Source organism: Castanea sativa, chromosome 2, assembly GCF_040712315.1.
Source record: "Castanea sativa cultivar Marrone di Chiusa Pesio chromosome 2, ASM4071231v1".
Classification (NCBI taxonomy): domain Eukaryota; kingdom Viridiplantae; phylum Streptophyta; class Magnoliopsida; order Fagales; family Fagaceae; genus Castanea; species Castanea sativa.
In genome coordinates this window covers 12,358,819-12,430,907 of record NC_134014.1, presented here as the reverse complement: position 1 = coordinate 12,430,907, position 72,089 = coordinate 12,358,819, and the positions used below count along the sequence as shown (strand labels likewise).

Genomic DNA, 72,089 nt, shown 5'->3' with positions numbered 1-72,089 from the left:
ATTGGCATACATGTTAAGAACATATATAACATGGAATCTAACGGTTGGATTTTCAAAATATGAATTCAATAATATGTTATAGAGTGGTGTTACATTTTTTAGAGTTCCATTAGGTGTATCTTGAACCTAGCCCTATATTTCTTAATTCGATGTGAATTTTGACAAGTCTATTGTTAGATTACATTATCTTCATATGTTTTTCATGCTTACAAAATTTAAAGGCGATAAAAGATTAATAGGCATGTCATCAATCAATTGTCTAAATTTAAGTTTTTGTAGTTTAAAATAATGTATAAAAGATGAGTTTATAGATCAAATGGCAAATTACACCCGATTGGTACAAAACTTAGCATGCATGTTAAGAACATATAGAACATATAATCCAACGGTTGGATTTTTAAAATATGAAGTCTATATTAAGTTATTGGGTGGTATAACATTTTTTAGAATTGCATTAGGTGTATCTTGAACCTAGTCCTATATTTCTTAATTCAATGTGAATTTTATCAAATGTACCGTTAGATTACATTATCTTCATATGTTTTTCATGCTTACAAAATTTAAAGGTGATCAAAGATTAATAGGCATGTCATCAATCAATTGTCTAAATTCAAGTTTTTGTAGTTTAAAATAACGCATAAAAGATGAGTTTATAGATCAAATGGCAAATTACACCCGATTGGTACGAAACTTAGCATGCATGTTAAGAACATATAGAACATGTAATCCAATGGTTGGATTTTTAAAATATGAAGTCTATATTAAGTTATTGGGTGGTATAACATTTTTTAGAATTGCATTAGGTGTATCTTGAACCTAGTCCTATATTTCTTAATTCAATGTGAATTTTATCAAATGTACCATTAGATTACATTATCTTCATATGTTTTTCATGCTTACAAAATTTAAAGGCGATAAAAGATTAATAGGCATGTCATCAATCAATTGTCGAAATTCAAGTTTTTGTAGTTTAAAATAACGCATAAAAGATGTGTTTATAGATCAAATGGCAAATTACACCCGATTGGTATGAAAATTAGCATGCATGTTAAGAACATATAGAACATGTTATCCAACGGTTGGATTTTTAAAATATGAATTCTATATTAAGTTATTGGGTGGTATAACATTTTTTAGAATTGCATTAGGTGTATCTTGAACCTAGCCCTATATTTCTTAATTCAATGTGAATTTTGACAAATCTACCATTAGATTATATTATCTTCATATATTTTTCATGCTTACAAAATTTAAAGGTGATCAAATATTAATAGGCACGTCATCAATCAATTGTCTAAATTCAAGTTTTTGTTATTTCAAATAACGCATAAAAGATGAGTTTAAAGATCAAATGTTAAATTACACTTGATTGCCCTGAAAATCGGCATGCATGTTAAAAACATATAAAACATGTAATCCAACGGTTGAATTTTCAAAATATGAATTCAATAATAAGTTATTGGGTGGTGTCACATTTTTTAGAGTTACATCAGATGTAATTTGAACTCAGCCCTATATTTCTTAATTCGATGTGGAATTTGACAAATCTTTTGTTAGACTACATTATCTTCATATATTTTTCGTGCTTACAAAATTTCAAGGTGATCAAAGATTAATGGGCATGTCATCAATCAATTGTCTAAATTCAAATTTTTGTAGTTTACAATAATGCATAAAAGATGTGTTTAAATTGATTAACTTAATTAATTAAAACTACTTTTTTTTTCTAATCATAATTATCATAAGAAGAGTAAAAACACTAAATCCAGTGAATATCAAAGCTAAATCATAATTATCAAGTAGTAGTGGTTATATAAATATAAATAAATAAATATATATATATATATATATATAATATATATATATATATATATATATATATATATATATATGTTTTTGAGAAGTTGTACGTGGTAAAATGTACACTTAACAAAAAAAAAAAGTGTTATGAGTTTATAACGTACAGTGTTGCAACTTGCAAGTAAAACAAAAACTAAAGGTTTAAAATAATATAAAACTTGTGTGGCTCATATTCATCCTATATTAAAAACTAAAAAACAAAGGTGTGACTCTCCTTAACTATTCGTGTATACAAATAGCACTGCTGCACTTACAGACTAGCAAAACAGTGAAGTGCCTACTAAAATTTTTGAAAAGACAGAAAAAAAAGTGCGGTACTAAATTTTTTTGATTTCTTTTTGCACGGTGCCAAATTTTTGGCGCGTACTAAATTTTTTTTAGAACCCAAATTTTTTTCCATTATTTTTTATTTGTGTAAAACAAAACCCTATTACTTTTCCTCTTTCTCCTCTCCTTTCAGCCTCCCACAAAGACCGGTATGCTCTCTCCCTCTCTCTCTCTCTCTCTCTCTCTCATGAAAATTGATCAAGGGGATCTTGTGGTATTAACTATAACTCAAGAGTTTGAATCGTTGTACAAGACATTTGGTTACTTTGAATTCTCTATAGAGTTTGAATCGTTGAAATTTGATTGCCTATTGTGAAAAAAAGTTGTTTCTTTTGTTGAGTTTTGGGTGTAATAAATGTGAAGTTTTGATTTTGGTTGAGTTTCACCATATGGGTATTTGTGTTTTGTGTTTAATTGCTGAAAATTTGTTATCTTCTTATGTTTTTATGGGGTTTGGGTTTGCTAAATTTGATTGCATGCTATGGCCTTAGAATTTTAGAAGTGGTCAGTAATTTGGTTCAGTTTTTTCCAAAAGGCTTTATGTGGTTTTTGTTTGAAGGGTTTAGCCTCTTAAATAACTTGAATATATAATCATGAAGTTATTTGATTAAGTTTCAACAAAATGGGTGTTCTTGGTATTAAAATTTGAAAATTTAATGTTAAAATAAGGATTTTATCAGACAAGGCTTCTGACTGCATTCTTACTTATACCCTCTACAGCTAATTTAGTGAAACAAAACCCCTTATAAATCAGCCAAAGACCTGTAACATTACATTTGTGCAATGTTTTCACTTAAGCTATAATAAGCACTGTAATTTCGTATTTTTATCTTATTTTTTTTGATACATACATTCTATTCAATTTATGTAGATTAAAACAGGAGATGTACGGGTTTCGGCAAGCACATCACTCCATCTAGTCAGAAAGGACTGGTCTTTAGTAATTCAAATGCATGTGTTTAAAATGTTGCAGGTTTGTGTGCATATACCATTACTCTTTGCTTACTAGAGAAGTTTATTTATGCTATTTATTATATTATCTGTTGATCCAACCCATGTGTTTTAGAGAGAACACCTTTTTTTTTTAAACCAACATGGCTAATGGTGTATCTATAGGAATGCTATGGGTTATGTGCTGTGGGGAATGAGATTATGAAGAAAAGGTTGGGTTTGGGTTCCAATTCTGAGATCAATCCCCTAACCTTGAAGTGGATTATAAGGTATGGGAATGAGAACAGAACAAAACAACAATAAATTGTCTATGGTGGTTAGTGAGAATTTTGTTTTGGTGTTTTTTAATTGGTTGAGGGCACGTTTAGATGTCATATTATGAAATTTAGAAGATCAATTGTGTTTTATCTAGAAATATATATATATATATATATATATATATATATATATATATATATATATAGAGGGTTGAAAATTTATTTTGGAAGTGTTATAGATTTTAATCGGGTCTATGTTCCTTTATCTTCAAACACACTGCCAAAAAATGAAGTTATAAATTTCATATAGTTTGATGTCAATCTGTTGGGATTTTGGAATAGAAACTAAAAAAAAAAATTGTGATGCTCTCCTCCTTTTGGGTGTAGTTGCCAAGTATTGATTAAATCTTTGAAGATTTTTTTTTTTTTTTTTGGCTTTGATTATTTATGTAGGGTTAAGAGGCTGACCAAAATGATAGAGAAAGTTGCAACTAGGGGTCCTCTCTGGGGTTGTCAAAGTCTTTGAATTTTTAATAGGCTCAGGGGCAAATTCAAGAGTGGACAAGAAGTTTTTTGGCCTCCTACCAGGGGAGATTGTGCTTGCTTCCCTAGATGGATCTAGTATGTTGATCATCTCAAGCCCTTGCGTTATATATTATAATATATTAGCATATATTTCTTTTATGAATGGCTATTTTTACTCTATCAGACAGCTTCCAATCCAAAAGTTCATAAATAGATGCATTATAAAATCTATGAAGTTAATGTGGGTTTTGCTTCACCTTGCTTCCTATTTGATTACCACAAAATAGCAGTGGCACACATGATTTGTGTGGAAAGGGAATTTATTAATTTTATTTGTAACTGGAGGAAAGTGGAAATAGGGGTGTTGAAGGTAGATTTGAGAAAAAAGGAGGATGACAGGCCATTTTATTTCAATTCTAGAGGATTTAAATGTGTGTTCTAGTTTTGTATCTCCTCTTATGGTTTACCTGAATTGAGTGGATAGTACTAGTTTTTGGCCCTTCTGTTCATGGCTTGTCATTGCTTTGATAGACTTCATTAAATATTCTTGTCGTACTTTAGTTCTTGGTTGGAACTATGTTCTCACTGTGTTGCCAAAAAATAGACTATTTTGAGTTTGGTTTGGGTTGGAACTTTGAAATCCATTTAGATTGGTATCCATTAAAACCAACCCATTTAATGGGCTTTGAAACTGAGCTCACTGCTTGGGATTTGCGTAGAGCTGGACATGCCTTATTGCCTTCTTGTATATATTTCATTAGGTTTTTGTTTATGGTGGTGGTTGTGGTTTTTGTTTAATGGTGGTGGTGGGTTTTTGTTTATGGTGGTGGCTGGTTTTGTGTAAGTGGTGGTGGTGGCTAGTTTTTTTTTTTTTTTTTGAATAGTGCTAGTTGGATTTTTTATTCATTGTGGTAATTGGGTTTGTGTTTATGATGGTAGTTGGGTTTTTGTTTTGGATTTCACTTTATTTTTATTGTTTTAAATTGGGATTTTTCTGCATTCTTTATGATTTCTCTGTGGTTTGTAATGTGAGTTTGGTTTTTATTTGATGAGAATGTTGTGGGTCTTCTTTCTCTGATAGTTTGGCTTCATATGATGTTACATTATGATTATTTTGTCTAGTTTTTTATTGGGTATTTCGAAGACATTTTCTACATTGTCTTACTAATAATAATCTTGTTATTGATGTAATTTCCTTTATATTTGTGCAGATATGGGATTGGTAGCAAAAAGATAGCTTTTGTGGGACAACTTGAATTCAAATAATTTTCTGTAAAGTTTGGAAGCCAAGACATCATTTGTATATAAATGGTTGTAATTACTTTCTGAACATTTTTATTGCATTTTTAGATTGTATAGATTTGGTTAGAAATGAACAGATTAATGTAATGGCAAGTAAATGTAAAGAATATTAATAAAAAAATAAAATTGGTGATGATAATTTTCGTCGCCATATTTGACTATAGTAGAAATTAATTCGTCACCTGATCTATTGAAATTAAAAAAAAAAAAAAAAAAAAAACAATTGGTGAAACAAAACTTTGTCACGAAATCTATTGAAATTGGAAAAAAAAAATACATTTGGTGACGAAATATTCTGTCACTGAAAATAAGGTTTAGTAACGAAAATATTAGGTGACGAAAAACTTTCGTCACCTATCATTTTTTATTGGTGACGAAAAAATTTCGTCACCTATCATTTTTTTATTGGTGATGAAACATTTTCGTCACCAATACATTTTGTGACGGAGCTTAGGTGACGAATGCTGTTTCGTCACCAAATGTATTCGGTGACGAAATAAGGACATATTGTGACAAAATGTTTCGTCACCATAGTTCACTTTTGTTGTAGTGATATATAGATTATAGACTCTCTTAGTAATTTGTTTTTGGTTAAATGACATGACTTGGATTAAGCTTAATCCTTATTTTCCTCATTGCCTGAAACCACTAATTATTTGAGTAGGACTAAGTTTAAGCTATAACTTAATTAAGTCACTTGATGCAACACTTGTCCCTCTAGGCCACTCATTGATTCTTCAACAGGTAAAGGAGTAGGAACGAACCTACTCTTTTCTTCTTGAATTCAATTAGTCCAAATAAGGTCTAAAAAAACAATGAAAATAAATGGTCGGTTAGTCTATAACTTTTGGCTTTCCTTTAAATAAAAAACCTTTTTAATATTAAATTTTTTTGAATTTTTTTTTCTACGTTTTTGGTGTTTTATACATCTAAAATTGACAAAAGAAGAAAAACAACTTAATTAGTAGAAAATTAAGGGCAAATCATGAATAAGAGACTAAAGGGCTTCAAGAAAAATACTTTTTATTTCTATTCTAAGTTTTTTTAATAGAGAATTACAATACGCTGCTAACTCCGCAGCTCAAAGCCTTTCACTACAGTCCTCTAAGCACTTTGTGCATGGAGAGATGCCAATTCAACTATAAAACCTTTGACTATTTCTATTCTAAGTTAGACGATTGTTCTTATGTGCTTGTTTTTTTCTCTTCAAAATTTTGATGGGAATGGTAGTAGCTAGATCTAAATTCTAAAGTACATATATGTTATTATTATTTCTTTCTTGATTGTGCCAAGTGGTAACTGGTAAGTAACAGTTGAAAGATTAACAACTTACCAAATTGTTTTCCAGCCAAAAAAAAAAAAAAAAAACCAAAACTTCTTTATAGATTGATTGTACTTGGACTTATTGTTCTTGTTTTTACTATAACTAAAGTACAAACATTTACCGTTATAAATTTATCTAAACTTGGTTTTGCAATAAAAATGAAGAAGGGTCTATTTGATTTTGCAGTTTAAAAAGAAATTATTGCAAATTAAGTATAAGATCAATCATAGATTATTTTGGGGATTTGAAAGAATTTTGAATTCCATTTGATAAATTCTAAATTTTAAATGTATCGAGACAAAATTATTTTATATCTTTTCTTTTATTTATAGTTTTTTTTTTTTGTTAAAAGTTTATTTATATCTTAACGTTAAATTTTAAATGAATACTAATATTATTTTAGTATATTTCCCATTTATGAACTCTAAAAGAATGTTTGTTCATACAACTCCCAAAGCTAAAAGGCTAGTTCCATTCTTATAAAAAAGTTAGTATGGCCATGCCTATATAGAATAGTAGTTAGTATGGTCATGCCTAAATAGGATAGCCACAATTGATTCTCTCGATCTTTACATTCAAAATTTTATTTTTAAAAAAACCTCTCCCTCTCTCTCTCTCTCTCTCTCATTAAAAATTAAAAAAAAAAAAAATCTCTCTCTCTAAATGTATAGTATGTGATGAATCTGAATTTTTTTATTTGATAAGAAAAATAATAATATACGATAGATTGTAATTAATAGATCATAAAATGGAATATTACAGTACAAGTTCTTACATTTATTGAAACATTTCATCTTTGAGAGGCCTTTTGTACCAATTAAGAGGCTACTGTCAATATTGTAGTACAAGTTCTTGGTGTCTAACCTTAGTATTTTTATTAGAATTTATATACTACACTTAGGTATGTAAAAAAGTTTACCTTGCAGTAACAACATTTCCTTTCCTCTTCCATAGTTAACATAATAAACTCAATTCCCATAGTTTTTCTTTAACTCTTATTTTTAAAGGTTTAAATTCCCTTTTTTTTCTTATTTTAATTAATTAAAGCAATCTAAAAATATACTTTCTTTTAAGAGTTGTTCACTCTTCTGTAGGACTGAAACTTTCAGTAGTGGCTTTTTGGTCCATTCTGCTTCTATAATTAATTAATTAATTAATTAATTATACCAAGTGATAATAGATGAAGCAAAAGAGTAAATGCTTTCTTCATAGTAGTGAAGAAATGAGAAGTAAGAAAGGTGATGCATGTCCCCCTTTCTTTACGTTGTGTGTGGGGATGCAAATGCATAGGGATGGCATTGGTTTTTCTTTCTATGTGACTGAGACACCGAGATGACTTGAAAAGGTACCACTTATAGAGTATAATGATTCTTGGGATTTTAGGACATTGTTCTTCATCTTCTTGACAACATGTACAGATCACAAGGATACTATTATAAGTTTGATTACAAACGTACCCAACTTCACAGCCTATTGATTTGTGTAATTGTGGGTGGTTGATGAAAAGCGATGAGTCCATATAATTAGTAGTTAGTAGAAAGTGTCAACCACTCACAGTCACACAAGATAACAACTTGTGAAATTAAGTGTGTGATTGAGTGTGTCTCTAAAATTATTCTCCTGTTATATACTTAGTGTAGTCAACTACATAAATTGGACTCCTAGTCTAGTGTATTTTTTTTTACTTAGATTCGGCTGAGCTAACTTAAATTTCTATTGTTTTAAAAATGTTGCTACAAGCACAATATTTTTGTAAAATTTTTTATCTTGTTGAGTATCAAGTTATTATTGAATTTCACATTGACCATAACTAATATAGTAATACTACTTAATTTCTATTATTAACAACTTGTTACTTCAATGATTGTGAAAAAATTTGTGGTTATAAACTTATAGTTTCTCTCAATTATTAGTTTCTAGTCATGATAAAGTATCATCTATGGTGTGACTCTCACATTCGTTAGAAAGTAAAATGGAGATAAGATTGACTAACATGATCAAAATTATAATATTCCTCTCATATGGCTGGTTTTAAACGCATGTAGGTAGGTAAAACGAACAAAAGATTTATTTCAATTGCATAAATTGTGGAAAATGTTACCAGCGTGTTTTGAGAACTAAAGCTAAAACTTCAAGCCTTATGTGTTATGATCTTAAATATTTACTTTCGCTTACATAATTTCATCTAGCGAACAATGTTTTTATTTAATTTTTTTTAAGTGTTAAACATGATTATCTGGGAAGCATAAGCATTTTATGACATCAACTTAACTAAGAACATAATTTTGTAAGAATTTCTAATATATATATATATGTTTCATTCATTTATGTGTTTACATGTGTACAACTTAGGTGTGTGTTTGAATTAACATTAGAAACTTGATTTGCTTTGCCAAACAGCACAAAATCAACCATAGAGAGGTATAAGAAGGCATGCAATGATATCTCCGGAACAAGCTCTATTGCACAAACAAATGCTCAAGTAAGCTATTTCTCTATATTCTTTTTTACTTTTTTTTGTCTCTTTCTTCTAGGGAGCAATTTTTATATATTCATTATAATGAGTTGTGATATATTATAAATGAAAATGGCAATATTCCAAATATATTGGATTAAATGAGTATATATTGCACAAACATGTGTAGTCACAAATATTATATGCATATTAAGTCGATTTGTACTATACAAACGATTGCGAGACTCTACTTGTAACTTGACTATTCTTTTTAGGGCTTAGTGCACTTCCCATATTAACAATTTGTTTTGTTAGTGTTGCATTTTTATTTATTTTTTTTAATTCTTCTTGTTTAGCATATGTACTATAGAATTTATGAACTTGACAAGGCTAACATATGCTTCCTATTTAATTTATTTTTTTGAATGAATGCAGTACTATCAACAAGAATCTGCAAAACTGAGGCAACTCATCCAAAATATGCAGAACTCGAACAGGTAATTTCCATTTGTCCTTGTTTCTAAATGCAAATGGAAAAAGATTGATTAAAAATTATTTTTTCTTTTTCTTTTTCTTTGTATGCAACTTATCAAAGACATTGAACATTTGTTTATTCTATGGCATGGATTAAAAGGTTTTACAATGTTGCACACATTATGAAAACAACCAATAATAATGAAAGTGAAGATAAAACAAGAAATTAATCCAAGATTATATATATTGAATTTTAATTGGAAAATTAAGTTTAACATTAAGAAGTGGTGGATGATCCCACAGTTGACAATGACATTGTCTCTGTGGCCTTGTCATGAAAGAGATGAAGATCTAGCGGTCATATCATTCTTTTATCAATACATGCGTATCCATAAAACCTATTAGGAAATCAAGCATGAGTTATACCAAGGAAATATACAAAATATGCCTAAACATTTATGAATGTTTATATAAATGGGAGTTATATAAGAATATTTTTACCTTAATTTTGTTTTTACCACAAGAACTCAAATGAGTTAGATCAAAGGAATTCTTTTCAATAAATATGCTTAGCTTCATGTGTTAGTAATATGTTGGCTTTATAATTTGATGGATAATGTATTAACATAGATAAGTTTGGTGATTGGAGGTATTTAGGAGGCTCTTAAAGAGTTAAAGAAATTGTTATTTGGATTTGGTTTCCTTGGAGTTAAAAAAAATATTTTTCTTAGTATTAAAGGAAATAGTTTTCCTTATTAAAAACGTAATATAGTATTCATTATTCATCAAGAAATATAATTGAAGGTTTTAAATATGCATTATTGTAAAAAGTTTGGTTGCTTTAGTTCGGGTGAGAGTTTTGTCTAAAGTAGTCCTTTTGTGTAAGATATGGTGCGGTAATGTTTTTAGGGTTGAAAATACCAATCCATGTAAGAGGATTTTTTAATGTATTTGGACTTTTGGATTGTGAGTTTGTATGTATGAGATTTGTGGGTTAGTTTTTTATTCTCTTTCTTTGTGAGGGTTGTGTGTGAAAGCCTTTTGAGTGAAGTTTGCGAGGTTTGGTGGATGTGATTATAAAACATATCATTGATAGTTGATTTTGCTTGGTATTGCCAGTGAACATAAATTTGGAGTTGATAGAACCACGAAAAATATTATTATCTTACGTGAATATTTTTATTTCTTGTTTATACAAAATTATGAATGCATTTCCATTAGCCTTAAATCAATGAATCATACAAAGAACTGATTATAATTTTCTTCTATACTTGTAGGCACTTGCTGGGTGAGGATTTAAGTTCTCTTAATATCAAAGAAATGAAACAATTGGAGAGCAGGATTGAACGAGGACTCACTAGAATCAAGTCAAAGAAGGTAAAACATAAAATAATAGTGACATGGAAAGAAAAAGTAAAGAAAATGTTAACATGCATTCCAAGACACAATAGGAAGGCCAAGCACATCAACATTTTGACATATCACTGATTTCTTAACTTCTACAATTGAAAAATGCTTAAATTTTAGTACCCAATATCTTAAAACCCTCTTGTTTATCTCATTTAATTTTCCTTCCTTGTAATGTAGTCTAATTCTCTTACTTGTTCACTATAACAGCATGAAATGTTGGTGGCTGAAATTGAATATTCTCAGAAAAGAGTAAATCCTATCTTACTTTATTTTTTATTCATTTCTATTTTACTACTTGTCAAACTTTCTTACAGGCTAATTGATATCCAAAATTTTCTTTAGGTGATGGAGCTCGAAAATGAAAGTGTTTATCTTCAAGCAAAGGTATATTTGCTAAATTTCTTAGACTAAATTATAGAGCACCAATTATTCAACACTCGTTAGTGTACATTACCTATACACACCATCCATTTTATGTCTTAAACGTGGATATGTTTAAAAAATTTGGATATTGTGTGTGAAATTATAGACATTATGTGTACGGAGTGTACATTAACACATGTGTAAGAATATTTCTCCTAAATTATATATGTACTCGACCATGAGACTTGTTAAATACCTTTTTGTTTGAGGATTGGTAACAAATTAACAGGCTTAAAATAACTTATCAAAACAACTAGATATTTGTATTTACATATTCCAAATGATTTTAGTACAACACTTGCTTAGATAGGACAAACCTATTCAACATTTCAATACGATTTTTCCCACCTTATATTTAAATGGTGTGTCTTGTGATCCATTTCTTATTTTCACACCAAATTATTGACTTTCAAAATCCTTCCATAGAGTCATAAGGGAGAGGATGGAGAAAAAATAAATAGGAACACAGAGGCAAGAGGTTATTGACTTTTTCTAGAAAGTGATTTACTTACTAAAACACAACAATGTGGGGTTTTAATATTTGATGGTTTGAATTGAATTTACATGTAGTCACCTTTGAAAGGTGATTTACACACAAATGAGTGAAACATAGCTATTAAGTTTCATGGCATTCACATTTTTAGTATCTTATATATTTTCATTTCTAAAGTTGGAATTGATAATCCATGCGCTAAGGTACATGTATGATCATTCTAAAACGGACCTAAAACCAAACAATCATCACCCAATATAAAAGATAATTAGAAAAAAAAAAAAAAAAAAAGAGAGTAAAATTCAATGGCATCACACGTCAAATATTTTGCTAATAATATAACTTAAACCGCATTAATTCATGTTTGCAAAAACATTTCTTACTTCTAAATTTTTTTTCTATTTTTCAGATAGCAGAAGTTGAAAAGCTTCAGCAAGTAAACTTGAATATGTCTAGATCAGAGCTCAGTGCAATTCAGGCATTATCTTGCAATTTCTTTACTCCAATTGTAGTTGAGGGTAGCACTTCCTACTCACAACCTGAACAGAAGATACTCCATCTAGGGTAATTTATCTACTTCCTTTTATTTCATCCTTTTTAACATTTATCTGTAGACTAATTTTTACTACTTATATTTACTTATAAGATCCAATGAAGACCCTTGCAATCAACCAAATTTTAATAAATCAGTAATTTTAAATACTATGCTCCCTGAATGCAATTACAAAATTGAAAGTTAAGCCTATAAGAGTTAACATAAGTAAAAAATACACCACATGGTCCATATGTACTTCGACACAAATTTTATGTCCCAAACTATATAAATATTGGCATTCAACATCTATCTTGGTATTCTTTGACTCGTACTTTTCAGAATTATTATTTTTTTCCCTTAGGTTTAATATCCTTTACTTATCAATTATGGAAACCTAAGATACTATTCTTATCAAGCTTAGTAATTAAAGTTTTCTTTATTTTTGGCTTGATGATCAATAATACTAGAAAAGAGAAGGATACATGTTCTAACTTTAAATTCTTCGCTGTATTTATGCAGGTAAATTGTTCAGCACCAAATCTGCAAGTGAGATCATATTATATAATGCCTAAATAAAGATCTCATTATCTACTATCTTATTAAGTTATTTGGAACTGAATTATTGTGGCTTGCGTTATGTAGCGTCCAATATTTCTTAGTATAAGATAATCTCCATTTAGCTTTGCAAAACAGTATAAGATATGGTTATATTTTTATTAAGGAGTATAATATCAATGACTAGATTAATGCCAAGCGTATTTACTGTTTACTATCAGTGAACACATATTATTTTACTTTTGCATAATGTTTATCAATTATTTTAAGGCAAAGGTAATGTGAGACATACAATGCACAATTCATGCATGTTATCCACAAGATAATTAAACCTGTGATCCTCATTTTCTTTACTTCACTTGTGCTATCAGAGGTTCTCTATTGCTTAAAAGTCTAACACATGATGACCATTTTTTATTATAAGTAATGAAAAATAGTTAAATTTAAGTTTCTTTTTTGTAATCCAATGATATGCATAATCTAGATAGTAAAGGTGACTTAAACTTAGTTAAATTTTAAGTTTCTAATTATGTAAAATTCTTGTGCAAACAACATTTTTCTTTAATCCCATAATGAATCACTTATTAGAAGACCACAAAGCTTGTTAGGGGGGTCTTAAGGAGAGGAGGGAGTGATATTGATAAGTGGCAATAGGTGACTACAATGTGGTTTACATCAACTATGAGATACTTACCACTTTCCTAGCTCAAATGTATTTTTTGAGTGGTAAACTGCCTTTGGTAATTTGGTTTTTGTAATAAGAAATGGTTCTTAACATTTTCTCTTCTTAGAATTGTGTTTGGTTGGAAGTAGATTCCTTTAAATATGACTGCTCTTCTTTTTATTTTTAACCAAACCTCCTCCACAACTAGTACTATCCCATGATCAATTTTGGCTAAAATTACATAAAGATTTGCAACCATGGCCATAGAGTTCCCAATATGAAGCCTTGTTGTTGCACCATGAGAGTGCAACATCAAGTGGTTGCCAAATAGGACTTGGAGTCCATTTTTGTCCTTAATTATTTAGCCAAACCAACAATTAATCAATTATTTTTGAAGAGGTGAGATTTGAACCATGGTTATCCTAAAATTTTATTTTAAAAAAAAAGAGAAAAAAATTTCAATAACCTAACTACAAGCCTCTTAACATTATTAACTCATTTTCAATAAAACGGACCTTATAGAGTCACAATGTATTCATTACAATTGCCTATCCTGGATTGAGCAAAATTATATGTCGGACTGTTAGTTATGTCATTCCATTTCAAAATTAATTGAAGATGAGGAAAACACACTCAAATCTTTTATAGCCTTCGACATTACACCACGTGGGCCTATTTTTAGAATGGTTGTAGGAGTCAAATTGTGGTCCTCCCAACAATCCCTCCCTCACAATTACACTCCCGTAACTCAAACCCATGATCATAGCTTTGATACCATTTGTCCGACCGTGAGCTATGTCATTCCACCTCAAAACCAATTGATAATAAAGAAGACACACTCAAAAGGCAATTCTTGAAAGGACAACATTTAGTTACAAAATTTGTTGTAATCTTAGGCTACAACCTTACTCAATATCTTTTTATTGGAGGTAAATTTTGACAAATCTACCATTAGATTACATTTTCTTTTTATATTCTCTATACTTGCAAAATTTTGAGAAAATTAAAAAATAATAGTTATGTCATCAATAAATTTTTTAAATTGCAAGTTTTTGTAGTTTAAAATTATGCATAAAATATAAGTTTATAGATCATATAGTAAATAATATCCGATTAACACAAAATTTAACATGTACATTAAGAGAATAAAAAACATGCAATTCAACAATTAGATTTTCAAAATATGCAATAATGTTTATTTTATTGAGTAAGGTTGTAGCTTAAGGGTACAACCAATTTTATAACTAAACTTTGTTCTTCTTGAAATACCTAAATGCAACATTTCCATAACCAGTAATTATAATAGACCAACCTAGACATTTTAATTGTTAAGATAGTTTTGTGACATCGACATATGTATGGTGCAGTAAGTAAGCTTGGAAAGCCTTGAAAGATATATAATAGTTGATAATGATTTACGATCTTTAAAATGCACTATCTGAGTTTATAAATAAAGTTGGTATAGACATTAAATTATACTAGTTAAAGGCTCGTGTGTTGCACGGTTTTATCATAAACTTATAGAATATATATTTTATAAGAGAAACAACAACCAAATAAATAATTGTTATAATAACATAAGGAATAATTTTTATTGGTATAACAACCATCAAATGTAAAATAAAAACACCTCAATAGAAGATTATTAGCTTGCAACTTACAAATTGTGCTCTAATGAGAGTTGTAGTTACATGTATCAAATTGATTTTATTTGAATTTTTTATATAGTGGATCTGTAATATTATTATCTACAATAATATTAATGAGAAAAAAAATTTAGAGGTTGTTTTAAATTTGGGAGATTGTTGAATACCTCTTTGTACACTATATTTTTAGTGTATTCTAGTTCTTTTTTGTCATTGTTCTTTATTAAAATCTTTAGTCCTTCGTGCAATTTACAGGGGCTGAACACTGGACTTGGCAAGTCCTTGATTTTTGTTGATTTTCGTAGCATAACAGTTTGTCTTCTTAATCTCAAAAAATATTAATTATAATATTTTTAAACTATAATTAACATGTAATCATACGAAGATTATCATTTTGAATGCTTTTTATTTGATAAAATCATGTCTAATCATATTAATCATAAATGTGTAACAACATATCTCCATTGAATATCTCTTTGGCTACCAAGTCAAAAAGTAAAGCGATGTGTAATTCATGTATGGTGTACAAAATAATAACAAAATCATGTCTAACCATTTATTTTTTTTGAGAAACATGTCTAAGCATATTTAATGATTGATTCTATATGGTATACAAACTAAGAATAAAATCATGTCTAACCATATTCAAACCATAACCATATAAATTGAATAAAATTTAAGGAAATTAGGTTAAACAAAAGACAAAAAATACACTAAACCTATTCAATTTGATGGGAAATCCATGGAAATCAAAATTCATCCACATTTGGATATAAATATTTCTTTTGTATATGTTTGTTGCAATGATCAATGACTTAACAAAGCAATTAAACCATTTTCAGTAACCACAAAAAACAAAAAAAAACAAAAAGAAATCATCAGACTTCCATATTCCAAATAGGACCACGTATTTTTGTAAACATACAAAGATTCAAATAATTTTAACCACATAAAATTGAAACTACATCCATTAATTTGAATTTAAAACTGCTTGTGAATTTATAAAATTCATACCTTAAATGTTCAATCATGAACGTGACTTTTAATGCATCTACAATACAAAAGAAGTATCACTATCTCATCAACGAACATGATTCTTGGTTATCAAAAAAAAAATACAAACGTGATTCTTGCTTTCTCCAAACTAGCTTGAACAAAAGAAATATACATATATTAACCATCTTCTCTCACTGCGTTTCTCTTGCTTTTATTTGTCATTATTCCAGTGGCACTCTTTGGCTGCTCTCTCTCTCATTACCTCACTTCCATGTCTCTATTTAGTATTTGTCTCTATTTAAATAACAAATAAAAGCAACCGTTTATCAAAAATAAAATAAAATAAAAAGCAACTGCCTTTATCTTTAAGTCCCTTATAAATTCACTTGGGACTCCTGTCCCTTTTTGAAATAGAATACTACATAAGTGGGTCTCTGTGTGTTTGTTTTCTTATCTATTTGTTCTAGAAAAGAGTTTATAAGATACACCACTAAAATTACAACGTAACCGATTACAAATTAAAAATGAGCTAATTTTTAAAATTTTCTGCAATGCCTGCTACATACATACATACATACATACAGGGACGGAGCTAGGATTTTGAGTGAGGGGGGCGAGATACACTCAAACCCAAATGCTTAAAAAATTTGTTATAGCCTAAACCTTCATATCATAGCTCTAGATTAACCCAAAGACAACCGTGTTTTTTTTTTTTTTAAAAAAAAAAAAAATTTTATCCAAGCTACTTATAAAAGAATATATACATACATACATATGTGTGTGTTTATCCGAAGCTTCTTTGGGAACTTCATCAACCACTGAAGCTGTAAATATCCCATGCTAATGCTCTAAGATAAATTTTATAAATCATTTAGAACGCAGATAGAAACTCACAAAAAGAATAAAAATTTAATGAAATTTTGAATAAAGAAAGTGTATTTTTTTTTTTTTTGGTGAAAGCAGGGAAGTATTGAACAAAAATGGAGCATGAAAATTCAAAACCATGCTTTATATATTTTATATTTTTCTTTTTTTCACTTGGCCAAGGGGGGGCCATTGCCCCCCTTGGTCCAAGCATAGCTACGTCCCTGCATACATATATATATATATATATATATATATATATATATATATATATATATTAGTTGAAACTTGAAAGCTCAGGTATTGTACGGATTTGTTTTGTTCGTAAACATATAAAATATATAATTTTACGAAGAAAAAAAATAATTATTACATAATTTATATGAATTATATGATATATGTATACACACTCCACATTGAAGAAGTTGATAAAAACAAAAAGACTAATGCCAGTTTAGGTGGTGGAAGTGTGAAGTTGAATTCTAAATCTAAAATATAAGTGTTAAAATTTTTATCAACTTAGAAATTATAGGAGAAGAAGATAAGAGCAAAAAAGAAATTATATCTATTTTTTATAAAAAATGTAAAAAAAAAAAAAAAAGAATTTGAATTGTAACCAAATTGAGGCTTTTATCAACTTAGAAATTGTAGACTAAAAAGATAAGAAAAAAAAAACTATTTTTTTAAAAATTTATAAAAATTTCTATAATTTGGTGAAAACACTTGACATAACTACGGCTTTTAAACTCAATTTTTATTATATAGTATATAATATGATATGGGCCCATCAAAACATAAAAGGCCCAAGAGAGCTGCTAATATTGTTGTTTGTGACTATCAAATTATGGATGGGCAACTAATGTTAGACTGCGACGCAGTCTTTCCATTAAAGGAAAAACAAATACACCACATTTGGCATCCTATAATAATGTATAAACCATGTACCTCAATTGAAGTTGCTTTGGCTTGGTCACATGTTATATTAATCTTTTATTAATTTTTTTTTGTTTACTATGATTTATATATATATATATATATATATAGATATATTTGTAAAAACAATGTCAACTTTCATGCCTAACAAAAATATAATAGGGGAGAAACAAAACGGAAGCCTTAACATCATCATATACTTCATGGTTCAATTTAGAATCAATACTAGATTTAGCGGTTATAAAATACATTTTAGCTTTTTTTTGTTTATTGTGCTTGGTTGATAATAAGTGCAATTACAAAACCTAATTTCATATAAATATTTTTATCCAAGGAAAAATACTAGTAAACACCCTATTACACACTCTTATACACGAACATTTCAAGTGTATGTAATAGGGTGCGTATAATAAACACTACCCTTTTATCCAATGTTAATCTTTTGAACACTTCATAGGAGAGAGAGAGAGAGAGAGAGGTCAATCCAAAACTTAGACTACAACACCTCAAAACCTTTAGCTAAAAAATGGTTATGGAAAGTGGTACGGCATCTGAAATCATGCTTTGGCAGGCAGTCATATAATAGAACCATTTTGTTATCATTGTGGGTGAATCATGAAGCTATTGAAGCTCAAAAATGGTTGCCAGGAGTAGAACATTCAAGTACATGATAGTAGGAAGGGGAAGCACACCTAGTTCTGCAATTACTTATGGCACCGAAAGCCAAAAGGCCCTCCATGGTTGCATTATAATTCAAGGGTACCGATACAGTTAAATGCTATAGGTACAAAATTTTAATAGGTAATCAGGAATATCTCATGGCATCTGCCTTCAACAAGGTCCATCAGTTGGTGGGATATGCAAAGGGCTATAGTATAAGTCCTTTCTCCCCAAAACTAGATAGGATAGTATTATGAAAGACTACAATTAGATTCAACTGATTAAATTAAAAAGAAAAATGATATATCCACAACATTTTTACAACAAATTCTAAGTGGCAGGATGTTACTGGTTATTATTGTTGGGGCAAAAAAGTAATCTTAGTGTTAGATTCAAATTTGAACCAATAACACCTAACCACCTATGATTTGTTGTAAAAATATTGTAAAAATGTTGTGGACGTAGCACCTCTCAATTAAAAAAGGTCAATAAAAACATATCTATATTATATATTCTTGTTTTGATTCTAAGTAGGAATTGTAAACAGATACATACGGATCAAATATTTTGACGATTAGATAAATTTGCAAGCAATAGCTTAAGAAAACTCCACAAAAAAACAGAAAAGGGGGGTAAAAATATATTCCTGATGATCTAAACTCCACAACACATTGTCATTATAATCTTTACCTCATAGAATGGCACACCGATTCTCACTTTTCTTATGGAGCTCCTCCTCCACTTTCTCTAGATGTTCTCTGAGCTTACGAATTTCATCATTTGATTTCCTTCGAGTTAAATGTGCTAGCTCTTCAGCCCTCAGGCGTGTAGCTTGCTCTTCTGCCAATTGTTACTCAAGCCTAGTAGTTGTCTCTCTAAGCTTTGTCTTGACCTACAGAACAATGCATCATTCATTACTAGACAAGTTAAAGTAACAATCCAAAAGTAATTAATTTTCTTCGCAAAGCAAGATTTGAACCTGAAAATTAAACACACTACCACAAGCCCACCCACCTTACAACTTACACTAACCATTTTCCACCTAAATCAAGGTCTTGTGATGTACATAATTAAGTTGTGCACAGCAGTTTGCTAATGGTTTAGAACTTTAGATTACTTCATTAGATACACGTAGTTATAAATCTTTAAAACCATCTAGAAAATGGCTTCTAGTATTCAAACTAAACAGGGCAAAACCAACACACACACAGAAAGATCTTTCAACTGCTTACAAATGACCAATTAATCCTTAAAGATAAAAGAACAAGAAAGGACAACCAGAAACAAATAATGAGAGCATAAACTATAAGCTGCTTGAGTGCAAAGAGAATGATATTAAGTTATAAGCACTGATCTTTATTATTTTCTTTCACCAAGAATTATTAATGTCGTAAACATCAAATACTTTTTAACAAATGAAATCCTACTTCACCAACTTCTATGTTATTGACAAATAACAAGTTTACATTCTCCAAAATTCCAAACACGCCAACTCGAAATGCAATTTATTACTTGTGAAGTCAATGAAGTGATGTAGAACTTCGTAGACTTCAAATACTTTGGTAGACTTCAATTGATATTTTAATATAAGGATACCACTTCTTGAATAAATAAGTTTGGGCCGATTATATTATATTAAATTAAATATTTTTTTTAAGTAAAAAGGTTTGTAATTAATTTAACCGTAGTACTATTACTATTAGTGATTATTCCAATGAAGAAAACATGGGTTCTAATTCCTATCCTTCACTTAACATATCCCTCAAAAAAAAAAATCCATAATTTTGTAAGTAATTTTTTTCTTTAAATAAGGTTCACTCAGGTGCACATCCAACAAAATCAACTGACTCATGGTATATGGGGCCATTTGTAGAGAGCCAATAACTCATAAATTTTTTACCTAGTTGGCATTAAAAGAAAATAAGAATATCTCTCAAATCAATTGTATTCAAGTCCAATAGGCCATTCCAGTATTCCACACGTTGCGAAACTTTATTTCGATTTGACCCTCTCAACATGTGTCACATGAAGTGGTAGAATTGAAAGGTCAATTGGCCTGTAGTCTCTACTCTATGACTAGAATAATTTGTCCATTCTCTTAAAAAAAATGGACAAAAGGCAAAAAGAAAAAAATAAATAAAAGGAAAAAGAAGAGAATACTTGTCCATTAAGGCATTAACTAATGCATTATCTTGCTCCCATTCAGTTATTTAGGCGGCAACAATGTTAGGGCCGGGTACAACTTTGGAGAAAATGGGCTTTTGCCTTTTTTTTTTTTTTTTTTTTTAATATCTAGCATTTTGCCTCATTTTTTAAACTAATTAGAGAAATGTCACTATTTTGAAACTCGATTTTCTAAAAATCAAGTTTCAATTTAAAACTCAATTTTTGAACTATCGTGTTATAGTGAACTGAAAATTAAAAAAAAAAAAAAAATTGGAACTCGAGTTCCCTGAACTTGAGTACCATGTGAAGTACTCGAGTTCATGGAACTTGAGTTCCTCGAAAAAAAATTCTAAGTTCACGTTCGCTGTAACTCAATGTTCCAAAAATCGAGTTATACATTTGAAACTTGATTTTTAGAAAACTGAGTTTCAAAATAGGGACATTTCCCTAATTAGTTTTAGATACGGGACATTTTGCTAGAAAGTTTGTGAGAAAGGGGTAAATACCCATTTTGGCCGTACAACTTTTATCATAACATTTTTCTATATAGATTAGAGTATATATTATTATGAAATATTGATATTGTAAGTGCACAATTGCACCTGGACCCAAAAACACACGTGGGCTCAGGCCCAATGAGCCTTAGACAATTAAATTTGTAGAGTGTGGGTTCGCAACCTAGTTTAGCGGTGCTCGAAGCTTGATGAACAGGCTAGAATATTACAGTACTTACAAACAATGGATAAATAGGGCAAAATGAACCTCCTCGGACATAGGCCGAGGACAATTTGTATATTATTTCTCTTTTTCCTTTTAAAGGTTACAATCCTTAGTCTTTCTCTAGTTCTTTTTTCTTTACAAAAAGGCCTCCTCTCTCTCTTCTACCCCCTTCTCTCCTTAAATACTTCATTTCCTTCTCCTTTTATCCACGTGTCACCCAAAATCCCCTTCCACCACCTTCTTGAAATCTTTAAATACTAGTTAGAAGGCTGAATTCTACTGTTCAGGGGTCACTTCCCCATTAATGCGGCCAGGGAGGTAGGTGCAGGGTCTTTAATGTGGAGGCAGCAGCTTTTTCTGAGATATTTCTCTTACACTGCCATATCTAGAGGGTATTTGGATCCCCTCTTTAACCTACAGTCTTTCCAGAACTCTGCCTTGATCTTTCTAGTGAACCTCCAAGTAATCACGAGTCTGTCCGAGGAGAGACTCTTCCTCGGATGAATCCTCGGGCCCTTGGCTTGTAAGCCAACTCGCAGCCCTAAAAGCCTTTAGTCAAGAACGAACTAGCGCCCATTGATAAAGCCCAAGGCCCAAATACCCACTTAGGTTCTTTCACTCCCCACAGATATTACTTATATTCTATATCAATTGATCATGTCAACGATTTAAAAAAAAAAAATTTGTTTCTTGAAAATAATCCAAAAAAAAACATATTTAGAAAATATGAATATTTTCTTTAAAATAATTAAGTTTGTCAATTTCTCAACTTTCCAAGCATCCATATAATGCCCATACAATATTTCCCTTTTTTTTTTTTTGCTTTTTTAACCTATTGAGAGGGAATAATCTTGGCCAAATCATCTCAATTAATCTTGAAATGACACGTTTGGGAGCAAGGTTGGAGCCATCAAGTTTAATTTATAAAGCAAAAATTTATGCTATGGGGTTCGTTGAAATTCAAGATCATGTTGAATCTACTCTATTTAGTGAGACAATCAAGTGGAAGATGATTTCCGAAAAATTGTTACAAAGTGAAATTTTGATGGCGTAATCTCTTGGGGATTTGTGAAGTCATACTTGGAGCCCTAGTGCATGATTCTTTAGGCAGTGTTGGAGCAACTTTGAGTGAACAAAACTGGAAGGGTGGAGATCGTGATGGTGTAAAAACCTTGGTTGCACAAAAAGTTCTAGTGCTTGCACAAGAATTAGGATTACAAAGTGTTTTGGTTAAAGGATACTCTTATTTGCTGATATCAACTATGTAGTATTCTTTACTTAGCATAGTTGAGGTTGGTCAAATATTAGATGATGTTAAACATGAACGGATATAACTTGTTTTTTGTTTATTAGGAATGACTGTTATTAAATTGTTGATGCATTAGCAATAGGTTATATGAGAGAGAGAGAGAGAGAGACAGAGAGGAAATCCCCTGGTAGATTGAATAGTTCATTGTTTTGGATGTAATTTCTAATCACTCGATTAAAACTGTTGATTCTATTTATATAAAAAAAATGTGATAATATATTCCTCAAATTTAGTTTTTGACTAATTCTTGTTATACACTCCTTATTGTACATCCCCGTACACACTTATTGTGAAATCGTGTTTTCAAAACATGATTTTAATTATAATTATGAAACAAGAAAACACAATTTACAATTTTAATTGAAATCATGTTCAAACCCAACTATAACTATCACTACTTTTAGTTTTTTATTGTCCAATTTTTTAAGCGCAACAAAAAATACACTTCACAATTCATGCTCGAAAATTACCAAAGGCCAAACAATTAAGACTAGACCAAATGAGTTTTGTCTCCCAATACCATGAACAAGTGTAATATTGGGAAAATAATTGATCAAGTACGAAAATATATGAATATGTAGACTACCAAAGCATGCTAAATTATCGATTCTCCCAAAAGTTTTAACTGTTAGGAAATGACAAATTTAATCAGTTAACCATAATTCTAACACTCCCCCTCATGTGTGGGCCTAAACTTTCCTTTAATAGTTGGGGCCTAACACATGAGATTTTAATATTTTAAATGAGAGGTAAAGTATTGATGATACAAGGAAAATCAGTAAGCTGGATGTTTCGGGCTTCAAAGGGCTAGTGATTGTTTGGAAGGCCTGAAAAGAAGAACACACGATCAAAGGTGACCGGGGTGAACTGGCCAAAAACCCTCCGATGCTTAAATTAGCTTTCCCTATAGAACTCAAGGATTCCAAATTTCTATAGGAGTTGTTAAAAACTTACATTCACTTGATGTGAATGAGTGTTTATATAGTGTGATCTTGGAGCGGTTACTTATCTCATAACTTCCCCTACAAATGAGGAAGTCAGAGGCTTCAAGGTTAATTGCCATAACCGGTATAGGAGTTAGAATATTTTATCTTCTATAACTGTCATGGAAGTTAAGTACTTAGGAGGAAGTTATAACGATGAACCAGGATTTAACTTACACCTCGAGATAATAACACGTGATTCGATGTAGCTTTTGTAAATAAATTTCTGGAATTTTTCCCAAGTGTCAGTGGTCATCCAGGTGTTTTCCTCATGGATGACCCACATGTCTATGGACGACCGTCCTGATAGGTACAGTCATTCCTGTCTTCTTAACCTAGACGACTCTTATGGATGAGTTGGAGTTCAATTTTTTCGATTCACCATCAAGTATAAACAAGGATCGAACTCAGAATCTTTTACTTTGATACTGTATTAAATTACCGATTCTCCCCAAAACTTAAACTATTAGAAAATGGTGAATTTAATCACTTAACTATAATTCTAACAAAGCATTGCCACGTGCTAGATGAAAAACAAGGCAATACGAATACAAAATCCCAAAACCCAAGCTTGTTCTTCATGAAGCTATTATTTGGCTTAAGTCCAAAATTATTTTCATCATCTTGTTCAAGCTCACATAAAAACCCATAGGGAAAAGTGTTGGAGTCATAGCCTCAAGGCATAAAATCATATATTTTTCCGTACTTATTTTGAGCTCTATATGTGACATTGCAAATGTGTTTGGAATGCTTATGAGTTGTGAGTTCATGATGGGTTTATTGTATAGAAAAGCTTAACACATGGAAGGCTCATATACATGCTAAAATGAAAACCTATAGTTATAACTTTAATTCCAAATGTTGATTGGCATGAACCCACAAATTTAGCAATTCCAGAAAAAGTAATTTGTCATACAGAAATAGACCAAACCAAAATAGATTAGACAAACTTCCATTTTTTAAAGAAATTGATCCAATATTCCATGATTTGCACTACCCAAAGCATTTATAAAAGGCAAGGCCAGGAAGAGTAGCACAACCCAAATTCCCTTTTTCTTTCTCTTTACCAAACTTTTGCCTTCTCATATTTATAATAATTTAATGCAAATTATTACTTTATGTGTGAGTGCGCACACGTGTGTGCTATCATATTGATTTGGCATGACAACAAATGCACCAAAATCATCATTGATTCCCTTATTGGTATGAGCAGTAGACTTGACCCCAAAACCAAACCTAGATCCAAAAAACACTAATCAAAGCTTAGCGCATGGTAATAAAACAAATGGAGCCAATTGATATCAACAATAAAAATAGTCAAATCTTGAGTGCCAACCAAATTAACACTCATTCTTTTGCACATTGTTAGAAGCATGAACTTTGGCTCATTGAAAGATTGTTTTTTCATGAATTTGTGATATAAATGAGTATCTCTAGAGCTTTTTAAGTACTTGATTATTCTATTGGGTGTGTAAAAGTTAAATTCGTTGAAAGCAAGTAGGGGAAGTAATTTAAACCAAAAAAAGTCAAACGTGCCTAAAGAAGTCAAACTGTTATAGTTATAAACGAAGATTGAATTGGAAAACCAAATAAAATTAAAACCTTTTAAATATTAACAAAGCACAAAGTAAAATACTTCTTGTGAAAGGATGAGGTCTGGGGAAAAAAATCACGAGGTAGGCCGACCCAAGGAGAAAGTGGGCCCGACTTCTCATCAGCTTTGGCTCATCACGTCAACAAAAGCTTATATATTGAAACCGAAGAAGCAGCCTGTCTGAGGAGCTCGAGAAGCAAGCACTCCTTAGAAGATTGTGTGTAAGCCACCTAGGCCAAATGACTAAAGACCTAGGAAAGAAGTAAAGATGTACATGTTACAAACCCATGAGTAGAACTCACCCTTAAAAACCGGCTTGCAAGGGGAGGGTGCCCAAGAGCTTATAAACGCATGGTTAAGTTTACACTTAACCAATATGGGACACTAGGATCATAACATACCACCACGCTCCGCAGTCGACGTCTACGACGGCTCACCCTAGCGACACTGACCTGTTGGTAGCCCTTTTCTCTTTTTGGTGGCTCCACTCAACTATCAGTAATTTTAATCCAGCCTTTAGATTGCCCCTTCCGAGATCCGACGACAAAACCGTGACTCATTTGATCCCATATTCAATGAGCTACACCCAATAAATCGGGATGATGGTTGGCTCTGATACCAAATGTTACAAACCCATGGGTAGAATTCACCCTTGAAAACCGGCTTGCAAATGGAGGGTGCCTAAGAACTTATAAACACATGGTTAAGCTTACACTTAACCAATATAGGACACTAGGATCATAACAGTACAAGTAAAGAAGATGGGAAGTTTCTAGGTAAGGTACTTATCACCTCCACATTCAATGCACTGCACCAACTCAGCTAACTGCATTAAATGCAAGATGACCCCTGAATAGTACTCTTACAGTCTGCAACACATCTTACCACCTCCAACATAGCCTTGATGGGACAAGCATCTAAATGAAGATTAGTGATTGTACAAGTGGATGGCTGGGATGCACTTTAAATATCTATATAAGAAAATGTGACTACTCCATATTGGGGACAGAAAAATTTAGAGAAAAACATACTTGGTTTAACCACAAACTTTGTAACTAAGACTTGGATATTATATGAACCAATGATCCTCAGACTAACTCAAGGAAGAATGAATTCAAAAATTTCTTTCTTTCTTTCTTTCTGGAAACCTCTCGTAATTCAGCTAGACTAAACGAAACCAATAAGGCTTGAAAAGGTTAACCTTTATAACCCATCTCTATAAATTAATTGTATTGGGTTGCCACACATTAATTTCCATCCAATCTATGTTGGTAGTTGATTTTGGTTCCCCTACACTAAATAATAATTTTAACAATAAAACAAAATCGACATTTGTTTTTTCATAATGAAAAATTATGATTGGTGATGTAAATTAAAGTTCCATATAAAAATGATTTACGCAAATCACAATCTATCATAGTGTTAATTATTAGCAAAAAAAAAAAAAACTATCATTAATTTATTATGAAAAAAATTAGGATTTGAAGAAAAAAATTGTTGGTTTTCTATGTTGATATATTAAAATTTTAAAAAAAAATTCTAAAAAGACTAAACAGAAAAATAATCAGAGATTGGGGGACAAAACAAAGCAGGGGACAAATCCCTGAATGTGCATCCTATGATCCCATGAAAGTACACAAACAGTACACACACACACACAACAAAAAAACGTACATTGTCATTGGATTTGGCACTGACTAACAAGCAAAAGTTCCTAACAAAAAAAAAAAAAAAACTAACAAGCAAAAGCAAAAACTAGATAACGAAAACGTCGTCGTTCTATATCGTGCCGTATACGCTCTGAACTCGCGTGCAACACCGCTATTTTTTTGGTTCTTAGATATTTATATTTATATTTTACATTTTTTTGTATGTTTTTTTCCTTCGTAAGCATATCTTCCCAGGAAAGAGTAAGCGTAAAAGGTTTAAAACGCTACGTTTCGCTCACCCTCTCTCTATTTCTCTTCGTTCTCTCTGCTCCTCTCTCTCTCTCTCTCTCTCTCTGTGAAGTAGAAAATCCAAGAACAAAGCCTGACTCGCAGAGCTCCCTCCAAGAATCTAAAAAACAAAAATTCTTAGTCTCAGCGCGTGTACTCACTCGCTATTCCTTTTCCAAATTTTACTTTATTTTTTCAAAAATTTAAAATTTTTTTTAATCTCTGAAACTCGACAGAGATCCCTATTCACTATCACTCAATCCACAGTACTCGAAGACACAAACACAAAACGCTGTCGTTTCGTCCATCTCCATTGGAAGGTACTTGTTGCAACGAAACGTTTCTCAATTTTCTTGATTAATGCGTTTTTTTTTTTTTTTGTTTATGAATTATTTTTGAGATATTATCGTATAATGAATGCATGTATTGGATTTTATCTCAAATTTCAATTATTTATTTTCCATAATTTGAGTGCTTGAAAAGTTAGGGTTTCGTTTTGGTTTGTCACAGAGAATGCATTATGAATTCTGCGAGCTCAGGGTTTCGAAAGAGTAGGAAAAAGCTTCTTCGTGTTTCTTTGGATTGCTTATTTAGTTCAATTGTATGGCACTTACAAAAGGTATATGAATTTGTATATTTCTGTTTATTTATTTTTTAAATTTTATAAATAGCACTAATTTGGTTGAATTGTATGGCATTCATCTGAATTTTCTTCTTTTAAAATTTATGTTTATTTTATTTTTTTATTTATGCTTTGTTGAGATTGCTTTGCATTTACATATTTGTTTAGTTCAGGGCTTCAAACAATGAAGCTCAAGAGGTTTTTTTTTTTTTTTTAGTTTGTTAGGTATTAGGGTTTTAGGGTTTTTCTTTGGGGGTTGGGGGAACAAGTAATAAAGACTAAGGATAAATTGCTTAGCTCGTGAGGGGTGAAAGAATGGATTACTCGGTAATTGATTCTGGCAGGTGGGGTCATTTGCTCGTAGGAGTTTGATTAATAGTCAGGATTACAGGTAAATAATTACAAGCTACCCTTCCAATCATTGTACAATGGTTAAATAGAAAGTGCAAGATAGAAGCCTCGAGTTAACCATTGATCTCTTTGCTCCTTCAAAAGTACAAATATATTGCTCCCTCATATAAATTATCAATGTGACACAATGAGGAGTCACAGCCCAAACAAAACTATTCCTACACCTCCCATACAGCCGTTTCAATCACTTATTAAAAAAGAAGATTCCCTTTTCATCAAGATAAAACATAGACCCACTTGTCACCCAATGCACCCCAAAAGCAGTAAAAACAAAAATCACAAACCATGAGCAATGTGAGGTCCAGGAGAAATTATCGTGTGCACTAGGTGTACTAGGCCTTTCTTTCACATAAGGATGGACCTGGGACTTACAAGTGGGGCCAACCTAATATGGAATGAAGGCATAGTACACTAGGTGCATCGAATAATTTCAGGAGACAAACCATGTTTGAGATTGGAAAATGAGAGATTCAGTTTAGATTTTTCATTATTAATTTCAATAAATCTAGTGATCTTGTAAGTGGTTAGTTTAGCGACTTTAGCAAGTTGTGTTATTGGGAGGTGTCTTTTACGATTCATTCAGCATTCTCATGTATGTTCAAGTTGAGAATTATACATTATTAAAATTGAATTTCCTTTGTCTGGCTAAGTGTAAAAAATATGATAGATGTTCACTACTTTTTGTCTTTTTCAGACATTTGTCCATGAAGCCAGACTTTTCTTCACCCTGAAGCAATTTAGCCAATTTAATAATAAAAAATGTTTGTGTTATTAAAAATAATATAATATAATTCTAAAGGAGGTTAGAGAGAGAGAGAGAGAGAGAGAGAGAGAGAGAGAAGTTACGTGTTTTAGCTTTTGTATTGTATATGTTTTTGGATATATTATGTTTGCATTTGATGGTTGTTATATGATTTCTTAATTAATTTTTTCTAGGTCTTACAGGAAATATGGCCTTTAGGAAATATGTCCCTTCTGGTGATGCGCAGAAGGATTTGAAACCTTTGAGATTTTCCAGTAAGGGGCATGAGAAGACTCAACTTGTGGATCCAAATACAAGTCATACTATGGAGCGTGATGTGGATATTGACCACAGAGAAATTTATTTTCTTATTATGCATTTTCTTTCAGCTGGGCCATGTAATAGAACTTGCGTCCAGTTGTGGAATGAACTTCTCGAACATCAACTTTTACCTAGAAGATATCATGCTTGGTATTCAAGGAATGGGACACATAGTGGGGATGAAAATGATGATGGCATGTCCTTTCCATTAAATTACGCCATGTTGGTGGAGAGGTATGTAATATGTTACAGGTTAATTGTTTTTATATTTCATCTTTAAGCATAATAGTTAGTTGAATCGACTATTTGCAACATTCAGACTTTCTTGTATATCCTGTTCTTGTTTATGATGTGGGTTATATTATAATTAGGGGCCAATTAAATATCAGATTACTTCACTGTTTACTTTTTTTTTTTCCTTATAGTTTGCTTGATTAATTCCCTGTTATAATTGATACTTAATTAGGTATCCTCACATTGAAAAGGATCACTTGGTAAAGCTTTTGAAGCAGCTGTTGCTAAGTGCACCTTCTCCATCACGTGGCATATGTGGTAAAAATGCTCCAAATGCAGCTGATGTGCCTACTCTTCTTGGGAGGAGTTCATTTTCACTATTAAGCTGTAGGTGTTTTCACTTTAAGTGTTACTGCAGTTTATAAATTAGTGTGTCACACATGCAAAGCTTGAAGTTGGGATTTTCTCAATTGATTGAGAAGTAATATTTATGTATATCATGCTTAAATATTAAGTTTCCATACTGTTTTCATCTAAATTATTCATTCACTGGTGTACGGAAGTTTTGGCAGTTCTATTCCTCTTCCTTTACCAGAAGTACTTCTGCCTCATTTGGTTTAATAAAATTTGTTACTTATCAAAAAAGCACTGCTATATTTGCACCCACTTTGCTGGTAAAGGTAGTTTTTCTATTTATTTATAATTATGAGCTTCCTATCCTTTTTCAGATGATAGGGACAAAGGGAACGATGAAGTCAAGAGGCCCCCTGCTTACATGCGATGGCCTCATATGAGAGCTGATCAAGTTCGTGGGCTAAGTTTGAGGGAAATTGGGGGTGGTTTTGCAAGACATTGTCGTGCCCCTTCAATTCGTGCAGCAAGTTATGCCATTGCAAAACCATCTACCATGGTACAGAAGATGCAAAATACCAAGAGACTAAGGGGACACAGGAATGCTGTATATTGTGGTATGCCTTTTACTCCTAGACCTGTATTTTAAATTCTAGATCCATGTGGAAGATAATCCCTTGTATGTTATGGACTGATAATCAACAAACAGCATATGGTGAAGTTAAATTTGATATTGAGTTGCTTTTGCCTTTTAGTCCAAAGGTTAGCATTAGACTTATTTTTTCTAAGTTTACTATTGTTGCTGCTGCTGGTGCTATGTCTTTTAAAAGAAAAAAAAAAAAAAGCAAAAAAACCTCTTGAACTTTGGGAAAATATTAAACTGATCCTTTGATTGTTTGTGTGTTGTGTGGGTGTGTGACAAGTCCCATAGGGGGCATATACTGGGTTGAATTGAGCTTTATTACCAACTACAAGAAGCCTAAATTCTAACTAGTCCTTTTGAGGTATAACACAGATATGGCTAGTGCTTTTCCTTAGGTCGTTACATCCTGAACTTTGAAAAAATGTTTTTATTCAATAAAAATTCATTTTATAATATATTTTATTTTAAAAAAAGTCCTTATAATCTAAAATTTAACAAAAAATACTAATTTTTTAAATTCTTTAAAATTTTTCCTTGCCATCCTTCTCCTTCTTCTTTTCCTCTTGTTCTCTCTCATTTTCTCTCTCTCTCTCTCTCTCTCTCTCTCTCCACCATATACCTGTAAAGACCCTTGACGATACTATATCTGAGATGCAAACAATTGATGAAGGAAAGTAGCTCATAGCTCCTCTTTTGATTAAGAGTACTTTGACCAATCTTCCAACTTATTCTCTCTCTTTTTCCTATCCCAGAGGAGGTTGAAAACTGTATTGAACAACTTCAATGAAACTTTCTTTGGAGTGGTATGGGGGATGATAAAAGAAAATACTCATCTGGTGAAATGGGCTATAAATGGGCTATAGTTTGTGCTCCTTGTCATTCTGGGGCTTGGCTATTAGGCTACAACCTGGACTCCTCGACCCCAAAATGCCACAAAAATTAAAATTTTGTATGCCATTTCTGCTCAAGTTAGACATATGCTTCTAGAAACTTTTATGGAGTTTATTTGAGACTTTATAATTGGAGCACATTGGGAATGCATAAGCAGACTTGATTTTGACTGTTTCAGTATGTGGATATCTGAATTAAAACTTTCATCCTAATTTTTTTCCCTACACAATCTTCTTCAGAAGTATGTGCTCTCTCATTTGTTATGTTTTCAACCAGCCAAATTATATCTGTTTGTGGAACTCATGCTTCCTTGTGTTCTTTGTCAAAGCTTTATTGTATGAGAGAAATAACATTTCAATGGAGGATATCCACACTAAGTATAAATCCTTAAAACTTTACTGTAGTTATTGTCTTTTATCTTTTTTCAGTTCATAAAAACAGGTTTGCTCCTAATTAAAACCACTTGGCTTGTTTCTTATGAATTTAAAGTTCAAGCGTAACTAATTTTATATTTTTCTTCTACTCCAGTGTGTTGAAACTTGAAACTAGAAACTGGATTCTTGATTTTCCAAAAATATTAAGTCCATAATTTTAAACATGGTTCCATACCTTCCATCTTGTGAAGGAATATTAATCTAAAAGTTTGGGCAACAAAGGCTCCAATGCCCTTATACTCATAAAGGAGTATATGTAAATGAAGTAAAGTTACTTTGGCATTGGCTTATTTTTACTTTCTGTTCAATTATCACTTTCTATATACAGTTTGGCCACTCTCAGTCTCTCTTTCTCTCTCTCTTTATTAAAAAGTAATAATGGAAGAATAAATTCCTTTAAATGTTATTGTAAGTTTTAGTGATGGTTTTACCTTCATGTATATCCTGTAGCAATGTTTGATCGCTCTGGGAGATATGTTGTTACTGGTTCAGATGATCGTCTTGTTAAAATCTGGTCAATGGAAACTGCATATTGTTTGGCCAGTTGCCGTGGACATGAAGTAAGTCTGGATGGTCTGTAGGACACTCCTTTGCATCATTTGATCATTTGTTACATTTAGAACCAAAAGAGAAAGAACAAATGAGAGATTTTTCTTTTTGTTATATCTTGTTATATTTAATATCTTATTTTATGCTCATAAGGGTGATATCACTGATTTGGCTGTGAGTTCCAACAATGCTTTGGTGGCATCATCTTCCAATGACTGTAGCATTCGAGTTGTAAGATATGCACTTTTCCCTATTGTTTCCCACCCTGTTTTTGGATACTTGATGATTATTTGACTCTTTTATTTCCTGCTTTTGATAGTGGCGTTTGCCTGATGGGTTCCCAATCTCAGTCCTGAAGGGGCATACTGGAGCTGTTACTGCTATTGCATTTAGCCCCAAACCTAACTCTATTTACAACCTTCTATCGTAAGGCTGGTCCTTTCTTTTTTTAAATACCTATGTATGTATGTGTGGCATTGTTGATTTGCTGTAAAAAAATTGATGTTCTGTCTGACCTTGTTGATTTGTGGTATATTCTTTTCGATAGTTTAATTATTAATTGCTTTGAATTATTCTTTTTGCTTTTTACAAATTTGATTATTTACTGTTCTTAAGATCCATACCCAGTAAGGGGCATGCCCACTGAAGGAGCAAAAATTACTTGACCTAATCTGCTAGCATGGTTTTGGATGATTTCTTGGCTGATTGCCGAGAGCCTTATAGCTCAGCGGCATTGATTGATCTCTTTATAAGAACAACCATGGTTCAAATCCCCCATTCCCCTCTTGTTGTAACAGTTTATAAAACAACAACAGAGACTTAGTTCCAATTTTTTTGGGTCAGCTATGGATACTCAACAGATCAATTAGGATCAGTCACATATATGTTTTTTCTCCATTCTATTCTATGTGAAGCCATACTCTTTATTACTTCCTTAATCAACAAATCTTTGTTACTACTACTATTAATGTTATTTTTGGTCACTCTTTCTTATTGGTGCATTAAATATTAATTGCTTTCATCTGAACATGATCAAACCATCTCAAGTGACTCCCTTATCTTTCATCTATCTTTAAACTGATTTCCTCATTCTTTCCGTGTATTTCTACTTATCCATGTTAACATTCTTATTTCAGCTGCACATTTTATGAATATGTTTCTTTTTAACAGCCCAACATTTAGTACAATTGGACATAGTTGTTTCTGAAACAGTGTTATAAAACTTTCCCATATTGGGACTTAATGGCTAATATAGAATTCCCAAAAATGGTTCTCAAGCTCTTTTAAAGTACACGATGAATGTGAATATCCTATCTAATCAAGGTTGGTCACATTTATTTTTTTCAGCCATCCTATCTTATCCAAAATTGTGTTCTCTGTCACTTTGACATTTTTTTTTACCACTTCTACTAATGTTATTTTAGGTCTTTCTCTATCTTTTTTTGTTCCCCAGACTTGAACAACCCACTCTCTCATTGGTGTATTAATCACTCCTTAAAACATGACCAAACCATCGCAAGCAATTCTCTCTATTCTCAAGTGGATCATTGGCAGCCTATCTTTTTTTTTTAAATTTTACCCAAAAAAAGGCTATTGTCCAGGGAAATGGTGAAGTCTTGGGCTGCTAAGGGCTAGTGCTTGGGTTCAATTCTTGAGAGTGGCCATTTTACACATTAAAATGCTGAAGGTTAGGACTGTATCCAATTCTTCTCTCCCAGGACTGTGGGTCTGACATTGGGTAATGACTCCTTTTTAAGTTTTTGTAGGATAGCATCTGAAACCACTGTTTGGTTTGAACTCATTATAATTGTTTGTTAAATTGTAGTATTTTAAACTGATGCATTCAGTTTCCACATTAGTTGAAGTGATTAATGACCCTTCATCTGCCATAATGAAATTTCATTTTTCTTCATTTCTAGGGGATATAGTCCTATTCTTTTTTGTACTTAGTGAAGTTCTGAAGTCTTGTTTTATTATGTTTTTATAGTATCTGCTACCATCAAGCAATCTCTCTCCCCTTTAATTTTTTTTTTAACAATGAATTCCTTTGGCTATGGGATTTGTTTGCTGTGGAGGAGAAAATTCCTATACACATTCTTCTGTCAATTGATTTATTTTAAATGTAATTTACTTTGTGTATCCTTGTCCTCTGCAGGTCATCTGATGATGGAACATGTAGGATATGGGATGCTAGGTATTCCCAGTTCAGTCCAAGGATATATGTTCCAAGGCCTTCAGATTCTCTAGCTGGTTAGTTTGCCTTTTTTTAATTGTCCTTATGATTGATGTCTGCTTCATTGGGGTAAAAAGTTTGAAATAACTAATTGGCTGCAGGAAAGAACAATGGACCATCCTCAAGTAGTGTTCCTCTGAGCCATCAAATTTTTTGTTGTGCATTTAATGCTAATGGAACCGTCTTTGTTACCGGCAGCTCTGACACTCTTGCCAGGGTATGTTAAACATATTTGCTCTTTGTTTATTTTGTAAATGTCTTCTGTGTATTCTTTGTATTGCTTCAACTTTCTACAAAAGCAAATGTAAATGTTTTGCACAATCTTTAGTTCTTTACTGCATTAGTATTCAGAGTGAAGTGTAGCTATAGATTAAGATTTTTATATTAAGAACTATATGCTTGCAGGTGTGGAATGCTTGTAAACCAAATGCAGAAGACTCGGACCAACCAAATCATGAGATAGATGTGTTATCTGGCCATGAGAATGATGTCAATTATGTGCAATTTAGGTTAGATTGTCATGGTACATTGCCAATAATCTTTAATAAACTTTTGCATGCTGATATATATGTTACTCCATATTTTGCAGTGGGTGTGCTGTAGCATCTAAATTTACTATGTCTGACACCTCAAAGGAAGAGAATATTCCAAAATTTAGGAATTCCTGGTATGTTTCTTTGTTTCTCTGCCAGTACTCTTTCTTTAGGGGTTGGGGGTGGGGAGTTAAAATTGAATGCTATAAGGTCTATCCTTCTTTTTAATGTGGGTTCTCCCTTCAGGTTCCTATTTTAATATTGCATTATAGGTTAAATAATATTGCTTTGGTTTAATATAAGCTATATAAGAAATATTTGCATTGTTTTTCTGTTTGCAGGTTCACTCACGACAACATAGTTACCTGTTCTCGTGATGGCAGTGCAATTATTTGGATTCCCAGATCACGTAGATCACATGTAAGCTCCCATCAATGAAGACTTAGACTTTCTTGTTCTTGCGGCCCTCCCTGACCCCTTCCGTTCTAAAATCTATTGTTGTGAGACAACGAGTGACGTAATTGCTGATAATCAATTACTTATCCTAATAGCTTAAACCATTAGGAAATTGGGAATTTAATGATTTAACCATTATTCTAACAAGTCCCTTCCAAAATGTGAAGTTAAATTTGGTGATTTGACTTGGTGTTTGATATGTGATTTTTAGATAAAAATTTGTATTTCTATTATCTTGTTTTAGGGGAAATCTGGCCGTTGGACAAGAGCTTATCATCTCAAAGTTCCACCTCCACCAATGCCTCCTCAACCTCCACGAGGGGGTCCTCGTCAGAGAATGCTTCCAACTCCTCGTGGTGTTAATATGATTGTTTGGAGCTTAGACAATCGCTTTGTCCTTGCTGCTATCATGGGTAACTTGCTTGTTGCTGTTATTTAATTTAATTCTCTTAATGTTTTGGTACGTGTTGCTGACACTTCCTTGAATGGGTGATTATAGTTAATCAACTAAAAATGAATCCATTGAGTATAGATTCCCCAAGTGGTTTGTATGAGATAGTTCTAGAAAAAAGTGCATTATCATGTTAATTGTGATGTCTTCACTTTCTAGGCTGCTTGTGCTTTGGAGTTAGAAGCACTGACACTTCATTTGGGGTGCCGTACCCATGTCATAATAGTGTCATATCATGTTATAGTTTTTCAAAAATTGCTCGTCGTTGTATTGTACCATACCCATGTCAATGCATCCTAGGTCCCAATTAGCACATGCTCTCTGAGAAAATGGGGTTTCGATGGTCACTATTGGGTTTCTTCTTCTTCTACTACCCTATTCCTCACTTTTTTATTGGTAAGTTGTACATGCACCCAATGGGTCTTGAACCCATGATCCCACCCTCCATCTAGAAATTTTAAGGGGAGAAGATGTTAGTTGAGCTAGAGCTCATTGGTCCCATTCCTTAAATTCGAGCATTCCCCATTTTATTTTTCTAACACAAGAATGTTCGTTTTGTTTGGATTGGCCATTATTGGTTTAATTAATTGGGCGATTAGTCAAATGGTGGGCTATAGATACCCGATGGTGTGGTACCATTCTTTGTTTGATTTTCTAATAATAAATGTGGGGGACTGATGGGACAGTCTGAAGTAAATAGAAGCCACCATTTTCATTTAAGGTTCTTTGCTATATTCAATTGTAATTGTTCTTTTTTTATCCCCCATCTTGCGTGCAGCTTGAACAAAGCATTACTCCATACATTTATGTATTTAATTTTTTGTCTGTTCATGTGCACTTCTGCACGTGTAATATGAAAATCGCAAGAATTTATGTTTGAATACCTCTAATAACTAGGAGATATAAGCTGTGATTTTTAACCATAGGATTTTTTTTTGGTTATGCAGATTGCAGAATATGTGTTTGGAATGCTGCTGATGGTAGCTTAGTACATTCTTTGACAGGTCATACTGAATCTGTAAGTGATTTAATCTTTTGGTAATGGAATTTTTTTTTCCCTGATTCTTGTTGTTTTATCTTGCTTTCAGAAGGAAAGGAACTGATTCTGCTGTCTATTATTATTTTTTTAACCTATCCGCAAGTCAGGATGACTTACATGTGTTGAGTACTCTAATCATTTTCATGATCTCACTTTTTTTGATAGATGGAAAAAGTGCCCCATGTGCTACTTTTTTTTACCCTAGTTTTTAATGGTCACAGGTGTTTATTAAGTTCCCGTTTTGCCTACTGCTTGTTAATGTTATAGCTTCTTGTCAACATTGGTATTTACTTGGCAATAACAATGCTTTAGCTTTTTCTCCCTGTTAAATCCTTTTAAATCCTTAAAACTGGCTTTCCCTCCCATGTTATTAGATCACTATATTGCCGCCACCCGGGGTGCCTCAGTGGTAAGGGAGAGTGCCTGGAGTAAGTATAAATCCAGAAGTCTCTGGTTTGGCTCCTAGCTGAGGCATTTTGCGATTTACCCGATGCCTGCTCAGTGAGGGTGTATAGGTATTCAGGGTTTGCCCCTCAGGGGTGGTCCCACTGGTCCATACCTTGAGGGGTTTCCTTGTCATAAAAAAAAAATTTATTAGATGAATGCTAATAATAACAGGGTATGAGGAGGAAGTAGGACTTCTCTTTATCTTTATTGCCAGTGAGTGACTCAACTTTGTAATTTGCATATGGTTTCAGGTAACCAGTCTCTTATACTGGTCCTTAAACTTATGCAAATGTTGTCTGCACTGTTGGGAAAAGTGCGCTTAAGCAAAGTGCCTGTAGCTCAGAGCTTATGTGCCTCTCGCTTTTAGCAACATGAGTTGTCTGTCCAACATCCTGTTATTGTTTTTATTCTCTCTTATGGAATTTCCTATTGTTGAATCAGTTCTTTGTCACAACTTTGGAAGCATTTGTCTGTCCAAGCCTTTCAGCCTGTTTGTGAGGTTACATTAAATTCACACCTGGCTTGCACCATGCAAGCCTTGGTATTCATGAAAGGATTTTTAAAACATTTCATAACTTTGATAGAACATAATTAATTGATTAAAATCTTCAACAACCATAAACTTAGGTTTTGGGGGGAAATGGTAATTTATTATGGTACCAGGGTGTAGGTTTATGTGTTCAAATTGTATTTCATCTCCCCCAATGAACTTCCTAGTCCACATGTTAGGTCCCATCATTGAAGGGCTCAGCATGCGGATGGCCCTCGTATGAGGGTCACATGTGAGGGGAAATGTTCAGAAAGATACACTTGTTCTCACCTATCAAAAAAGAAAAAAAATAAAGACACTTGTTCTCATGTATGCCGCTGCCTTTTCTTTTTACGTACGTGTATTAAGATGGTTTCTCTGTTATTTATGAAACATACCATATGATGCAGAGATATTCTGACTACCAACTTGTCTTTTTATAGACATATGTTCTGGATGTTCATCCTTTCAACCCACGGATAGCTATGAGCGCTGGTTACGATGGAAAAACCATAGTGTGGGATGTGAGTTTCTAGTTTCTTTAATCACCTTGAAGTTTCTTATGATTTTCTATATTTCTGAGCACTCATATTTTGTGATTTTAGATATGGGAAGGTACACCTATCCGGATATATGATACTTCACGTTTCAAGCTGGTAGATGGGAAGTTTTCACCGTAAGTGAATAATAAATGTGTACTAGAAGTATAAATTATTCATGCAATTGAAATTTCAGTTTAGTTCTGCCCTTGTTAAAATCAAATTCAAAAGGTACTTTGGAATAGACTCAGAACTAAGGTGCTTTGGAGAATGATCTCTCATTGCCTTATGTGGGTCATTTGGAGGGAAAGGAATACACGTACCTTTGAAGGTGAAGGGATAGAAAGATCGATTCATGAGTTGACTTCTATTATTTCAGACCTTGTGTGATTGGGCAAATGCTTTGGGTGTTTTTTCTTTAATTTCTTTACCTGATATGCTTGATTTTTGTACTTTCATTGTTACTTAGTTTTTCTTTGTTGCTTCTAGCACACTGCCTGTACTTTTTTTTCCCTTATATTCTCTTACATATTTTTTCAAATTTGAAAGGAAGTATTTTATTTTCTGTTTGTGCTTCCCTTCATGTTTTGCTTTCTTGAATGTCATTAAAATTGCTCCTAACTTTTGCACGGTTATCTGACTAGACGTTTCTTAATTTAATGTGGTCGAAGTCTTTACTCTGGATTTAGAGATCCCTGTAGCCATTTATGATGTCGGCACATAAATGTCGATTCTCTTCTGCTTTTGGGACTTTTTATCAGTTGGCAATTCTTTCTAATGCTTTAACACACTACTTCAAGACAATTTTTCCCCTTTTAGTGAAGGTTTCTGCTAAGCAAGTGTATTCGTAAGATTTCCTATAGTGGTTTCAAATTTTAAACCTGTTATTTAGGTTAACTCTCAGTACTTTTATTTGTTTAGAACAATACTGTCCATACTTTGTCTCTGTGTAATGGCAGTTGTAAATGATATTCAATCTAGAAAATTTTTACTATAGTATTCTGTTAGTTTAAGCAATTTTAGCTTCAAATCTTCTATGTTCACTTAGATGAACTTTTAACTAAGACTTGGCTGATGTCATGGCTAATTTCTGAAACCTTTGTTCTAACTGAGGTAGCAAGCGTACAGACATGGGCCTAATGGTAAATGCATATGAGATCCTGTCCTCAGAATTTTGATAATTATTGAACTATGGTGCACATGTTTGAAAATGTGCCCTAAAGAAATTCTTAACTACCAATTAAAAGCATTCTTGCCTTTTTAAGTTTGTTTTGTGAGCTCTCAAACTGTTTATATTTAAAGAGAGAATGGTTGCACATGGAAAGAGGCATGACAGATGATTACTTTAATTTGGTAAAACAGCTATTGGCATTATAGTTAGTTTTCTTCAGGATTTACTTCTGTGGGAGCTTAGAGCATTCAGCTTATGGCTTGCTTGTCAGAGATCATGACATAGGAAAGGTCTGATATCTAACTAATCTAGGACATTACATTTTTTGTAGAATATTGCTGCCTAGAATTTGTTATGTTATGGACTAAAGTTGTGGATATATGAATTTCGGGGTTGCAGATCAAATAATGGAAAAGGTCCCATTGTGTTGTGAAATGGTTTTTCAGGAAAATATCTATGTGGGAATGCTAGGCTAGAGTTAATGGCACTGAGTTGTGGGATTTGTGTGGCTATGGAGCATAAGGTGAATTGGTTTGGGTACTTACTAATAGTCGGTGTTTTAGTGTGCTTTCATTTTATGAGGCATTAAGAGGTGTTGCCTCCTTATTTTATGAGGCATCGTTGGTACTCCAAGATATTTGGAAATAGTTTTTGGAATGCAGTCCCTTCTAGTTCAATGTGAGCTTATGAATGCTGCCCCTTCGGGAATAGGGACTCAAAACTTAGTTTGTTCAAGCCCTTATTTTTATTGGCTACTCTTTGGATGAGAGTAGACCTAAGATGATTTATGATTACATTGTGTATGATCTAATGGATTCTTAGGATATTAATCTAGTATAGTCCATTGGTTCCCTTTTTGTGTTTCCTTTTTGATGGTCAAGAGATATAAAGATAGAGAGCTTTCGATATCTTGGATCAATAATTCATAAAGATATAAAAATTTGAAGAGAATGTGACTCATGGGATAAAAGCAAGGTGGATGAAGTGGAGAAGCACATCAAGAGTATTGTGTGATCACTGATCATAGATACCTATTAAGTAAAGGGAAAATTTTATAAGATTGTTGTAAGACCAATTATGCTCTATGGTTCCAAATGTTGGGCTGTTAAGAAGTAACATATTTATAAAATGAGTGTAGTTGAAATGAGAATGCTAAGATGAATATGTGGAAATACATGGAAAGATAGGGTTCAAAATGAGAAAATCTGCTTAAAGATATGGGTAGTTCCTACTGATGAAAAGATGAGGGAGAGCTGTTTGAGATGGTTTGGTCATATTTAGAGGATAGCGATTAATGCACTAGTAAGAGACGAGTTGATCCAAGTTGAGGAACTAAAAAAAGGTAGAGGAGATCCAAATAACATTAGTTAAAATTATTAAAAAGGACTTTTCAATTAAGGATGAACAGAGAATATGACTTTAGATAGAATAGAATAGAGGGAAAGAATGCATGTGGCCAATCCTAACTTATCTACTTAGGACCATAGCTGACCCCAAAAATTTGGGATCAAGGCTTGTTGCATTAAAAAAAAATGTTGCAAGAGTTTGTATGTATATATATATATATATATATATATATATATATATAGTATTATTTGGTCTAAAGGAAGGCAAGAACAAAATATATGAGGTGTTGCTCTAGGAGATGTGATTGACAGAGGAATCTAGTGGAGTTGGAAGCGTAATGTAAGTGTAGGAATTCAACTGGCAAAACAGAGTATATGTATGTGTGTGTGTGTGTGTGTGTGTGTGTGTATTTTTTTACAATATTTCATTTCATGAGCTTCTTGTTGCACTTCTACCACATACTTGATACTACAAGCAAAAGAGAATGTAAAGACTACCATTAAAGCAGCCCAGTGGAGACTTGCAATATTCTCATGAATTATATCCCCTACCTCTATAGATATCAGGATACATTGTTGCAATAGATGACTAATTCCTTTCCTTGATTGTTTTCATGTCAAATCACTCGTAAAATTTTTGTGGTAGAAAGACAACATCTTCTAAATCACTAAAAAAAAAAAGATTCAGCAAAGAAAATAAGAAATATAATTTGGAAAGTGGTTAGTATCGATAGCTATGGCAGGTCTTAATCTTTTTTGTGATAGTATGTAACCATGTAAATCTTTTAAAATAAGCTAAATTAAACTAAATCCCTAATCCCAACTAAAGTGTAGTCAGGAAAACCAAACTAATGTATTTTTTTAACATAAGCTTTGACAATATCTGTTTTGCATCATATCTATGGGATTCCTTGATTCAGGCCAAAGAAGCAATATCACTTGATTATTATCAAACTGATTGCAATCTTGGAAATATGTGTTTTATTATGCATGGCCATAGATAGGGCAGAATGACAATAATTTTTCTTGCCAGCCCTTAGTAATTTGGTTAAGGGATTTCCTAATTGAGTTGATCTGTGCTTGCAACTCAAAAGAATTTGACCCAGAAAGAAGTTATTCGATTATTATTTCATTTAGTAGGGCCTTGATTGTACCGATCTTAATATTTCTAGATATGCAATTTTCTTTATTCTTGTAAATCCATTGTTGATTTTTCGTTTTAATGAAACTTTTCTCTATTTTGCCAGGGATGGGACATCAATTATACTTTCGGATGATGTTGGTCAACTGTATATATTAAACACTGGCCAAGGCGAGTCCCAAATGGATGCCAAATATGATCAGGTAGTAATGCATTTTGTTAATTCCCCCCCACCCCCTCCAAAAAAAAGGTTGGAACCCTTTTGCAAAAATAAAAAATAATAATAAAAGAAGAACGAAGAAAAATAAAAGGTTTTTGCATCTCTTTTTGACGCTTGTTACGTGTGCTCTTGTATAACAGTTCTTCCTTGGTGATTATCGACCCCTTATTTATGATACGCTTGGAAATGCACTTGACCAGGTTAGTTGTTTATTGGCAACTTTGGGTGTTGGTGATTTTCCATATATGCAATTTTGTCTGTACTTTCGAAGTTCTATTGCTTAGGAAAAAATGACGTGCTAAAATGGTGATACACTTCTTTAGGAAATGACTATCATTGGTTTATGCTTGGTCAGTTGGTGCATGTTGATTTTGAACAGTTTTCCTACCACAATGAACTTCTTAAATCAAATGCAAATTTTGGTTCTACATGCGCACTTGAAAGAAATATTATGCTTATGTGTGTGTGCATGTGTGTGGGAGAGAAAGAGAGAGAGAGAGGGAGGGGGGGGCCTTTTCATAGTTTGTGTTTGGAATTAGAACAACCTTTGATTATGCACCATGCCTTTTTCTTTGGTAATCAGCCATGGATCCCCCTACTCCCACAGTTAGTTCTAAGGTAGCATCTGTTTCTAATGCTGATGCTTGTAGGATACTTCATGATAGGTAACTTTCATACTTCATTTTGAATTTTGAATAGGAATATGGATGTATAAACAGGACTTAGGACTCAGGATTGACACTTAAGTGTTCGCAACATCTATTTTCTAGATGAGTGGATTAGGAACCTTTTATAACTTACAGATATAGAGTTTTAAACACTTAAAGAGTTTGATACATCATGTTCTTACTATCCCTTCTTAATTCTAATTCATGACAATATTTGATTCAGGAAACTCAGCTTCCACCATACCGACGGAATATGGAAGATCTTCTTTGTGGCTCAGGTTCACTCAACTCTAAGCGCTGAATTTAACATTTATTTTCTTTATGGAATTCTGTGACAATATCAGTATCTCAAGTACTTGTTATGTGGTTGAAATGCTAGACATGGTGCCGTACCCAGAACCCTATCAGACTGCATACCAGCAAAGACGGTTAGGAGCTCTGGGTAAAGAATGGCATCCTTCTTCATTGAGACTTGCTGTAGGGCCTGATTTCAGTGTAGATCCGGACTACCAAATGCTTCCTTTGGCAGACTTGGATTTACCGATTGAACCACTGCCAGAGATTGTAGATGCCATGGATTGGGAACCAGAAAATGAAGTGCAAAGTGAAGATAATGATTCAGAATACAATGTTACAGAAGATTGTTTCCCCGGAGGGGAGCAAGGAAGTTTAAGTTCAATTTCCTCTGGTGATCCAGAGTGCAGTGCAGAAGACAGTGAGGATGAGGACTCAATGGATGGCCTTCGTCGATCAAAGAGGAAAAAACAGAAGGCAGAAGTAAGTTTCCTTTTTTGGAAGACTAAGTTCTAACTTAAGACTTTTGTTAGCATTGCTTGAATTAATTTCCCCCCTTTTCAGGTTGAGATTATGACTTCTTCCGGGAGGCGTGTTAAAAGGAGGAATCTGGATGAGTGTGACGGCAATCCACACAGATTTAATAGACCTAGGAAATCAAGAAATGGCCGAAAAGCTTCAAAGAGGAAATCCACATCAAAGTCTTTGAGACCTCAAAGGGCTGCTGCACGCAATGCACTTAATTTGTTCTCAAAAATCACAGGAACATCTACAGATGGTGAAGATGAAGATGGCTCTGAAGATAATTTATCAGAAAGTGAATCTTCACTACAAGATTCAATCATTGAGAGTGATAAATCTGATAGTTCTTTGCAAAATGAGCAAAGCAAACATTTAAAAGGAAAAGAATTGTCCCTGGATGACTCTGAGGATCTTGTTGAACCTTATGAATTACCTGAATCTCATTTCAATGATGGAAACAGGAAGAGATTGATTCTCAAATTGCCTATTCGGGATTCAAATAAGCTTGTACTTCCAAGGAGCATATCACATAAAAGCAACTACCAGGCTGATCTGGTGGGATCATCATCTAAAGCTTCTCAGGAGGCCTTTGAAGAAAATGGGAACCGTACAAGTTCTCAGGATCAAGGGCACTTTTCTGGTGATGCAAACTGCAGTACTATAGAAAGAAAAGGGAGAGGTAGATTAGACAAGGTTGAAGATCATTTAGACCTGTCTGAATGTTACAGTAATGGCCAAATTAGATGGGGAGGGGTCAAGGCTCGTACATCCAAGCGTCTGAGATTTGGTGAAGCAATGCCATCAGATGCATATGACAGATCTCACGTATGTCAGGTTGGTCAAGGTGAAAAAGAGAATGACGTCGAGGGGAACATGAAAACTCAACAGGATAGTGTTATGATATCCCCCCCTACTATAGAAATCCAAAATTTTGGGGATAATATCAACAGGATGGCAGTAATGAATGGCAAAAATATTGGTGACAGTGCCTCTGAGGAATTTAAAGGTGAGTCACCAAAATCTGTTCATGTGGCTGCTCAGGATACTTCCATCTCCTCTTTGCCGTACAAAAATGGGACTGATCACCACCCTGAGCAAATTGAGAGAGGCACACCTAGCTCAACAAAGTTAAGGATAATGTCAAAAAGGATTTTAGAGGATCCTGAAAGTCCTTCCAAGCAGGAAATGAGATTTTTGGTAGAAAATCAGAACAATGGTTGGCATGAAAGCCCTTCAAACAAGGAACAGGATCCTGTTGCACCTGATGGTGAAGGAACCAGTGGAGTTAATGCAGATCATGAAGATGAATCGGACTCTCAGATTGATAAAATTCCGTTGTCCCTGGCACATGATTCACAGGAGTTTCATTTGAATTCAAACAAAAGGTACGCGGCTGTTTACAAGAGGTCGAAATCACACAGGAGTAGGGCTAATTTAGAAGTTGATAGTGGTGGCGTGGGGGAAAGCACTTCAAATGCTAGCAACAATAGTATAATTGCTGGACTGGACTCTGAAGAAGGCTTCATTAATGGGGATCATAGGACAAGGTCCACAAGACTGAAGGAATCTACACATGATTCAGACAATGTCAGTGATGGTCTCAAGTCAGGGCCAGGAGATGAATCAGGGTATACATTTAGAAGTACCCATAATAATTCCACTCACAGATGTCAATCCCCTACTGAAAATTGGGGATCAACTGCAAGAATTACTGTTGGACTGAGGTCGACTAGAATCAGGAGGGCCAGTAACCATGTTCGTGACAGAATTCCAGTAGATAGAAGGAAGTCACATCAATCAGCTAAAAAAAGATCATGGTTAATGTTGTCAACACATGAGGAGGGTTCCCGATATATTCCCCAGCAAGGGGATGAAGTTGTATATTTGAGACAGGTTAGTTGTTAAGCAATATATCACATGATTTACTGTTGCTGATATTTATCATTCTTCTTCTTGTCAACCCCCCCCCCCCTCCTTTCCTTTTTTTTCTTTGGGGTTGGTGCTTTAGGATCAATAGTCTCAATTATTTACCTACAAAGCTCTACTTTTCAGGGGCATCAAGAGTATATTGATTATTTTAATTCAAGAGAACCGGGCCCTTGGACATACATGAAGGGCATCATAAGAGCTGTGGAATTTTGTAAAGTTGAAGACCTCAAGTATTCCTCACTTGCAGGGTCTGGGGAGAGCTGCTGTAAAATGATACTTAAATTTGTAGATCAGGATTCCAATGTTTACCAACAATCTTTTAAATTGACTCTGCCTGAAGTGATGGGCTTCCCAGACTTTCTTGTTGAAAGGACTCGGTTTGATGCTGCTATGGCAAAAAAATGGACAATCAGGGATAAGTGCAAAGTATGGTGGAGAACTGAAGTTGAAGGTGAAGAAGATGGCAATTGGTGGGATGGTCGGATAACGTCCTCGAAGGCCAAATCAGTAGATTTTCCTGATAGTCCATGGGAGAGGTATACTATTCAGTACAAGACTGACCCCAGAGAAAAGCATAATCATAGTCCTTGGGAACTCTTTGATACTGATACTCAATGGGAGGAACCTCATATTGATAATGAGATCAGAAATAACCTGCTGTCTGCTTTTGCCAAATTAGAGCAGTCAGGCAACAAAGCCCAGGTATATAGGCAGAAAACTTCCTTCATACTGATTTGCTATGGATTTCCTTGTCTTAATTTGTTGTGAACATTTCAGGATCGTTATGGAGTTCAAAAATTGAAAATTGTTTCAGACAAGTCACATTTTACAAACAGGTATATATTGTCTATCTTTACGGAACTCGTTCTTATGTTGCTAATTGTATGGGGTGAAAATGTGTCCTATTTAATATAGGTCTCAGTGCATGCTGTTACATACACATGTGCTATACTGGTATCTAATGAAAACCTTCATTTCTCTCTTGTTAAAGAATTTTGAAATGTAATGTTGACTTATGAAATTTTTGCAGGTTTCCTGTTGCGTTGTCTCTCGAAGTGATCCAGGCAAGAATAGAGAACAGCTACTATAGAAGTATGGAGGCATTGAAGCATGATGCCAAGGTCATGCTGTCAAATGCCGAATCTTACTTTGCAAAGAATGTGGAAATGTTAGACAAGATAAAACGCCTTTCAGAATGGTTCACACGGACATTATCCTCTTTGTAGCTCCTCGTAGAGAGTTCTATAGAGAAGTAGGGCCTGTAGTGCGGTTGAAGTGCGAACGGGATTTCTACCCCTTCTCTTTTTTCTTTTTCTTTTTTCCTTTTTTTTTTTGTGTAGATATTACATTGATTTGTAAGTATTGAAAGGCTTTTTCAATTTATCTGTTAGATCCAATTTTGGGAATTGGTTAGTCTTTTGGGAATTCTTTTTAGCGGGAGATAAATGTCAGGGAAATTAGCCAGTTGCCGTGGAATTTTTCCACCAGATCATTCATTCATGTATAGACAGACACTTGATACCATCATTAATAACAACGAAGGCAAAGAAGAAATGTTAAAAATTCAATTCTGGTGCCCTTTTTCCTCTCTCGCCCATTTTGGAGCCTTGATTGTGCATACTGCATACCATACAAGTGGCCATGTTCTTCCCAAATCTTTAACTGTTATTTACCTCGCTTGATTCGAACTTGTACTTTGGTCTTCAGCCTTTGTTGGTTTATTTTGTTTCTTGGATCCAAATGATATTCAATTTCAATGCCATATACGATATTATCATTCAAAATCTCATTTTTCAATTTTCTTTCTATTATGACCGTTTTGGTCCCTGCCGTAAGTTAGGGGCCCTGACCTCTGAGATTCCCAAGACATTAAATTGAGCCAAGAGGCTCTTGGCCATAACCATTGTCAGAGCAATTCATTCTTATGACTTTTTTCCTCCGAGTAAAATTTATAATAATACTTGCAATTCTTGACCCCACGTACAATCTTAACCAACGTAATATTATCATTAACAGCTTTATTTTTGCACGAGACTCCTGAACCAGAATTCGCAAGTCTGGTAAGTTTTCCATTCTGCCTCCCAGTCTTTGCAACTAGAATCAAAATTCTAATGATCAGACCTGTGCTCAAGCAAGAAAATAAGTGCAGCCATAATAATCAAGGCAGAAAATTAATTACACTAAATCAAAACCATCAGGGCAGAAATTCTGTTACGCAAACTAAAGAAGTTGAGGTTACAGTTTTTCAAGACTCACTCCCTGCTCTGACATGTTTGTGTTACCAAACTCTAAACAGTGAAAAATTGTGCAATTAGACTGCTGACGCTGGCTTCCCGACCACATCCAAAAGGTACTCAGTTGTTTGTCAAGCAAATGCCAACTCCTAAAATAAATTTTACAAAATCCCTTAACATGAAGGTCCATGGATCAGTAATAAAAGTCTTCTAAATTTCATATGACATGCTATCATCACATAACACTACTACTATTTCCATGGTAGTGAAGATCAGCATGTAATTTAGATTCTCAATCTCTCCACCGATGGCCACAGTTTGGATTGCAGCAGACAAAAAAGAGCGTCATGCCTTCCTCCCCTCTAGCAGTTGCCTGCACATATTATAAAAACAAATGGAACAGGTGAAAAATCACTCATCATGAACTTAATTAAGGGATTGCCATTTTTAAAATACAGGAGCATATGATTTCCCAGCAAAAAATAAACATTGAAAATGAAACTTGGCCCTTTGCCTACAGCTTGAAATTGAAGCAGGTTTGCACAATAATACCTTCGACAAACCCAACTTGACTTTTGATAGATGAAATGTGAGCATAATAAAGTTCAAGAGTTCAGGAAGAAGGTAAATGATGATATTATTTTCTCCTTTGTCTTGCAATGGTAAGAAGGATCTTAAGCAGAGACAGGCAGCGAAGTTTTCCTTGCCACCAATCGTACAAGAAAATCCCTTAGAATGCATGAAACTAATGCTAGAAAAAGCTGAGTTGAGACAGTTTCAGCCAAGCAGCACTGTAGGTTATAAAAGTATTCAAGCTTGTCTAGAGCTCAAGTGAAAGTCAGCCTATCAACAAGAAATTTATGTCCAGAGCAATTAAATAAGGCTCGGGATGTTTAGGTCAGCTCAAGCTTGAGCTAGGGCTTGAGCCCAGGCTTGACTGATTTAACAATAATGTAGCATTTGGTTCAAAGAATTTGATATGCCTCTAGAATCTGGATTTCCCAGAATATAATGCCTGGGAAACGAGCTCCTGAATGTAACTATGCTTACAATTGGTTTGATTATAATCTGTAAGAGTCCTAAGAATTATTTATTTCTCCTCAAAATATCCTAAGGCTTATAAATGTTAGTGAGCTAATATTATTGTATGAGTGATACCATTGGGGGTACTCTTATAGAAGAATCTAGAATACTCTACAATAGGGTATTGATGAGGTGTCCTCACCAGGTGTCATTCTCAAAAATATTCCCGACTCTCTTGTAACAAACTTCCTTATCCTTATATATACGGAATTGTAAAGGGTGAGGGTGTTAGGGATATTACACAATAATAATGGAAGAACAAAGTTAACACAAAAGACAAACAGAAAATAGATAACTTTGAGACACTATATCGTTTTCCTTAGACAATATTTGCCTCCGACACTAATGTTGCTAAAGGGTTATCGCGAATTTGCCCCCAAGGATATAACCAAGATGTTAGGTTCTACAGATAACAATTCTGAAAAATGACCACAAGATTTCTTATGTTTCTCCCTAACTTACATAAGCCTCTATTTATACCCATAAGGTTATATTTCATCAAAAGGCAAGTATGGAGAGTTAAAATGTTTCATAAAACCATTAACAAGGCTTGAAACCTCTTCAACCTTTCTGAACAGTCACCAAAAAATTCTGCAGAATATCCTGTTTCACGATTTTTGATCGGTCGAAAATTACTTTAGATAGATCGAGTGCTCGTTTCGATCGGTTGAACAGGGATCGAACAACGATCGCGACATCCAGAAACTCCAGGATTATTTTCTTACCATTTTCAATTGATCGAGCCAAAATTTCAACCGATCGAAAATACTAATTTTCGAATTTTCACTTAGAAAATTCCAAAACTTGAATTTTCACTTTATGAAACCATATTCTCCAAACTCAAACATCATTATTATAACCTATCCTTATATATACCTATATATACAACAGAGGGCTGACACAAGATTTTCTAGTCCTCTTTTGAATCTTTCTTCTTGAATAATTCTCTTCTAAATATTCCTCACTAATAATAAACACAATATCAAATGTATTACCCATGTGGCTTCCTGCAAATAAATAATAAGAAAAATAATATGACCCATGAATTAAGTCAAATATCCTAAAAGGGTAGCCTTTTTCAATGACACATACAAGACAAATAATTAATTTAAATAAATCTCTTTCATGGCTTAATCAATCAAAATTATTAATTTTGTTAAAACACTAAAACAATTCCAAATAGGAGATGTAAAAGTAAATTAACGAAAAAATAAAGATGAAAAGTAAGTCAACAAATCCTTCAAGTGAATGTAACCATAACATTTTTTTTTTTTTTTGGGTAATAAAATTTGGGAAAGACTGCCCAATTTTATTTATTTATTGGATAAGTAATAAATTTGATTGAAAATGGAAAAAAATTACTCTATGTTCACAATGATGAACATAAAGCAGCTTGGATATATACAAGCAACTCAAACAGAAAATGTAAGAGAAAGTTTGAAATAAAAAATTGAAGTACAATTAGTGAAACCCTGTGTCAGATTTATAACTAATGATTATAAGATTGGCTCGTCTAAAAGAAAAATCAACTGATTTATAACTAATGATTATGACACATGTAGAAATCCCATGTTAATTCTAACATCTAGCACAATCCAATGTTACAAAAGTTGGCTCGGAATGCTGAAACAACCAACCATAAGGACACAACATAAAAGCCCACGTCATGTGAAGTATCTAGTTAAAAGAAACACCATAACAGGAATGGAAGGGAATGTGAAACTAATAGAGGTGACAATGACATCCCATGCTAAAAGCATAGCTCTTTCAGTTTTGTTAGCCTCCAGTATTACACAATGGCAGAACAAGCTAATCATCTATATCTAACAGGTATCATTAAGTAAAGATTGTTTGTTCAAAGTACTTATCCAAAAAAAAAAAAAAACATTGTTTGTTCAAAGTAGGCACTCCAAATGTTGTTCTAAACCACTTAAATAGTCAACCCCTTTTTTTTTTGATAAATAACGTAAGAATATTATTAAAAATAATAAAGAAAAAGCCAAGATGAGTACATTGGGGATGTACTATGGGTACAAAAATCAAGAAACAAAAGAACAACGGTCAAGAAAAATAGAAAAGGAAGAACAAGAAAAATGAGAAAAAACCACACTCCATTCAAAAAGTGTGTGTAAGAAAAATGACTTAATCTCCAGCAAAGATCGTTCACAACCCTCAAAACTTCTAGCATTCCTTTCTCGCCAAATGCACCAAATCAAGCAAAAGGAGGTACTAATCTCCAAACATCAATGTGACGTTGGCGCGCAACCTGTCCGTGCCAAGCCTCACACACCTCAATAACAAGATGCGAGGCATAACCCATCGAATGCCAAACAAACAAAAAACCAAAGACCACAACTCCCAAGCTATGGTGCAATGAAGTAGGAGATGATCCACCGACTCCCCACACCTCTTACACATAAAGCACCAAGCCAAGAACTATCACTCGTCTTTTACGAAGGTTGTCCGTTGTTAAGATCTTACCTAAGGAAGCCAAGAAAAGAAGGCTACCCCTGGAGGCGCCTTCGATTGCCCTCTCATTTTCCATGGAAAGGAAACAAGATTATTAGGGTAGAAGGAACTGTAATAACTTCTAACCTCAAAACTTGTATTCCTTGTAGACTTCCAACAAACCTTATCGGACCAAACCCTCTCGTGACGAGGAATAGACTAGCCCCATGAACCGGTCAAAAGCTTCCTCTTCCCAATCTTGTGGTGGACGACGAAATTGCACGTTCCAATGAAACCTCCTGCCAGACCAACCCATAACTTCAGCCATCGAGGAGTCCTTGGACCTACTAAGACAATATAGCTCCGGAAAGGCTCTCTTGGAGAGTACAATCCCCACACCATACATGCTTCCAAAATTTTACTCTAGTACCATCCCCCACATCATAAACAAGAAGTTTAGAGAAGTTCAACCAACCACTTCTAATATATCTCCACAAGCCTGACCCCATAAGGACTTGTCACCTTCTTCGTACACCAACCACCCCACATGTTCCCATATTTTGCCTCTATAACCCTCCTCCATAAAGCATCGCTCGGTACCATACCTCCACAACCATTTACCTAATAAGGCAGAATTAAAATTACTCAACCGTCTTATACCCAACCCCCATCCCGCAAAGGCCTACAAACCTTGGCCCAATGAACTAAATGAAATTTAGGTTCACCACCAATCCCATCCCACAAAAATCTCTCCTGTATCTTCTCCATACGCTTAGCCACCTTACCCGGTAAAGGAAGAAGTGGAAAGGAAATATGTAGGTAAGGACGAGAGTGAGCTTTTAATGAGTGTCACCTTACCTCCTTTAGATAAATACATTCTCTTCCAACCTCGCTAATCTCCTCTCCATTCTCTCAAGAATAGGGTTCCAAATGTATAAGTCCTTGAATTTTGCACCTAAAGGAAGGCCCAAATATTTCAAGGGCAGAGACCTGTCCACACCCCAACAAACCCACCAAAGCCTCCAAATTGGGTACCCCTCCAACAAAACTCGATTTCCCTAAATTAATACGAAGCCCCGACACCTCCTCAAATCTAGCAAGAATCGCCCTCAAATTAGCAATCCGAGAAGGTTCAACATCACAAAAAATCAATGTGTCATCCGCAAATAAAAGGTGAGATACCATTATCGAAGAACTACCATACCGCCTACGTAAGTTCGAGAATTGCCCAAAGTGGATACAAACACATCCAACATACGACTCAACGCCTCCATCACAATATCAAACAACAATGGAGATAAGGGATCCCCTTTGCCGAAGTCCTCTAGAACTTCCAAAGAAATCGATGGGCTACCATTGATCAAAATGGAAAACTTCACTTGAAATGCAATACCTTATCCATTTTCTCCATTTTTCCGAGAAACCACAACGCCGCAACATATACATTAAAAAATCCCAACTCACATGATCATACGCCTTCTCCACATCCAACTTACATAGCACCCCCGAACGCCCGACTTCAATCTACTATCAATACATTCGAAGCAATCAAGACGGAATCCAAAATTTGTCTCCCCTTCAAAAAGCATTTTGTGAATCCGAAATAAGTCCATGCGCCACCCTACGAAGCCGATTAGCCAAAGACCTTAGAAATAATTTTATACATCCCACCAACTAAGCTAATAGGCCGATAATCCTTGACCTCCACAAGATCCACTTTCTTAGGAATAAGGGCTAGGAATGAAGCACTAAGACTCTTCTCAAACACCGCCCGAGTATGGAAGTCAGGAATACGCCATAATTTCATTTTTCAAAACACCCCAACAAGACCGGAAAAATGCCATGGAAAAGCCATCCGGCCAGTGCCTTATCACCATTAAAGTCATGGATCACCTGAAACACCTCTTCTTCCTCGAAAGGCCTATCTAACCAACTCGCATCTTCCACCGAGATGCTAGAAAAATCTACATCATCTAAGACAGGTCTATGAGCCACCTCCTCAAAATAAAGCCGCCATAAAATTGAGAGATAGCGCTTTGCTATCGCAATGTCCGATGACAACACCCCATCCACCATAAGCCTATCAATAGAATTAACCCTCCCGTGAGAATTAGCTATACGATGGAAAAACTTAGTATTCCCGTCTCCTTCCCTAACACAAAGAACTCTAGATTTCCTCGTCTCCAACAAATCTCTTCCAACAGATAGCTTTCTAACTCATCACGAATTTCCTCGCCCATTTCCACCCTATCCTCTCGCCGATAATCCCCACTCTCCTCCCTTTTCTCTAGAACACTAAGGTCCTTCCACAATTTTCTAATCCGGACATCAACATGACCAAACACCTCCACATTCCATCTTTTCGCATCATTTTTAAGGAGCTTTAATTTAGTGGCCGTAATATAACTCTGCACCATGAACCCGGGTAGGAATCCCACCATGACCGAACCCTATCCACAAAACCTTCATCCTTCACCACATATTCTCAAATCTAAATGGCATACTCCTCTCTCGAAAAATCCAACCCTCCAGACAATTGGAAAATGATCTCAACACAATTTAGACAGTACGTTTTTGAGAAATTGTTGGGAATTTATCCTCCCAATCTGCGTAAAACAAAAATCTGTCCAACCTAGCCTTCAAAATGCCTTCTAGAATTAGACCAAGTGAAAGTACCTCCTTACTTGCAATGGCAGATCAATGAGACCCCGTTTCGAGATAAAATTGGAGAACTCCCTCATAGCAAGAGTGAAAGAAGTAGACCCCAATCGTTCGAAGGGAACCTAACCACATTAAAGTCACCCCCCACACACCATGGGACACTCCACCACTATTCAAGCCACAAAGTTCCTCCCATAATAATCTCCTATCTCGCATAAATTAGGACCATAAACACCCGTAAACGCCCATACAACCGATTCGACACACTCGTAAACTTACAGGAAACCGAAAATCTCCCCACTCGCCTCCTCCAATTTATTCACTACCCGAGTGTCCCACATCACTAATACCCCACCGTAAGCACCACAAGAGCCTGCGATGACCAGGCAACATGTTGGCCACCCCACAAGCTACGAATCATCGCTCTATTAATCGACCCCATTTTGGTTTCTTGAAGACAAACCACATCTGGCCCCCATTTCCTAATCAAGTTTCTAACCCTGAACCTTTTATCCCGCTCATTCAACCCTCTAACGTTCCAAGAAATAATCTTCAAATTCATTGATAAGACACAACCGCCCGCTCAAAATTTGCACTCCTTGCTTTATTTATATCATACTCAACATTCAAAGAAGACAGAAATTTTTCAGCTCACGCCGCCCCTTCAAAGTCCGACTTAACCAACTTCGTCCGATCACCCACCACAAGTTTTCGTCTATCTTCTTTCTCGGCCTCTATGGCTAATAACACTTCCGTAATGTCGCTCCTCAAAACCTTCTAGTGAAGTACCCACGTATTTCTTGAAAGCCCTAATCCTATTTGTTACCCATTGTGAAAGTTGACAATTATCTGCATTCTCCTTACACCCAATCTCCTTCATAGGACTAGACTCCAACTCCAACGGACCTCGATGGCCAAAGGTACCACAACTAACGGCTCATCACCTCCCTCGAAGACCTCAACCTTCCATCGACTCCCAAGGCTCACTTACTAATCCGGGAACCACACACCAAGGAGTTTACTAGCCCCTCACTCTCATCCGCCCAAGTAACCCTCTCGCCCGCCATTAGTACAAGGAACGCCGTACACACTCACCCTCTATACTAGAAAGCAACCGACAAACAATCCGGAGAACGATACAGGGATAATGGGAGTACTAATTGCCGGCCATCACGCATTTGTAAAATCCGATCTTTGGAGTTACCCCAAGTCTTATCCAAATCTCCAACCAATTCCCTTATATTTGGGCCGTGAGATGAACTCCCTCGGCAGTCGAATAATCCAATCCTTCCAACCCCACAAAGTCCTCAACCCCATCCTCCGATGCCAATGAAGACGACAAAGGAACCACCTCCGACACTATCGGTCATCAAGAGTCATAACTTGTTCCGTTATCGAGTCCGATGACACCACCGGCCCCAACCTCGACCCAAACGGAGCATCTAACCGCCGGAACCTCGTTCTTGGGAGACTTGGGCCACCACCACCGGCTCGTCGGCTCGTGGCCTGGGTGGCTGGACTAGACGAACCGAGCTGAGCTGACCACCCTCAAGTTCAACCTCCGTCACAGCGAAGTCCATCGGAGCTGTCGGCGATGTCACCAGGTGCTCCGATGTGCTGGAAGAGATCGCCGATGCCTTCGACGGCATCGCTGGATGCTCCGATGTGTTGGGTCTGACCATTGAGCGCCGATACACCTTCGTGCGCAAGTTTATTTCCACTCGGACTTGGCAAAGTGACTCCTTCCCCGGAAAGAAGACTCCGTACTCATGGGATCCACTAAGTGAGCTCTCACCGCCTCAAAATTAGTTGGGCTTAACAATCCTGTGCCCAACGTGGGTTCTTCATTACCCAACGAGGCTTGGGCCTTCACTTGGATGGACCCATACCCACTCGCCTTAGTAGAAACAGAATTACGTGGAACCCATTTGCCACTCGTTGTTCTCCCTTACCGCATCCCATAATACCCGCCTCTTTCCAAATTCATTCACACTCACAATAGCCCTCTCCCCACCTGACCAACGTCCCTTCCTATTATCACGCCACTTTCCAAACTCAACCATTTTTGAATTCAAATTAAGTTTCAAAGGAATATTACAATTATTTCCTTCCAAGATTTTCTCATCAAGTTTATTCTTGCCATTAATATCACACTCGCTCCACCCTCCCCACCACCCACGGCCGCTCGATGAGAACTACCATCCCGCGTTTCAAAAGCTACAACCCGTGTACGAGACTTTTCACTAGGAAACTCCACAATATTCTTCACCAAATCAGCCTTAGGCTTATCATTGTTGAAGGGCTGCTGAACATGCTTCAACCTCGCTCGCACCGGAGCTTTGGATGCCTTCCACATAAGACCTCGGGAGGATGATGTTTGGGGATCTCGCTTAGACCTATGCGGTACAACCGCACTCCACCCGCCGCATATCGGGGCTGGTTCCAACATCCTTCGTAATTCAACCCCAAAAATTCTCCATCCATGTTGTAATTTACCTGCAGGAATAATGATAGTTCGCCGCCGCCCACCAACCTTAAGCTCTGTCACTGATGCGTACTGCCCAAAAGAGTTGGACCCCCGTTGTAAGGTGTACGCCGTAGCACCTTCCCTAAGCGTGAAAAATTGCTTAGGACTAACCCCAATCACAAGGTGTTCCAGATTCCGTAGTAACCAAAGGGCTGCTCTCTTGCCCAAAAACACCGATTGCATGTAGAATTTTCCCCGTTCAAAGATCTTAAGAGAAAAAAAATTCCCTCCTTCCTCCACCACCAACTGAAAAAACTTAGATTCAATGAAGAAACTTCGGAATCCCCCCATATTGATCCTAGTACATAATAACTAAAACAGGATTTCTGGCTAATTCGAGGTAGCCGGGCCTCCACTCTCTAGATACTAAATTCTAAAAAGCTAAAACTAAAGGATTCAAAAGAGGACATCAAAGGGATGCTACCCAACACAGTCATCCAATCTTTTTTCTCCTCTCAAGAACCAATGATGATGCTAGACCTTTTGGAATCACTTTTCCCTAATTTCAAAGCAGCCTCACCAAATAAGTTACAACTTCAAGACATAACTCATTTAGTCAACCCCTTTGCTTTAATAGGCTTTAGTGTCAAAAACTGAGCCCTCATGGCTTATGATCTACAGATAAAATATAAATCAGCATTTACATGATAATTTAGGCACATCCATCAACTACTACAACTTTTAAACTCAGAACCAGTATATGTATTATGTTTAAGAATACTCTCCTCCATTTAGAACTTTCAATATCAATGAGAGAAAATTAATACCAACTTATAAGGTTCCAGGAACTTGGGCCATGATTCCCCACGACATTATTGTAATCTTGACACAGATGCTCCATCAAATACCTATGCTTCAAGTAACCATGTTTCCCTCCTATTATTTTATTTTTTATTGCTTTGTTTGGTTTTGCAAGTTAAATTTTATATGGGAAGTTCAAAGATTACAACTACACTCAAAGGAGTCAACAATTACATTTTATCTTGAGAATGAGGCCCCATATGACGTGACAGTGCTTTTTATTAACTCTTTAGTTCCTACCTCTTCAAACCCTCCTCTCCAATAAAAAAAATTTATAAAAAGAAAATCATATTTAAATTAACTAATTCATTTAATTATCACAGAGCACGTATCCAAAAATAAAACAAAGCAGCAGTAAGCCACTTTTTTTTTTTTTACTAACAATATCCACACAAAAAAAAAAAAAAAATCAAACAGGAACTCAACCTGGAAGAAGACAGCTTCTCCATGGTTGCATTGAGTACAACGAACAGTTTTAGTGCGAGGAAGAGTTGGATCTGCAGTGACATCTTGTAAAACCTGAGTGCGCTCTCCAACAGAGTGATGTATCTCATTTCTATAGACACAGTTGTTATCAGCAACCTCCTGCACAGTACAATCAATCAGTCTCAAATTACAATGCTCAAACATATAAATCAATGAGTAAAACTTGAAAATTCAGGTTTAATTAATTCATAAACTAGGAAATTATAAAACAGTTTAATCTTTAGAATTTATTTTAATACGATGTGTAGACTAGGGTTTCGAAACAGAATGAATTTCTCTTTAGGCTTTGGCTTATAGGTACCCATATATAAATATGTAACATAAATTCTTATAATATAGCAATCAAAGTTACTAGCTGGATTAAGAACCTAATTTTATAAAGTATAACAAGAATAACATTAGGGTTTTTAGCCCTGATCACCAAAAAAAATTATGCCAAACTCCTTTAAGCTATATAAAGAAATGTCAGTAACCGCCAAATGTTTTTGCCCTTGAGAACTTGCATTTGTTATGTATGTTTTGGGTATAGGACTGTCATTTTGGTAAAAACTTTGGGGCTAGAGCTACCTGTTATTCTAATTTTCCCTTAAAAAAAAAATATGCAGAGAAGTAAAATTAGGGTTTTTCTTTTTAATGGTTTTAGCACTGAATCAAGAAATGTATATATATTATAAAAAAAAAAAAAAGCAGTGTATAAGAACAAATAAATGAAAGAGAAACCCTGACCATAATTAAAATAAATAATAAAAAGAGAGAGAGAGAGAGAGAGAGGACCTGGTGATCGCAATTGCGGCAAGCGTAGAGAAGGATTTTCTGATCCTTATCTTCCTTAGGGTACAGAATGTTGTTACTGAAATTTGTTTTTTTTAAAACAAAGAAAAAGTTAAAAAATTTTACAATGAAAGTAATATAAGGTTTTTTTTTTTATAATTAATTTAAATTTGGGTAAAATAAAAGCATGAGGAATAGATGGTGTTAATAAATGTGAATGCATGTATGTAATGTATGATGATGAGGGTGAGTGTGATACTGACCATTCGCGGCAAAATTTCATGGTACTCATCTTCGAAGCTAAAAGGAGAGAGACTCAGAGAGAGTTGAGGTGACGGAGCAGAGCAGTGTGTTTTCAGAGTTTTCTTTGGCGGGCTCTCTCTCTCTCTCTGCTGCTGCTGCAGCTTTCTTTTCACTCGACCTTTCTAGTTTCTGCTAGTGGTTCTTTGGGGGCACACTGAAATTGTAGTCATTTTAAAAGGGCAAAAACGGGTGATCGACCCCCCCCCCCCCCCTCCCCTTTTTCTTTTTAGCTTTTTTTTAAAAAAAATAAATTTGTTTTGGAAACATAATTTAATTTCTTAATTGATTAAATTGTAAATAAAATCATGTTTCATGATTTTAAACAATAAAGAGACTAAATTCTTAAATAGTTTTAAAATATTGCCAATTAAAACAATATTTTTTTGCAATTTTTCCTTATTCATCTACTCATATCTTCTCTTTTTCTACTTTTTTTTTTTTTTTTGCTGGGTAATTATAGGGGATAGAACCCCCGAGCTCAAGGTTACAACGGAACGGGTACCACTAGGCTATAAGGCCCGGTGGTATCTTCTCTTCTACTTTTTTTTTTTTTTCCCAAGACAACACATTCAACTAATTTGGTGGCATCCATTAACCAAAGGAGGAGGAGGCATGTTAAGGTCAATTCAAGAACAACATGCCACGTAATCTTAATTAAAGCAATTTCATCATATTTTCAATCACCTTACTAAGCTTAATTATTTTCATGTTAATAGTTGTTTTAAGGCATTTGTTAATAAACAATTTTATGAAACTTTTAATACCACTCTCATGGGAAATATAAAAAGTCGTCAATTCATTTTTTTTTCATAAAAAAAAAATAATAATACTTCCTAAACCAATGTTCTTAAGGTATTTGTTAACTTATATCTTGCTTAATAAAAGAAAATGAAAATCAATTTTTTCCTCTAAACTTTATCCCACGGTAATAAGGATGGAGTTGGATTTTAGTTTTTTAAGTGTGTAAACAATCTTTGAAGTAGAGTACTCCTAACCTTTCTATTAGACAAACTTTAATCAATACTTTAATAAAAATAAAAATATCTTGGATTTTAGTTTTTTGAGATCAATGTGGTATAAAAATACTTAGTTTTATACCACATTAATCTCAAAAAGGTCAATATCATCAAGCCCTAAAATGGCAACCTTGACAGCAGCTGAATTTTCAACGGCTGGGCTAACACCCATGATTGCGGTGTCAACACCAACAGCAATAAAAGTCCTACAAGACCAACAAAGGGTAATTTTCTTAGTATATTAGAAGTAATTTCTATTGTTTTGCATTAATTTATTGGACTAGCCATAAAACAGTTTAATACTTTGTTTGTCTATTCGGTATTTTCTTTTGAATAAGTGAAAAGAAAAACGTAAAGTTTAATAGCGAAGGGGAAACAAATCCTCATTGACTAGATAGGTTAATTTAGTCTAGTAAACCATGATAAACGCTAAGTGATTAATTATCTACATCAAGGGTAAGCCTATATATATATATATTGATAAACGCTGCTATAGGTCATTTTTAAATTTTTTTTGGGGTTTTTTTTTTTTAAAGAACTATAGTAGCGTTTCATAAACGCCAATATAGGTCTTACTCTTACAAGGGCCTATAGTGGCAGTTGTAAAACGCTGCTATAGGTCCTTTTATTAATTTTATTGTTTTGGTTTGTTTTAAAAAGACCCATAGCAGCGTTTCATAAACGCCACTATAGGTCCTACTCTTACAAGGGCCTATAGTGCTCTAGGTCCTTTTTTTAATTTAATTTTTTCGGTTATTTTTTTTATATAAAAAAACCTATAACAACGTTTTACAAACGCCACTATAGGCTCTTGGAAACGCTGCTATAGGCCCAATGTTTTAAAATGCCACCATAGGACCCCCCCAACACGACTATAGATGTGCCTATAGCAACGTTTTTAGAAAACACCACTAAAAAAATGTTGCTATAGATTTATTTTTTTTGTAGTAACATCATTTACGAACAAAGAAAGGAGATAGAGTACCTAAGCACATTGATATCACTCCAAAGCAGCAGTCTTTCCACGATGCTTCATCTCACGCAATAGAGTAGCAACACAGTGAGCGCCTGTAACAGACACAACAATCAAACAAACTTCTTTGTTGATAAAAGACAATCTCCATACTATGATGAAACTCCAACTAAAGTATAGGACAAAAATTTAAGCGTGTCACCAATAGCATCTTCATGAGACACTTGAGATGTAATACTAAGTAACTCAAACAACAAGCTTAAGAATTACCATATAACATCGTGCTTGCATCTTCTATTTATCTTGTGAATTTAGGTGCTTGTTATATATATCTTGTAATATCAGCGATTTAAAATTATAGATAGTGTAATTTAACTTATTTTGAATTTTCAAGTATATACCTATAGCACCTCCATTCACATTGACTTTTTAGGATCAAGTTCCAGCTTGTTAGGACAAGCTACAAATTGGATGCAAATGTCTGCACAATTGCAAATTTCCTAATTAATTATATATTCACAATTCCTGAATACAAAATAAGTACTTCTACAAAAGTTTCATACCACATTAATCTCAAAAAGGTCAATATCATTAAGCTCTAAACTGGCAGCCTTGACAGCAGCTGCATTTGCAACGGCTGGGCCAACACCCATGATTGCGGGATCCACACCAACAGCAGCAAAAGTCCTGCAGGACCAATAGAGGGTAATTTTCTTAGTATATTAGAAGTAATTTCAATTGTTTTGCATTAATTTATTGGACTAGCCATAAAACACTTCAATATTTTGTTTGTCTGTTTGGTATTTTCTTTTGGATAAGTGAAAAGAAAAACGTAAAGTTTAATAGCAAAGGGGAAACAAATCCTCATTTACTAGATCGGTTAATTTAGTCTAGTAAATCATGATAAATGCTAAATGATTGATTATCTACATTAAAGGTAAACCTATATATATATATATATATATATATATATATATATATATATATATATATATATATATATTGTGGGGGGTAAGAGTTATTAAATAAACAAATGGGCTTTGGGCTTGATCAATTGGTATCAGTTTGTTTTTGTCATTGGACCCCTAAGCCCACGAGACAGCCTATACTGCAGAGGTCCGAGGATGAAGGTCTCCTTGGACAAGTCCGCCAAAGACCCTGGGATTTGCCAAGAAGGTTAAGGGCAGAATCCTGGAAAAGACTGATGGGTAAAAGGGTGATCCAAGCACCCTATAAGATGCAAGGATATGAGATAAATATCTAAGGAAAAGGCTGCGACCTCCACATTAAAGACCCTGCATCTACCTACTGGCCGCATTAATGGGGAAATGACCCCTGAACAGTAGAATTCAGCTCTCTAGCTATGGTTCAAAGACTTTAAGAAGCTGGGGGATGGGACAAGTATCTAAGAGGAAGATTTGTATGACACGTGGAGGAGCCAGTGTAGAAGAAGCATATAAGGAGGCAAAAGAGAGAGAGAGAGGAGGGAGAGAGCATTTTTTCCCTACAAGACAAAAATAGGAACTAAGGATTGTAAACTTTAACCTAGAAAGAGAATATTTATATAAACCATCCTCGGCTTACGTCCGAGGAGATCTATTGGTTATATTCATTCATCATTTGTACGAATTGTAACATTCCAACCTGTTACAATTGTATAAGGCTCATTGGGCTTGAGCCCAACATTTGTTTTTGGGTTCGGGTACAATTGTGCACTTACAATTGGCGCCGTCTATGGGGAATCTAGCGTTGAAGGAGTTGAAACATCATGGCAAATTTAGGTTCACACCATGCAGAATCTCAGGGATCACAGCCCGAAGATCTTTTTGAGCGCCTTGAGCGTCGAAGGGATCGAGAGGGAAGTGTTTATACTGTATACCCTGGCGCGAGTCACACGTGCGGCGGAGGCAGTCCCTCCCATGAGGATGATGCCAAGGCCATGCAGAGGGAGATTAACCACCTCAAAAAGAAGCTGCGCCATGTCAAACGAAGGCGGACTTCACCTCCACCCAATCCTTCTTCAGAGGAATCCTGGGGAAGCAGTTACAGTTCGAGGTCATGGACGTCCCCTAGCAAAACCTCCTCTTACGAAGAGGATGACCTACCGGATCACAGGCGTAGAAAGCCCCCCTCTAAGGGCTTGGGGAACAACGCTATGAGCCGAGCGTTGCACCAACTTTCCAAGTCGCAATTCTCACGCAGGATTAAGAATGGAAGGCTCCCTAGGCGGTTCACCCAGCCCACCTTCACCATTTACAACGGCCAGACAGACCCGGTGGAACATGTGAGCCACTTTAATCAGAGGATGGCGGTGCATTCTCACAATGAAAACTTGATGTGTAAAGTTTTTCCTTCTAGTTTGGGACATGTTGCTATGAGGTGGTACAATGGACTCAAGTCGGGATCTATCAATTCGTTCGGGGAACTTACTAGGGCATTCGTGTCTCAGTTCATTACGTGCAGCAGAGTTCCTCGATCGTTGGACTCGTTGTTGTCTATGGCCATGAGGGAGGGGGAGACGCTGAAAGCATACTCCAATAGATATTGGGAGATGTTTAACGAGATAGATGGAGATTTTGACAAGGTGACGATCAATACTTTTAAGGTGGGCTTCCCACTGATCATGACTTAAGGAAATCCTTGACCAAAAAGCCCGTACGGAGTGTACGTCGCCTCATGGACCGTATAGACGAGTACAAAAGGGTTGAAGAAGATCAACAGCAGGGTAAGGGTAAGGCGAAGGTTATCCCTCAAGAGAGAAGGGATTTCAGGTCGGACAGGTATCACAACAATAAGCCGAGGAGAGATTACTCTGGGCAGTCTGGCTCAGCCACACCTCAAACAGTTAATACTGTATTCCGAGAGCCAGTACACCAATTACTGGAGAAAGTCCGTAAGGAACCCTACTTTAGATGGCCTAGTAAGATGGCGGGGGACCCTACGAAGCGGAATCAGAAGCTTTTTTGCCAATATCATCAGGATGTGGGTCATACTACTGAGAACTACCGGACCCTCTGGAACCATCTGGAGTAGCTTGTTGGCGAGGGGAAATTGAAGTAGCATTTGTACCAGCCTAACGGGTAAGGCAGTCAGTCCGGCTCAAAAATCAGAAGAACAACTCGTCTCAGCCGCCCTTGGGAACGATTAACGTTATCTTCGCCGCACTTGGCAGGACCGGTTCTTGTCCTACCAAGGTGATGGCAGTTTCACACTCCCAAGCTGAGGAGTCGGGGTTGAAGCCGAAAAGGATTAAAGGGAATGTGCCAGTCCTAGGGTTCTCGGAGGAGGATAAGGTGGAGACCATCCAACCCCATAATGACGCCCTGGTGGTCACTCTGAGGATAGGGAATTATGATGTAAAAAGGGTTATGGTCGATCTAGGCAGCGGCGCGGATATCATGTACCCTGACTTATTCAAAGGGCTGAGGTTGAAACTAGAGGATCTCACTCCTTATGACTCGCCACTAATAAGGTTTGAAGGCAAAGCTGTCATACCAAAGGGAAAAATTCGATTGCCTGTGCAGTCTGGCTCAGAAACGGTAGAGGTGGATTTTATCGTGGTTGATGCGTATTCTCCATACACGGCCATCCTCGCCAGGCCTTGGTTGCACGCTTTGGGTGCTGTTTCCTCCATCTTGCATGTTAAGGTAAAGTTCCCTTCGGGGGAATTCATCGAAGAAATTCTTGGTAGCCAATCAGTGGCAAGGCAATGCATATTTTGCTGCAGTACTGCATCAGTCCTCGGCCGAAAAGGACTTATAGCAATTAACGACTCCAAATGTGCCTAAAGCGGTGACGTCGGAGGAGACCATGTGTGAAGATTTGGAGAAGTTTTTGATAGCTGATGATCCTGAAAGGTTCTTCCAAGTTGGGGTACGTTTACCACACCAAGAGAAAATGGAATTGGTGGAGTTTTTAAAGGACAACATCGATGTTTTTGCCTGGGACCCCTATGAGGCTCCAGGGGTTGACCTAAGCTTCATTTGCCATCATTTGAATGTCAGCCCTGCTATTATTCCTAGAAGGCAGCCACCTCGGTGTTCCTCCAAAGCGCACTCTGAGGCTGTTAAAGAAAAAGTGCTCAAGCTCAAGAGGGCTGGGGCTATTAAAGAAGTTTTCTACCCAAAGTGGTTGGCGCACACAGTTGTGGTGAAAAAGAAGAACGGAAAGTGGAGAGTATGTGTGGACTTCACAGATTTGAACAAAGCCTGCCCAAAAGATTCGTTCCCGATGTCATGCATTGATCAGCTTGTGGATGCCACGGTCGGACATCCTCGGATGAGCTTTTTAGATGCCTTCTAGGACTATCACCAAATTCCTTTGGCGGCAGATGACCAGGAAAAGACTGCCTTCATTACTCCAACAGGGAACTATCACTATAAAGTGATACCGTTCGGGTTAAAGAATGCAGGGGCTACTTATCAAAGGATGATAACCAGAATGTTTGAGTCACAACTTGGAAAAACCATTGAGGTATATGTGGACGATATGGTAGTGAAGAGTAAGACAATACCCACGCACATGAAAGATCTGGATGACACTTTTCAAATACTTAGAAAGTACAAGCTGTGCCTTAACGCCTCAAAGTGTTCTTTTGGGGTAAATGCCAGGAAGTTTCTAGGCTACATGGTGACTCATAGAGGAATAGAGGTGAATCCAGCACAGTTCAGAGCCATCCAAGGTTTACAGCCACCTCGGAATCCAAAGGAAGTTCAGAAATTGACTGGAATGATCGCTGCTCTCAGCAGATTTATCTCTCGGTCAGCTGATAGGTGCAAGCCTTTCTTCCAACTGTTGAATAAATGGAAAGGATTCCAATGGTCTGAGGAGTACGTTTTAGCTTTCCAGCAACTTAAGGAATATCTTTCCCAGCCACCCATTATGGCTCGACCGGAGGTTGATGAAATCCTGTTTGCGTACCTAGCTGTCGCCATCGATGCGGTCAGCTTGGTCCTCATAAGGGATGACGGCGGGGTGCAAAGACCGATCTATTATGTTAGCAAGTCCTTGAATGAAGCTGAGGTGCGTTATTTACCCTTGGAGAAGGCACTTCTGGCCGTAGTCCATGCTACGCGAAAGCTTCCTCACTATTTTCAATCCCACACCGTCGTGGTTTTGACCCAACTGCCTCTCAAGTCAGTATTACGCAGTGCTGACTACTCCGAAAGGGTAGCTAAGTGGAGAACTATTTTGGGAGCTTTTGATATCAAATACATGCTGCGCACCTCGGTGAAGGGCCAGATTCTCGCAGATTTGGTGGTGGAGTTTACTGAACCATTGTTAGAAGAAATAGTGAAGGAATCACACATGGATGAAAAATCAGTGGGCATGGTCATGGACAAAAGACCACCGATTTGGAAAGTGTCCGTTGATGGGGCAGCCAACCAGAGGGGGTCTGGTGTCGGACTTTTTTTGGTATCCCCTGAGAGAATTGTCTTCGAAAAATCTTTGAGATTAGCGTTCTCGGCGACTAATAACAAGGCCGAGTACGAAGCAGTCTTAGTTGGTATAAACATGGTGCGTAGCATGGGAGGAAGGGAGGTTCATATGTTCTCGGATTCTCAGTTAGTGGTCGGACAAGTCACGGGGACTATGGAGGCTAGGGATCCACGAATGCAAGAGTACCTAACCCAGATCAAACGTTTACGATTTGAGTTTGATTCCTTTATCCTTTCTCACGTTTCTAGAAGTGGAAACACACATGCAGATTCGTTGGCCACCTTGGCGACGTCCTCGGCTCAGTGTTGGCCTAGGATTATCCTCGTTGAAGACTTGCTAGAGCCAACTCTGACCACTGCAAGTGCCGCCCGTATCCACCTGATAAGGCCTGGACCTAGTTGGATTGACCATGTGGTATCTTTTTTGAAGAGAGACATTCTTCCCGAGGACAAGTCTGAGGCAGATAAGATTCGTCAAAAGGCGCCTCGTTTCCGGCTGTCCGAGGACCAGAAATTGTATAAATGCTCCTTCTCTAGACCACACTTGTTATGTGTACACCCTGAGTCAACAGAGGCACTTTTAGAAGAATTGCATGAGGGAATCTGCGGAAGCCATACTAGGGGGAGGTCCTTGGCCCATAGGGCTTTAACTCAGGGATATTGGTGGCCCAACATGCAGAGGGAAGCTCAGGACTACGCAAAAAAGTGTGACCAGTGCCAAAGGTTCACTCCCAACATTCATCAGCCTAGGGGAGTCCTTAATCCTTTGTCTAGTCCTTGGTCTTTCGCTCAATGGGGATTTGACATAGTAGGGCCTTTTTCGAGGGCTGTGGGAAACAAAAGGTGGCTGCTTGTGGGGACCGACTACTTCACCAAGTGGGTCGAAGTTGAGCCCTTAGTGGATATTAGGGATATTGACTCCAAAAAGTTTATTTGGAAGAATATTATCACTAGATTTGGGGTGCCCCACACGCTTATTTCAGATAATGACGTTCAATTTGACAGCAGAGCTTTCAGGAAGTATTGCAGTGACATGGGCATCATAAACAGGTATTCCACCCCAGCCTATCCTCAGGGAAATGGGCAGGCCGAGGCCGTTAACAAGGTCATAGTCAGTGGACTCAAAAAGAGGTTGGATGACGCGAAGGGCAGATGGGTAGATGAGCTACCACATGTTTTATGGACGTATAGAACTACGCCGTGCAGATCCACTGGAGAGACACCGTTCTCTATGACTTATGGGGCCGAGGCAATAATACCTTTAGAATCTGGTTTCCCAACGCTAAGGACGAGTTCTTTTAGTCCAGAAAATAACAACGGCCTCCTGGAGAAAAGCCTGGATTTGGTTGAGGAACGGCGAGAGATTGCTATGGTCCAAATGGCTTATTATCAGCAGAAGCTTAAACGAGGGTATGATGCCCATGTGAAGCTAAAGCCATTAGCGCCCGGGGATCTAATGTTAAGAAAAGTTGTGGGTACTGCCAAAAACTCGGCTTAGGGAAAGCTGGGACCAAATTGGGAAGGACCATATCGGATCATTTCTATAGCAGGCATAGGGTCATATCGACTAGTTGATCTAGATGAAAAAATTTTACAACGCCCATGGAATGTAAACAACCTTCGAACGTATTATTACTAATAAAAAGCACGTTTATCATTCGTGTTTCAAATTGTGAATATCTATTTAGGTTTATCAGTTACTATTTTTAAGTATCAAACAGAAACTTAGTGATGCATGGTCCTCGGACCCCATGCCTTGTGGAAATTGATGTCTTATCATTTGTTAAACGGAACCTTAGTTATGCCGGGTCCACGGACCTTTCACTTTGGAGAAATTAACATCTTGAGTTACTATTACTAAGTATCAAACAGAAACTTGGACGTGAATGGTCCTCGGACCACATGCCTTGTGGAAATTGATGTCTTATCATTTGTTAAACAGAACCTTAGTTATGCCGGGTCCACAAACCTTCTACTTTGGGGAAATTAACATCTTAAGTTACAATTTTTAAGTATCAAGTAGAAACTTGGTGATGCATGGTCCTCGGACCACATGCCTTGTGGAAATTGATGTCTTATCATTTGTTAAACAGAACCTTAGTTATGTCAGGTCCACCGACCTTCTACTTTGAGGAGATTAACATCTTGAGTTACTATTATTAAGTGTCAAACAGAAACTTGGACGTGTATGGTCCTCGGACCACATGCCTTGTGGAAATTGATGTCTTATCATTTGTTAAACGGAACTTTCGGTATTCATGGTTCTCGGCCCATTTACCTTGTATAAATTGATATCGTACTTATCATTAAGGCAAAGTTTGTTCATGTCAGGTCCTTGAATACTTTACTTTAGGATTACTAGCGTAAATCCATGTCATATTAATGTTGAGATTTTGATGAAGTATTTTTGATCACTTTATTCCTCAAATTGAATTCTAAGCTAGCTTGTTAGGCGTTCATCATTGTGTCGCACATGTTATACTCTTAAGGCGTAATTTGTAAAGTACAAGCTAAACATGTGTACTGTTGTTTAAAGTTATGATAGTTCAACTATGGAAAGTGGAGTTGGTTGTTCTGCTCATTCTTTTTTTTTTTTTTTGTGCTGATGTGAAATCTTATAGCAAAAAAAAAAAAAAGAGTACAAGTCAAATGAAGATCAAACAAGACAGACTTTCATTAACTGCTTTTAATATATATTACAAAGAAAGTCTTAATTACAAAAAAAGGAATACTAGGCTCGGCCTAAACTTTGGAAGAAGGGTCTTGCTCAGAATTACTGCCAGCTTTGGTGCCTTTTAGCTCCATCTCAAAGGAGGATTGGACCTGTTTTCCCTTGTTAGCCGCTACTGGTGGAGGAACGTTAGCCTCGGCACTTTGGCTTGCTGCCTTCTCAGCACCTTCACCCTGTTCCTTCTCTTTATTGGAACTTGTAGGTTCTGTAGGAGCAGGAATGGGCTCTGGGATCACAGGAGGGGGCATGGGAGGAGCTGTCTCAAGGGCAGGGGCGACAAGAGGAAGCTCCTCTATCTCCTGTATGTCTAGGGGAAGCCAAATGTTCTCGGACTTCCTCAGCTCGGAAGCCGGAGGAACCCCTGCTACATTTAAGGCTTCACCCCAAACTTGCTGGCAGTATTCCCGGCACAGCGCGGCGAACTCCTCTGTCAGCTGCTCTTCTGTCGCCGCTACCCCTTCCTTATAAGCAGCCTTCTTCGCGGCCTCTAGCGAGCCCTTGAAGGTGCGGGCCTCGTCCTTCAATTTGGCAAGCTCCTTCTTCAAGTCAAAGTGCTCCTGCTGAGCTTGGGATAACTCTTCATCCTTCTGATGAAGAAGCTTGCGTTGCCCCTCCACCTGGGTCTTCATCGTTTTCAAGCTGGCCTCAGCACCGTCCCTTTCCCTTTTTAGCTCCGCCAACTGTGTGGTGAGCTTCTCATTTTGCGCAAGGGCTTGACCCAGGGACTTCTCAGTCTCCAGCCGAAGCTCCAGTTCAAGCCCAGCCTTCTTCCAAGAATCCTCCACCCATTTCTCGGCAGTAAAGACTTGTTGGACGGCCTGTGACAAGATATCAGAGTATTAAACGTATAAAAAGGTCTCCTACGATGAGATAAAAAAAAAAAAAAGGATGAAGACAAGATTTAAATACTTACCAAGCCCAAGTCCCTTTTTAGCGAAAGGAACAGCTGGGACTGAGTCATATTGTCTAGGGCCTCTATGTCTCTGAGCAGCAGGAGAGGACGTTCCAAGGCCTCGGCCAGGTGGAGGGCATGGCCATGTTGGAACATCCTAATGTTGGACTGGCAAGAGATTGGTGCCCCGTCTAGCGTAAGCTTGGGAGACCAGTTAGCCGGTGCACGGCGCACTTCGGCAAGATCCTTGATCTCCCCGCTTTCCACTGACGAGGCACGCTGCTTGCCCTTGTCAGGTCTTTGCTGCGGGGGTTATTGTTGTTGTTGTTGTTTCTGCTTCTTCTGCCTCTCCCCATCAGCCTCCTCGGCCTCACCCTTCCTCTTCTTCTTAGGCTTCGCTATGGGAGGCTTAGGATCAGATGGAGGAGGGGGTGGGGTCAAGGACGGGGGGACCTGTGACCCACCTGCTCCCTTCTTGGAGACTCTTTCACCCCTCTTGTGCATCAATCCCTTCAGGACGTCCATTTCTTCCTCCTCGGAGCTGGAGTCAGGGCGGGCGACTACCAAGCCTTGTATCCCCGAAATCTCGGCGGGCTCGTCCTCCTCGTCCGAGAGAACGACAAACGGGTTTCCTCGAAGCCTTTCGATGTCCTCAAGATGAAACTGGTCTATCTCCTCGTCCAACGAGTGCGGCGAGGACGCTTGCTCTTCTAGGACGGCAGCTGTCTGGGAGTGCGCCGAGAGGGGAACTGCCGCAATAGGGCGTGTGTACAGGATGATGGTGGGGTCGTCAGGAAGATCGTCGTTGGAAAGGAAGCCTAGCCTTGCGACGTTTATCCTTCTACGACGCTTATCCCCCGCAATGATAGCGTTTTCTATCTCTTGGAAGTCCGAGGATATAGGATCGTATCCTAATATCGAATGTGCTGCCCTCACTTGTAGATCTTCACTCACGAAGACTTCTGAAGCGGAGAACGCGATTTAAGTCGACAACGTTGCAAAAGCTCAGGTGTGGGCGTATGAGCTGTTTATCTGTGAGAAGAAACATCCGAGAAGACAAACACGGTCAGATTAGTATTAAACATAAAAATTAAAAGCAATAGTGAGAAATGAGGATTAAAGCAGTAGAAGGTAGCAGGATTGAATTACGGGTTAGTAAATCTAACTCCTAAGGAGTCACACCTGGAACTCCCCATACGACTGGGCAGTGAGGGCCGTCATGCCAGTTCCCTGAGGCGATGAGGTAGTCGTCCTTCATGCCCTTGTTGGATTTAGGCAGACAGGAGATCAGCCTGACTATGTTGGACCGTGACTTGATGTAATACCCTACGTTTTTAATTTTGTGGCACTCGTACATAAAGGCAACGTCGTGCCATGTGAGGTTTAAGCCCATTTGCTCACTCAGAGCGTCGACACTACCTAAGACCCTAAACACGTTAGGTACGCACTGGTCTGGGCACAACCTATGGTTACGAAGGTATTCCCTGGTCACATTTCTCATAAGGAGAGTCATTCCACCTTCTATGAAGGCAATCATTGGAACAATGACTTCTCCCGTCTTCCTAGCACTGCCTACGGCTTCTATTGGGCAATATTTTAGACCTACGTCGTTGGAAATATGGTACTTGGCCCTAAACCCTTCCATA

At 35.8% G+C, this 72,089-nt stretch overlaps 3 protein-coding genes and 1 long non-coding RNA gene across 9 annotated transcripts in view; 3 read left to right on the top strand and 1 right to left on the bottom strand.

The window, feature by feature from the left end:
- LOC142626009 (agamous-like MADS-box protein AGL11) overlaps positions 1-13,042 on the top strand; it is a 20,978-nt gene extending 7,936 nt beyond the window's left edge. For 2 of the 3 annotated variants that reach the window (XM_075799772.1, XM_075799774.1), the window contains exons 3-9: positions 8,947-9,028; positions 9,437-9,498; positions 10,753-10,852; positions 11,093-11,134; positions 11,228-11,269; positions 12,211-12,365; positions 12,856-13,042. In XM_075799772.1, coding sequence (XP_075655887.1) covers positions 8,947-9,028; positions 9,437-9,498; positions 10,753-10,852; positions 11,093-11,134; positions 11,228-11,269; positions 12,211-12,365; positions 12,856-12,859 — 487 coding nt within the window. In that variant the 3' untranslated portion in view covers positions 12,860-13,042. Of the gene's footprint in view, positions 1-8,946; positions 9,029-9,436; positions 9,499-10,752; positions 10,853-11,092; positions 11,135-11,227; positions 11,270-12,210; positions 12,370-12,855 lie in introns of those variants that run through there. The other variant, XM_075799775.1, reaches the window with a different exon arrangement.
- LOC142626010 (uncharacterized) lies at positions 2,123-5,383 on the top strand. 3 transcript variants are annotated; one of them, XR_012842438.1, is made up of 4 exons: positions 2,304-2,336; positions 3,059-3,160; positions 3,849-4,016; positions 5,132-5,383. It is a non-coding gene; the product is annotated as an uncharacterized LOC142626010 (long non-coding RNA). The 3 variants fall into 3 exon arrangements; XR_012842437.1 differs by lacking the exon at positions 3,849-4,016 and adding an exon at positions 3,304-3,407; XR_012842436.1 differs by lacking the exon at positions 3,849-4,016 and having other exon boundaries at positions 2,123-2,336.
- Positions 13,043-27,353: 14,311 nt separating the features above from the next.
- Positions 27,354-47,647, top strand: LOC142623679 (uncharacterized). Of its 2 annotated transcripts, none has more exons than XM_075797124.1 (25): positions 27,354-27,683; positions 27,874-27,982; positions 29,342-29,693; positions 29,926-30,080; positions 30,422-30,661; positions 32,463-32,572; positions 32,715-32,792; positions 32,881-32,987; positions 34,717-34,811; positions 34,896-35,011; positions 35,200-35,303; positions 35,384-35,461; positions 35,669-35,747; positions 36,028-36,196; positions 37,182-37,252; positions 38,693-38,773; positions 38,855-38,925; positions 42,553-42,649; positions 42,807-42,866; positions 43,558-43,612; positions 43,714-44,111; positions 44,193-46,043; positions 46,203-46,781; positions 46,857-46,915; positions 47,110-47,647. In XM_075797124.1, exons 2-25 carry the CDS (start codon positions 27,967-27,969, stop codon positions 47,303-47,305), a joined length of 5,217 nt encoding a protein of 1,738 aa, XP_075653239.1. In that variant the 5' UTR covers positions 27,354-27,683; positions 27,874-27,966; the 3' UTR covers positions 47,306-47,647. The 2 variants fall into 2 exon arrangements, with proteins under 2 accessions (XP_075653239.1, XP_075653238.1); XM_075797123.1 differs by having other exon boundaries at positions 27,543-27,683; positions 29,333-29,693.
- A 584-nt stretch (positions 47,648-48,231) lies between these two features.
- On the bottom strand, positions 48,232-59,597 carry LOC142623680 (DNA-directed RNA polymerases II, IV and V subunit 9A). Its single transcript, XM_075797125.1, has 4 exons — positions 59,354-59,597; positions 59,094-59,169; positions 58,260-58,418; positions 48,232-48,686 (listed from the first exon to the last, which is right to left on the bottom strand). The coding sequence occupies exons 1-4, from the start codon at positions 59,380-59,382 to the stop codon at positions 48,606-48,608; spliced, it is 345 nt and encodes a 114-aa protein (XP_075653240.1). The 5' UTR covers positions 59,383-59,597; the 3' UTR covers positions 48,232-48,605.
- Between the last annotated feature and the right edge of the window lie 12,492 nt (positions 59,598-72,089).

What these genes read in the sequence shown, in the direction of transcription:
- LOC142623679 (XM_075797123.1), top strand. An exon ending in TACGCCATGTTGGTGGAGAG is followed by an intron (nt 29,694 to 29,925) that starts GTATGTAATATG and finishes ATACTTAATTAG; the next exon opens with GTATCCTCACATTGAAAAGG. An exon ending in AGTCAGGCAACAAAGCCCAG is followed by an intron (nt 46,782 to 46,856) that starts GTATATAGGCAG and finishes TGAACATTTCAG; the next exon opens with GATCGTTATGGAGTTCAAAA.
- LOC142623680 (XM_075797125.1), bottom strand. Translation starts at nt 59,382, where the DNA reads ATGAGTACCATGAAATTTTGCCGCGAATG. An exon ending in ATGAAATTTTGCCGCGAATG is followed by an intron (nt 59,170 to 59,353) that starts GTCAGTATCACA and finishes AACAAATTTCAG; the next exon opens with TAACAACATTCTGTACCCTA. An exon ending in GCCGCAATTGCGATCACCAG is followed by an intron (nt 58,419 to 59,093) that starts GTCCTCTCTCTC and finishes TGTACTGTGCAG; the next exon opens with GAGGTTGCTGATAACAACTG.